The sequence below is a fragment of the Homo sapiens genome, chromosome 5, assembly GCF_000001405.40.
Source record: "Homo sapiens chromosome 5, GRCh38.p14 Primary Assembly".
In the NCBI taxonomy this organism is placed as follows: domain Eukaryota; kingdom Metazoa; phylum Chordata; class Mammalia; order Primates; family Hominidae; genus Homo; species Homo sapiens.
This window is the reverse complement of record NC_000005.10, coordinates 115575157-115636661: the sequence shown is the minus strand read 5'-3', so window position 1 is coordinate 115636661 and position 61505 is coordinate 115575157. Positions and strand designations below refer to the sequence as shown.

At 38.0% G+C, this 61505-nt stretch overlaps 3 protein-coding genes and 1 long non-coding RNA gene across 6 annotated transcripts, besides 9 other annotated features; 3 read left to right on the top strand and 1 right to left on the bottom strand.

Annotated features, from left to right (window-relative positions):
- Positions 10561 to 10730: an enhancer, noted in NCBI's record as "active region_22936". NCBI's record gives its function as "activates an Ori minimal core promoter by ATAC-STARR-seq in GM12878 lymphoblastoid cells {active_cell/tissue: GM12878}" and the evidence as "EXISTENCE:reporter gene assay evidence [ECO:0000049][PMID:35858748]".
- TMED7 (transmembrane p24 trafficking protein 7) lies at positions 10626 to 23452 on the top strand. Its single transcript, NM_181836.6, has 3 exons — positions 10626 to 11061; positions 15982 to 16227; positions 20217 to 23452. The coding sequence occupies exons 1-3, from the start codon at positions 10870 to 10872 to the stop codon at positions 20451 to 20453; spliced, it is 675 nt and encodes a 224-aa protein (NP_861974.1). The 5' UTR covers positions 10626 to 10869; the 3' UTR covers positions 20454 to 23452.
- On the top strand, positions 10626 to 58166 carry TMED7-TICAM2 (TMED7-TICAM2 readthrough). Of its 2 annotated transcripts, none has more exons than NM_001164468.4 (4): positions 10626 to 11061; positions 15982 to 16227; positions 20217 to 20344; positions 55465 to 58166. In NM_001164468.4, the coding sequence occupies exons 1-4, from the start codon at positions 10870 to 10872 to the stop codon at positions 56111 to 56113; spliced, it is 1215 nt and encodes a 404-aa protein (NP_001157940.1). In that variant the 5' UTR covers positions 10626 to 10869; the 3' UTR covers positions 56114 to 58166. The 2 variants fall into 2 exon arrangements, with proteins under 2 accessions (NP_001157940.1, NP_001157941.1); NM_001164469.4 differs by having other exon boundaries at positions 55347 to 58166.
- Positions 10901 to 10970: a silencer, noted in NCBI's record as "silent region_16254". NCBI's record gives its function as "represses an Ori minimal core promoter by ATAC-STARR-seq in GM12878 lymphoblastoid cells {active_cell/tissue: GM12878}" and the evidence as "EXISTENCE:reporter gene assay evidence [ECO:0000049][PMID:35858748]".
- On the bottom strand, positions 16243 to 34507 carry TICAM2-AS1 (TICAM2 antisense RNA 1). Of its 2 annotated transcripts, NR_109874.1 has the most exons (4): positions 34202 to 34507; positions 33506 to 33616; positions 17463 to 17523; positions 16243 to 16594 (listed from the first exon to the last, which is right to left on the bottom strand). It is a non-coding gene; the product is annotated as a TICAM2 antisense RNA 1 (long non-coding RNA). The 2 variants fall into 2 exon arrangements; NR_109875.1 differs by lacking the exon at positions 17463 to 17523.
- On the top strand, positions 34183 to 58166 carry TICAM2 (TIR domain containing adaptor molecule 2). The gene is made up of 2 exons (NM_021649.7): positions 34183 to 34565; positions 55347 to 58166. Exon 2 carries the CDS (start codon positions 55406 to 55408, stop codon positions 56111 to 56113), a length of 708 nt encoding a protein of 235 aa, NP_067681.1. The 5' UTR covers positions 34183 to 34565; positions 55347 to 55405; the 3' UTR covers positions 56114 to 58166.
- Positions 34192 to 34691: a silencer, noted in NCBI's record as "silent region_16253". NCBI's record gives its function as "represses an Ori minimal core promoter by ATAC-STARR-seq in GM12878 lymphoblastoid cells {active_cell/tissue: GM12878}" and the evidence as "EXISTENCE:reporter gene assay evidence [ECO:0000049][PMID:35858748]".
- Positions 34192 to 34861: a biological region, named in NCBI's record as "H3K27ac-H3K4me1 hESC enhancer GRCh37_chr5:114937526-114938048".
- Positions 34311 to 34833: an enhancer, noted in NCBI's record as "H3K27ac-H3K4me1 hESC enhancer chr5:114937526-114938048 (GRCh37/hg19 assembly coordinates)". NCBI's record gives its function as "activates a minimal SCP1, AML or CMV promoter by ChIP-STARR-seq in naive H9 embryonic stem cells {active_cell/tissue: H9 hESC(naive)}" and the evidence as "EXISTENCE:reporter gene assay evidence [ECO:0000049][PMID:30033119]".
- Positions 34782 to 34861: an enhancer, noted in NCBI's record as "active region_22935". NCBI's record gives its function as "activates an Ori minimal core promoter by ATAC-STARR-seq in GM12878 lymphoblastoid cells {active_cell/tissue: GM12878}" and the evidence as "EXISTENCE:reporter gene assay evidence [ECO:0000049][PMID:35858748]".
- Positions 47795 to 47874: a silencer, noted in NCBI's record as "silent region_16252". NCBI's record gives its function as "represses an Ori minimal core promoter by ATAC-STARR-seq in GM12878 lymphoblastoid cells {active_cell/tissue: GM12878}" and the evidence as "EXISTENCE:reporter gene assay evidence [ECO:0000049][PMID:35858748]".
- Positions 61207 to 61276: an enhancer, noted in NCBI's record as "active region_22934". NCBI's record gives its function as "activates an Ori minimal core promoter by ATAC-STARR-seq in GM12878 lymphoblastoid cells {active_cell/tissue: GM12878}" and the evidence as "EXISTENCE:reporter gene assay evidence [ECO:0000049][PMID:35858748]".
- Positions 61307 to 61356: an enhancer, noted in NCBI's record as "active region_22933". NCBI's record gives its function as "activates an Ori minimal core promoter by ATAC-STARR-seq in GM12878 lymphoblastoid cells {active_cell/tissue: GM12878}" and the evidence as "EXISTENCE:reporter gene assay evidence [ECO:0000049][PMID:35858748]".

Sequence of the window (61505 nt, the reverse complement as noted above, 5' to 3'; positions counted from 1 at the left end):
GCTATTTCCAAAGGCAGCAGAGTGGGTTTGTTAATTAGACCTAAAGAAAGGGGTAATATGCAGAGATTTCTGGTTGTGACTAATTTGTCGACTCTACAGGAATAAAACTGATAAGCAACTTACTAAAGTCCTTGATTTATACAATCACAGAACTCCAAGTAAGGTGAAGGCTAACAGAAATCTGCTCTCAACCTCCGCATTAGAAAATCCCAGTCTTCCATCCAGTTCCAGACCTGAGTCGGTTTCCACACCTAGAATGTTTTGAATAAAAAGATGTTGGATATTCTTGAGAAAGGCCCTTTCCATGATCATACTGCTAGCCTTCCCCCAAGGGATTTTTGACCCCTTTACCTCAGAAATCATGCACTGGAGAAATAACTTCAGTTTTCAAGATTATTATGTCCTGACTAACACTGATTCCTGGAACCCCAAATATCACTATGATTCATCAATCAGAGCACAGGTGCATAGTGGCTGTGGTGCCACAGAAAAATATTTGGTGTTTGTCCCTGGTTCCTGGCACAGAGTTCCTAAAACACTTGGAATTTCCTGAGTAATAAGGGAGATGGTGGTATCTTTTGTTCTAGTGAGGTAACTCTTGGTGGGCCCCTATATAGCTTTAAGATTGGCGATGGTAACCAGAAAGATTAAGTCTTAATTAGAAACCTGGAACTTTCAGCCCAACCCCCAAATCTCCTGGGAAGGCAGAGAGGCTAGAGTTTAAGTTAATCCCCAATGGCCAAAGATGTAAACAACCACTCATACCTACATAATGAAACTGCCAAATGACAAAGTTCACGGAGCTTTCATGTAGGTGAACATCTCGAGGTAACGGGACGGTGGTATGCTAGGAGGTTTATGTGCCTGGAGAGGGAATGACGGCTCTGCATCCCCTTCCCTTCTTTGCCCTATGCATCTCTTACATTTGGTTGTTCCTGAGTTTCATCCTTTATAATAAACTAGTAATGGTAAGTAAAGTGCCTTTCTGAGTAATGCGAGCTATTCTAGTGAACTGCCAAACCTGAGCAGCGAGTTGCGGGAATGTCCGATTTATAGATGGTCAGTCAGAAGTACAGGTCGCCCGGAACTTGTGTTGGTGTCTGACGTGGGGGTAGTCTTCTGGGACTAAGCTTTTTAACCTGTAGGAACTGACTATAACTCCAGGTAGATAGCATCAGAATTGAATAGAATTATTGGACACCCAGCTGATGTCAGAGAGTTGGAGAAGTAGTACACCTCCCTAATTTAGTCTTTATATGCCAGCCAGAATGCTCTTTTGATAATAGAAGTTAGGTTATTCCATGGTTCTGCACTGCCCTAGGAAAATGCCCAAATGTCCTACAACATGACCTTTCAGAAGTAGTTGTCAATGTAATTTTGTGATCCATTCACTAATAACTTTTCATTCTCATCTCTATTTTTTTTATCCTGGTGCTTTCAGCAAAATTTCGCTCAAATATTTCAAAAAAAAATTTTATTTTCAAAATATTTTATAAAATATTTTAAATATTATATATTTACAACATATTTATAAATATATCACTAAATATATTTATAAATATTTAGATAGTTATAAGTATATTAAATATATTTAATATATAAATAAATTAAAATATTTTATACAAATTATTTATAAAATATTTAAAATATTTTAAGTATTTTAAAAATATTTTATATTTTCACAAAATATAGTAGCTGTGCTACTATAAATCTCAGATGAAAAAGGAACAATCCATTATTGGTGCCTGGGCAGTAATATTAGAATGGGAGCAGCACCGCCTAGTGGCCAGCTTGGTGTTGGTGGGGTAGGAGGGAGAGTTGAAAGGGAGCCGATGAATATGAAAGCCACAGCGTGGTTTCCGGTTCACTGGTCATTTACAAGAGAAACTTCTTTCTCTGTTGCTCCCTACATTTTGGAGAATGCAAAACTGGTTTTCTTAAGGAAGGTGGTGTGTTTGTTACTGTCTTCAACTTCCATTTTAAATGAGGATTTAAAATATTGCCCCGTAATATTATGTTTATAATCTGAAATCTTTATAATGTTGAGGAATTTCTGCAGGAAGGTGAGCAACATGGTCCAACTACAGAGGTTTCTGAGGAGCTGACAATCTAGTAGCCTGGATTCCTGGTTTCCAGAGATTTCGCGTTTTCAGTTTCAGCTGAAACTGAAACTGGTAAGTGGTAAGTGGCTTTTGAGGACTAGTGGCTTCTGAATTTGTTCTTTTCTTGAGACACAAATATGATTTGCGTTACTGGCCAACATCAGGGTTTCCTTGTGGTTTTGCTTTCTATTCAATACACTATCAAGTTGGCAATCACTCTTAGTAAGGCTCTGAAAATTTCACATTAATTTTTAAACTTCAAATGCATTGCCTGCTGTAGAAAAATCATATGCTGCAGAAGTACTCATAGATTTGGGAATTCACAAAGGTCTGAAAATGTGTCCTTTGTGTATATTTTTGTGTCCATCTCTTCAAACAGATTAAGGAACTGTGAAATATAATGCATTGATGTGTCTATTTGGCTTTCTCTTAAATATCAGGGATAGGCTGGGCACAGTGGCTCATGCCTGTAATTCCCAAAATTGCTAACTTTGGGAGGCCGAGGTGGGCGGATCATGAGGTCAGGAGTTCAAGACCAGCCTGACCAACATGGTGAAACCCCATCTTTACTAAAAATACAAAAATTAGCCAGGTGTAGTGGCACATGCCTGTAATCCCAGCTACTCAGGAGACTGAGGCAGGAGAATAGCTTGAATCTGGGAGGCAGAGGTTGCAGTGAGCCGAGATCACACTACTGTACTCCAGCCTGGGCGACAGAGCAAGACTGCATCTCAAAAAAAGAAAGAAAAAAAAAGAAAAATCATATGCTGTAGAAGTACTCATAGATTTGGGAATTCACAAAGGTCTGAAAATGTGTCCTTTGTGTATATCTTTGTGTTCATCTCCTCAAACAGATTAAGGAACTGTGAAAAATAATGCATTGATGTGTCTATTTGGCTTTCTCTTAAATATCAGGGATATCAGGCAAGTCTTTACTATGGAGCAATCTGTGGAGCTGGGCAAAAATATAGGTATCTTTCACTTTCTGAATTCTCATCATCTAAAGATTGCAAACAATTTATCTGCAAATTCACTCTGAATCAAAGCCTGCTATAATGAATCTGCCATGCATCTGTCAGCCAAAGCATGTATATTATCTTTGATATCTAGAGGAGAGGATGCAGAGTACACTGCAGACCTAGTTCCAACCTTTTCCCAAGTGGGTGCTTTCATCATTTAAATGGGTTGCACATTATAGATCTCATCTTCTCCATATTATTAAATATCTTCTAGAAAATCGATTCTGCAATTAGTTGCTGACTAACAATGTTTTGGGGCAGTCATAATTTCAAAACAAAAAATCACAGAAGTTGCCAAGGTTTATAATGTGTGTGTGTGTGTGCGCGTGTGTCTATAGTTAAGGAATATGTTGAAATTTGTCCAACAATAATCACTGTTGGTCATCAGAAGAGGAAGAAAAAGAAGAGCAATCCTGAATACTCAGTGCCCAATGTTTAAAATATACTTTAGAGCATGCACAGGAAAGGACTGATATCATAAATGGCAGTGATTATGACATAAGCAGAAGTATCACACTCCAAAGTACATTTACAGGTACAATCCTATTATTAGGAACTTCATAGCTGCAAGCTAAGGGAATGCTATCCATCCTGAAGGATTGCCTATTCAACAAAAGGCAATTGGGGTTTGTCTTATTGCTGCAGGCCTTGCTTCTCAGTCACTGACTGACTGTTGAGAGCCAAGGTGAGAAGACTGTTCATCTGCTCCTCAAATTTAGACCTGGACAAACTTCTGGCATGTACTGCATGACTTAACTCCTTCATTTGCTCATTCTCCCTCAAACTTCACCCATCACCAAACTGCTACCAAGATCACAGCCCCCTTTCTCTCTTCCCACTACCAAATCTCACCTGGGCAATTAGAAAGTAACTCTTCTCTTTCTTTTATTTTTCCCCCCCCCTCCCCTTCCCTCCCCTCCCTTCCCTTCCCTCCCCTCCCTTCCCTTCCCTCCCCTCCCTTCCCTTCCCTCCCTTCCTTCCTTTCTTCCCTTCCCTTTCTTTCTTTCCTTCCCTTCCTTTCTTTCCTTTCCTTCCTTTTTCTTTTCTTTCTCCTTCCTTCCTTCCTTTCTTTTCTTTTCTTTCTCCTTCCTTCCTTTTTTTTTTTTTTTTTTTGAGACAGGGTCTCACTCTGTCACTCAGGCTCAAGTGCAGTGGTGCATTCTCGGCTCACTGCTGCAACCTCCACCTCCTAGGTTCAAGCGATTCTCCCACCTCAGCCTCCTGAGTAGCTGGGACCACAGGCACGTGCCACCACGCCTGGCTAATTTTTGTTTTTTTTTTTTTTTTTGTATAGAGGGGGTTTCACCATGTTGCCCAGGCTGGTCCCGAACAAGTATTTCTTAATTGCCTTGTTTTATCAAGTTATTTTGCTAAGTGTTATGATGTATCTTTAACATAGTGTGTCCTTGTTTATTTACATTACAGTGGATATCCTTTGCAGTGTAGAAGGAAAACATAATTTATATCTGATACTGTAGAGTATCCTTGAGTACTGCATATGAATATACCATTGATGAGCTCATTATGTGTTGAGGAAATTAGATAATTAGTGCTTTAAATGCTTATACTGTCATGCATTGTTTAATGACAGACACATTTTTAAAAATGTGTCCTTAGGTGATTTCATAGTTGTGTGAACATCATAGAGTATACTTACACAAACCCAGATGGTATAGCCTACTATGCACCTAGGCTGCATGGTGTAGACTATTGCTTCTAGGCTACCAACTTGCACAGCATGTGACTGCATTGAATACTGTAGGCAGCTGTAACACAATGGCAAATATTTGTGTATTTAAGCATAGAAAGGGTACAGTAAAAATATAGTATTATAATCTTAGAAAACTGCTTGTGATTGTGGGTGACTTTGTTCTTTGCTTCTCATGTTTTCAGTTTCCTATAATGCACACATTAACTTTTAAAAAATAATCTTAAGGAATCACTGTCATATATTCAGTCTGTTGTTGACTGAAGTATAGTTATGCAGCACATTACTATATTATGAAGATATACTTGAGTTGTTATATAAGTTAAAGAGTATTGTTGGTGATATTTAGGACAACTGGTTAGATATTTTGCATGAATATGGAATAGATTATTATTTTTCCTATTTAAAGAATAGGAAATAGAATATAGGCTAACTCTTCCCAAAATTGCTGTCCAAAATATTTTCAGGAATATCTCAGATTCAGATAATGATGAGTGTAGGCTCTAGGTGTAATAGTAAAGATGCTGACATTTCTAGTCTTCACTCCCTTATGTCAGGAGCTGCCTAAATAGGGCATCTCCATCTCTGGGTGGCAAATGCTTTATCTCAGAGTTTCCCTTATGTGCATCTGATGCTGACACCAAGGAGGTCATGGCTATGTTCCTTTCCTCCACCTAAACCTTGTCCTTTGAAACTTCTCTATCTTATATTTATGTTAGTTATAATATTATTTAACCTAATCTAATATTCTAACATACAGAAATAATAGGAAACCCCATATCTATAGGAATAAAATGATAGTTTTTGTTTCAATAATGGCCTTTTGTGGAATAATTAGAGTCCCTGTTGTATTTCAAGCACTGTGCTGTGTGCTGTACAGACATTTTCTCATTATCTCATTCAATCCTTTCAGCCACCTACAATTATCCTGTTCTATAGATTAAGAAACTGTATTAGAAAGGTTAGGTAATTTGCCCAACCCTATGTATTAGTAGGGGATATGAGACAATCTAGTCTCAAAGATTACGTTTGGGTCAAAATTCCCATCGCTGTGTTTTCACTGTAAACTGACAAAATTATGGGTTATTTTTTTCCTTGTAATACTTTGTAGTCCTTAGTAAAAGTGTGTACTTTACATAAAGATTATATTAATTTGTGTATTTTATAAAGCTTTCTCACATATATGTTCTTTCTGATCCTTATAATAATCCAGGGAAGTAAAGGAAAAAAAACAAAAAATCTGGAACAAAATTAAATTCATATTCTCCAGATTATGAATCCTCCAAGGGCAAGAATCTTGTTTAGTTCATTTTCTGTCTTTATCTGGCAGAGTGAATTGAGTGCAAAAATGAACAAAATTCTTCCCTGGCCCCATACCCACCTTTGCAAAGTGTCTGGTGGATTTGTATTATATTAAGTTAGCTAATTCGGAGCTACTGTTTCCTAGAATTCTATTCCTTGCATAGACAAAGGTCAGTGTATCTGAAGTAAGGAAGCAGCAGCGATATTCTTTTTTATGCCTGAAGTCTTCTGACTCCCAGGCCAGGTATATGTTTAGTTCCATGAAGAAGAAAGACAGCTTTTCCTGCAGTTCACCTATCACTGAAGGTTGGGGCTTGGAGGCAGTGAGGAATGGCTGTACTTGTGGCCCATTCTCACAGGCTCTAGTTTCTCTTTATTTTTCCACTTCACATCCGTCTTTCCTTCTTGACTATGGTCATTATCTTCAGACTTCAGGCTCTAGCACCAGACACAGAAGCAACAGCCTCCCACACACTGTTTAATCAGCTATATAATAGACATATATACAAAGATATCTATGTACTTGTTTATTTATTTATTTAGCCTTCCAGTGATTCTGCTTCTCTAGTGAAACCCTGACAGACATAACTCTTCCTTATCCCTGGAATCTGGACTGACCTTGTGACTTCTGTGACTTCTCATTAATAGAATGAGACAGAAGTGACAGGGCCTAGTACTGGGCCTAGCCCTCAAGGGGCCTTTCACATTCTCTCTCCTGAAATCCTGGGATCATCATATGACTAATCCCAGGCTAGCTCATTAGAGGATGAGAGACTCCTACATGGAGAAGAGTTCAGTTTTCCCAGCCAACACCATCCTAGACCAGCCTATAGCCAGTTGTCCTGCCAAAATATGAATGAAGCCAGCCAAGATCAGCAAAGCTGTCTGTCCAATCCCCAGTGGACCTCTGAGGATGAGTGAGCCCAGGTGAGACCAGACCCACTCAGCTGACCTGGGCTCTAATGTGCGGTAAACTATGAATGCAGATTGTTTTAAGCTACAAGTTTTGATGTGTTTTTCTCACAATAATGACTAACTACTGATGCATCCAGTATATTAAATTTTCCTTCTTTTGCTGTGAAATATACATGCAGAAAAGTACATAAACCATATAATAATAAGTAAATATAAAGTGACCATACATGTAACCACCACCTATGTCAAGAAAAAGAGCATCACCAGCACCAAGGAAGCCCCCCACTTTCCCCACCCTGTGTTGCCTCTCACTTATTACTCCATCCTTCCCTGCTCTCCTGACTATTGAGATAATCATTCTCTTGCTTTTTTGTATAGCTTTACCATGTATTAGGGAAAATGGGATTGTTCAGTTTTGCTTGTTGTCAGCCTTTATATGCTGATTTTTTTCTGTCACTTTCTTTTGCATCATGCTTGTAAGATTCTCCAATGTTGTGCTGTGTAGGTATAATAATGTTCACTCTCATTGTTATGTTATGTCCCATTTTTTTAATATACCTACATACACCTACATTTATAGATATCTGGGGTATTTCCAGTTGAGACTGTTACCAGGCTTTGGATTTTAGTAGTCTTGTATACATATTCTGGTATACCTGTGCATGAGCTTCTTGAAAGTAGTGATTCTCGTACTTTTTAGCCTCAGAGGTTTTTTTTGTTTTGTTTTGTTTTTTTAAAGACAGGATCTGGTTTTATCACTGAGGCTGAAGTGCAGTGGTATGATCATAGCTCACTACAGCCTCAAACTCCTAGGCTCAGGCAATCCTCCTGCCTTAGACTTCCAAGTAGCTGGGACTATAGGCATATGCCACCATGCCCAGCTAATTTTTAAAAACTTATTATATAGAGGAAGTATCACTATGTTTCCCGGGCTGGTCTTGAATGCCTGGGCTCAAGCAATCTTCCCACCTCAGCCTCCTAAAGTGCTAGGATTACAGGCGTGAGCCACCATGCTCAGCTGGGCCTCAGAATCGTAAAAATTAAAGATTAAATAAAAATTTTCAAATTAAAAAATGTCCAATAAAGGTTATTGAGATCTGAGATATTTAAAAATATTTGATAATTCATTTAAAATAAACAATAAACCCATTACATATTGCATTAGTTTCCTGAGGATCCCGTCACAAATTACTACAAATGTGATGGCTTGAAACAACAGAAATTTTTTCTCTCAGAGCTGGAGAGTCAAGAAGTCTGCAAGTAAGGTATTGCCAAGGTTGATACCTTCTGGAAGCTCTGAAGGAGAAGGTGTTCCAAGCCATTCTCCTAGTTTCCCATAGCGATGGGCAATCCTTGGTGTTCCTTGACTTGTGAACATATCATTCATTCCAATCTGTATCTTTGTCTTCAGTATGCCATTCCCCTCCCCCAACCCTGCCCCTGTATCTTTGTGTCTGTGCATCTCAAATCTTCCCTCCTCTTATAAGGTGTGTTAGTCCATGTTCATACTGCTATGAAGAAATACCCAAGACAGGGTAATTTACAAAGAATAAGTTAAATGAATTGATAGTTCCACATGGCTGGGGAGGCCTCACAATCATGGTGGAGGGTGAAGGCACAGCAAAAGCACGTCTTACATGGCAGCAGGCAAGAGAGCGTGTTCAGGGGAACTGCCCTTTATAAAACCATGAGATCTCATGTAGCTAACTACCTGTTATAAAACATGAACAATGTTTATAAACATGAATAATGCATTATACGTGCATTATATGTTTATAAACACAAATAATGCATTATAAACACAATACTGCTTTATGGGAAACATAAATGAATGGGAAGAACCCGCCCCCATGATTCAGTTACCTCCCACCAGGTCCCTCCCATGACACATGGGGATTATGGGAACTACAATAAAACCATCAGATCTCATGAGACTTATTCACTATCACCAGAACAGCATGGGAAAAATCTGCCTCCATGATTCAATTACCTCCCACCGGGTCCCTTCCGTGACATGTGGGGATTATGGGAACTACAATTCAAGATGATATTTGGGTGGAGACACAGCCAAACCATACCATAAGGATAACAGTCTTTAGATTTAGGGCCCACCCTAAGTCCCAGGATGACCTCATCTTGAGGGCCTTAACTTAATTACATCTGCAAAAGCCCTATTTCCAAATAAAATCATATTCACAGGGGTGGAGGGGTTGAAACTTGGACATGTATTTTTTAGGGGGACACAATTCAACTCACTGCACACATTTACATAAATAACACATCTTTTAATAAAAATATTTTCGAAATAAAAATTTAGCAAGAAGAGTGACCTTATTTTTGTAAATCTTTCATATCTAGATTTAAGGAAGAAGCTGGGTGCTCATTTCCTTTGATATTCAATCTGTTATGCTGTTTTGGTTGAAATATATAATGAAAATCCAGCTTCATACAGATCATTACATACCCTCTGAAAGGGTTTCAGGAGGCTTCTGGGGACTTCAGAGCAACACTTGAGAACCACTGCTCTAAAGCATATACTCCATAAATATATGTAAAATGGAATTTCCAGGCTGTGGCTACATATTCCAGGCTATATATATATATATATATATACATATATACACACACACACACACACACTGTATATAGGTGTGTGTGTTCTGTGTGTGTATACATATATTCTACTTTATTAGATAATGGCACATTGTTTTCCAACTTGATTAACCAATTTACTTTTTCACTAGCAGTGTATAAGAGGTTTTGTGGCTCTATAAGTCGACCAATATCTGTTATTGTTACACTTAAAATTTTTGCCTATCTTGTGGTATGTAATGTATTGATTGCACTGTGACGTTTAATTTAACAAAAGTTCATCTAGTGCTTGCTATGTACCAACCACTTCTAGGTACTTTTTCCAAATATTGGTACTTTGTAATAATTCTCTATGGTAGGTGCTATTATCTCCATTCTACAGATACACACTGAGGCAGAGAATTTAAGCAAGTGGCCGGACGTCACACAGCCAGTACGTGGCAAAGCAGGGATTAAGCACTCCTGCAGTCTGCTCTTAGAATTCGCGCTCCTTGCCCAGCTGCTTCCCCCAAATATTTATTATTACTTATGAGAAAACTCCGCAAATTGCAAAGCGCTCTACCACCAACGATTAGCACCCTAGGGCAAAATGAGCCCTTTACCACTCCCTAGATGCTCCCCAGCGCTAAGTTCCCAGCGGAGGTTGCAGTGAGCGCAGATCGCGCCACTGCACTCCAGCCTGGGTGACAGGGCGAGACTCTTGTCTCAAAAAAAAAAAAAAAAAAACAACAAAAAAAGCCAGTGATTGGAGCGTAATTACCCTCGCCAACCGCCTGTAACCACGGCGGCCGCCACGCCCCGTTTCCTGGTCTCGCCCCTCTCCGCCCACGACTCTGGCCCCGCCCCTCGTCCCAGGCTGCAACGGAGGCAGAGCCAACGCCTCGCGGGCTTCCACGTACGCACTCCAACGCGTGTTCCCGGAGAAGAACGCATCCGGGTCACGGGAGCCGGTGTCTCAGGCTCCGCCCCTTCACCCCCCGAAAGGCTAATCCCCACTTCCGACCCTCTCAGGCCTTTTCCGCTTCTCTTTTACCTCCCCAGGTCCGCCCGTCTGCGCCCCTCACAGGAAGCCGGAGGGTCGCTCTGATCCCGAATCTCCCACAGGCGTGAACCTGCTCTGCTGTGTATCTTTGCGGGGTGGCCTGCGCTGAGGCCTGCCGCGCGCGGTGAGTCCGCGCAGACCTGACCCTGCGTCTCGCAGCTCGGTTGAGGCCGCCGCCGCCTTCTCGGGATGCCGCGGCCGGGGTCCGCGCAGCGCTGGGCGGCCGTCGCGGGCCGTTGGGGGTGCAGGCTGCTCGCACTGCTGCTACTGGTGCCTGGACCCGGCGGCGCCTCTGAGATCACCTTCGAGCTTCCTGACAACGCCAAGCAGTGCTTCTACGAGGACATCGCTCAGGGCACCAAGTGCACCCTGGAGTTCCAGGTATCAGGGGCCTAGCAGTCCCTGGGCCCCAACTCGCGGCTCCAGGATTGGGGGTGTAACTTGAGGGATGGCACTTTCCTGTCCGTGTTTCCCCGTTCTTAGGCTAATTCAAAAATCGCTTCTAGGTAGCTGATGCCCAGCATTTGACTTTCCTCTAATAAACCTTGGGTGAGAGATGTTAAGACCGGGTGTTAAAATATATGAATTCCAGAAATGCTCCCTTTAGCATTTCTTTCCATCTCATTTTTAAGGCCTATTGAACTTTCTTCCTTAAAAGATTCCCTTAAAGAAAATCATTTATACTCTGTAGTACCCAGTGTCAACCCTCTACTCTCTAATCCACACCTCCAATTTAATTGGATTTGGAGTGCTGCCAATGTCTAACTTCATTGCTTTTCAGTTTTACCAATATTAGGACTGTTGGTTAATACGGTCCTTGTCATTGGAAGAGCTCCATTACAGGTTGAACGGCCATTTGCCAAGGGAGTTGTAGAAAGAATTGCTGTGATAAATGAGAGGCCCCTTCTGATATTTGGGATTATATAAAAAAGAAACTTTAACAGAATGTGGTTTATTCGGTTGGTTAGAACAGTCTTTACTGAGCTTCAATTTTGGTTGGTAGGCGCATTTAACATTTGAGTAGCTATTGAATACTAGGTGCCAGTGGTACAGAAGTGGTCGAAACAGATAGGGTCACTGCCATCATTCATGATTCCCCTCTCACCCTGCTTTTCTTAACTGGTATCTGCTCATTCATCAGAACTGTGCCTTAAGAGCAGTAAGTAGGATCCATGAAGGAAGACTTCCTTTGGAAAATTATTTTAAGCTGAACTTTAAAGGATGAGCTATAAACACCTTGGTAAGGGAGGAGGGGGAATAGCCTGTGGTAGTAGTGAACACTGAGAATTTCAGGGCCATAGAGAGAGGTCCAATATGGTTGGGAATAAGGAGCCAGAGCAAGGGGGTCAGCAGGGGCAGGCCAGATAGTGTCTTGCTGACCATGTTAAGGATTTGTTTTTCCTGAAAGTGTAGGAAGCCATCAGAGGGTTATAAGCAGTTCAGTGATATGACGAGAATATTCTTGGTAGCTGCATTAATAATAACTTGTGCAGGTAGAGAAGTGATGGTAAGATGTTGCAGAGCGGATGTGGAAGGCTGATTAGGAGGTTATTATGGTGGTCTAGACAAGAAATGATAGTGGCTTAGAGTAGAGTGATAGCAGTGGGGTAAATGAAAAGTGAAAGGATTGGAGAGAAGGTAGTAGGTAGAATCAACAGGACTTGGTAATGATTTGGCTATAGTGGGTCAGGGAGGGGAGGCCAAGGATGACCCTTAGGCTTACTTACCTTCATGGATTAGCACCAGGGGACAGAAAAGAAGATAGCAGGAATTGTGATAAAAAGTATAAGCCGACATTTTCTTTGTTTGAATTTAATAAACATTTCCTGGATTTTTGTGTATGCAGACTCAGTGATTAGTGCTAAGGATACTACTACAATGGCTAACAAATTAGCATCTGTTATGTGTAGACAGTATGTTAAGCATTTCAGGTATGTTCTCAGGAAAGCCCGATATGAAATTGTTATAGCTCTTACTCCTTTTTTACTGATGAAACTGAGGTTTAGATAGGCTAAGAACCAAGGGCATAAAACGTAGAAGTAGCTAAATCAGTAACGCAGTCCCAAGTTAAATTCTTAACCACTTTATTATACTACCTCCCAGAGACTGACTTTGATCTCAGAGAGCTTACACAGACATATATAGTCATAAAATGTTAAATGTGACAATAAAGGTACACACTAGGTATAGTGCTGGCAGGAGACAGAAGGATCATCAGGGGACATTTAGCTGAGGAGCTGATGTTAGAGGTGAGTCTGCAAGATAAGTAGCCGTTGCTCTACAAGGCGGCAGAGGAGAGAAGAAGGGGCCCCAGGCAGATATGTTCATGACAGTTCCAGCAGGCCTGAAATTAGCCTGAGCTATATTGCTAACATTTGTGCATGGCATTGAAAATACACTGAATAATAATAGTTTTGTGACTATAGTTATATTTATTAATAGTCACAAAACTATTATTATTAGCTTTAATATGAAGCTATTATAATAGCTTTGTGACTGTGAGTCCAAGGGCTTTGGGGGCAGTTTGTACCAGTTTGTCAACATTATTTATTGGTAACAATGAGATTGATGATTTGCTCCTGGTCTTCATGAGACCACACCCCCAACCCAGAGCTCTGTTGTTGAGACTAGCTGCGTAGCAGGAATATGCCTATGTGACCAGCAAAATATTTAAAAATGCAATCAGGACTCTATTTTGGGTTGCTTGGTTCCAGGGTGTTTTCTTTGCACACTTGGGTGGTTCCAGATCTGAGAGAGTATATGTCTGGCCACACACCTAACAAAGGGAAGCCGAAGGAGCCCACACCTGACCTTTTCAGATCTCTTGCTGTGAGGCAGCCTTTGGCTGTAATGTTTTATATTCTTTTCCTTTTGGGGCTCTTTTCAGTCCCAAGTTAAATTCTTAGCCACTTTATTATACTACCTCCCAGAGACTGACTCTGACCTCAGAGAGCTTACATAGACATATATAGTCGTATAATGTTATAAACTGTAGATTTATAACATAACCTACAGTAATAAACTGTAGATTTGCAAACACTGTCATTTTGATCCGTGTGATTCTTTAGCAAACCCTGTTGAACTGCACTGTCAGTGCAGATGTAAAGCAAAGACTTGTTCAGAGAATTTCTGGTAGTCTGGTATTTTAGGAACATAGAACGAGTAAGGGTGTGAATAAAAGAGGTTCTGAAGCTACCTGGGAGGAAGAACATGTGAATAGTATACCATTGTTAAGAGGTTTAGATTTGTCTGCAGGCCACAGGTAATTATCAAAAAGTTTTTAAGTGATTGCTCAATGGGGAATGAGGAAAGATGGGGAGATGGGCACCCCTTCTTCCCAGGAGACATTCGGCATCATTTTAGGAGAAGGGCAGCTACCTGCATCTAGTAGTTAGAGACCAGGTATGCTGTTTAACGTGTCACAGTGCACAGGACCATACAGCCTCCTACAACACAGAATTATTCAGTTCAAAATGGGAATAATGCGAGGTTGAGAAACCCTGAGTTCGAGGGAGAAGATATTGGGTAGTGGGAAGACCTTTTAGGAAGTTGTGGCAATAGTCCTGTCTGGATTGTGGTTTCGGAATGCGATGAATTTGAGAGGGGCAAAAAGATTGAGAGATTTGTGTGATCATATGGATAGATAGGGACAGTTAGTTTGGGATGATCCTCAGTTTCAATAGTAGGTGATTGGACAGGTTTAAAGGGATACTGTTAAGTGAGATTACTTGTTTTAAGTTTGATGGAAGAGAAGTGGGGTGATGATAAGTTCTGGTGCTATTCGGTTTGTATGTATGTGTTTGATTATTCAGAATACAATGGTCAAATACGTATAATTCAGTATAGCAAAATGAAGTTATTTTCACCTGGAGAAAAAGTTACTGACTTTTTGGTGAGGATGGGGATTGGTAAATCCCCAATTGATAAGACACTTTTATATCAAAACATTTTATCTGTATATTAACATTTACATATTTTTACAGTTTCATAAGTGCATAATTATTTTCATTAGATTATCAAAATGATATGTAACATAGTTCATTAGTCATCTTCTCTCAAGTGAGAAAAGGTCACACAGATCCTTCTTTTAAATCCAAAGTTTGACCTAGAATGTCAGGATGCTAACCAAGAGAGTTCAAGGTTGAAAATAACAATCTTGTGCTCCCCAATCACATGGTGGTTTGGGAACCCTTCATTCAACCCAATGTGTATACGTTCACTCTGTTCACCTCTCTGCACTCCCTCTTTCTTCCTACTCAGTTCTTTCTCATGTAAGGAAGCCTTTCTCTTTAATCCTTTCCCCCTTTTGTCTCTTACAATACTTATCCAGTTACCGCAGGAAAAATCTCTCCCTCCTCTGTACAACCCAAATGGCTGGAATTGTAACTGATTAAGCATAAGCCGTGGAAAGTAGTTCCACAGTTCTGTTCAGACTCATATCACCTACCTCCAGGCTTCCATTCAGTATGTTTGCCATTAAGTACTGGCTTTCTAGATAAACAGACTTGTTGTCCTTCATGTTATTTTGTTTTTGCTTTAATCACAAGAGTTTCAACAATATTTTATTTAATCAGTTACGTGTCTCTCCTCAAAACAAGGTTGTAAATGATTATATACTTTTAGAATAGCCCACTCCGTTACTCAACTTATAGTGTAGTTCAAAACAAAATGTATATCAAATTCCATATAACTGACTATAAAAGAACTTAATAAATGTAATCTATTTGTAATTTGGCAGTAAAATGAGCTTAAGTTCTATGATAGAAGTATGAATGGGGTGTAATCCTAAGGATTGGCCTACCTTGTTACTTCACTGTGTGTGTGCTTGGATGATGCTAATAGGAAAGTGGGTTAGAAAATTTTCAGAAGGAAAATATTGCAGGCAGTAAGCTTAGAGGTTAAGAATATGACTTTGGAGTTCAAGTTCTGCCTTTCCCACTTAATTTAGATGAACAGTCTTGAATAGTTCGCTTATTTAACATCAGTTTTTCAGTCTGTCAAATGGAAGGAAAAAAGTATATTGTAGGGTTGCTGGGAGAATTAAGTGATCTAATAGATCTCCATTAATTAGCACAGTTGTCTGGCTAGTTCAAAGTGAATAAAAGTTGGAGAATACTTGTTCAGTTTCTGTAAAGTTTAGTTGAAGTAAAATCTCCCAAGTTCCATCCACTGGTGAAAATTTAAAAAGATAGTAAAAGTCCTTTGCCCATCACCTTATTGCCATTTTAATAGGAAATCTGATTAAATCTGATTAATTTTTCACACTTTTCACAGTGATTTTTCTTTTTTAATCTCTTACAGGTGATTACTGGTGGTCACTATGATGTAGATTGTCGATTAGAAGATCCTGATGGTAAAGTGTTATACAAAGAGATGAAGAAACAGTATGATAGTTTTACCTTCACAGCCTCCAAAAATGGGACATACAAATTTTGCTTCAGCAATGAATTTTCTACTTTCACACATAAAACTGTATATTTTGATTTTCAAGTTGGAGAAGACCCACCTTTGTTTCCTAGTGAGAACCGAGTCAGTGCTCTTACCCAGGTAAATAAAAAAATCAGCAATATAATGTTGGTATATTTAAAAGGAGGAAAAAAGCATAATTTAATATCATGCACTAACTGATGAGCATGGAATTTTGAGACTGACAGTCTTTAAAATCTATCTTAATTCTTACATGTAGGCATTTCACAGAGAACTTCAGACTTTTGTAGTGAAAAATAATGTTGAAAGATTTTATGAACTTTTAATTGTAAAGAGAAAGAAGCATTAAAATAAGGAGGAAGATCACTAAGGTAGAAACATCAGTGGTAAAAGAAGGTTGGGAAGGCTGAGCAGTGTTCCAATCTTCTGAAGCATTTTCTTTAATCCCTGAAGGAATGTTGCTGTCATACTCAGGAGGCTGGTGTAACTGGAAGCAAAATGATGCCTAAATTAGTAGATAAATAATACCATATCATAGCCTTTATACCATTACTTAGTGTTACTCAAGCTGCTGTAACAGTAACTTGTGCTGTAACTTTAGGTGAAATATTGAAGATTAATGGTAAGTCATCTCACAAAAATAGTTACAAAAGCTAAATTCAGATTTATTTTGGAGACATAGAGAAAGCGTAAAAAATTTAAACCCAGTGAACAACTATTGCTTAGGTGATGAGGACTGTTTTATTTCTAGTTCAAATACAGCAAAATCCAAAATGCTTCAAAATCCAAAACTTTTTTTTAGCTCCAACCTGATGACACAAGTGGAAGATTGTTACATCTGATCTCATGACACATCATTGAAAATATCATATACAGTTGCCTTAAGGCTGCATGTATAAGGCATATATGAAACATAAATGAATTTCATGTCTAGACCTGGGTTCCATCACAAAGATATCTCATTATGTATATGTAGACATTCCAAAATCAGAAAAAATCTGAAATTCAAAGCACTTCTGGTCCCAAACATTTTGGATAAGGGATACTCAACCTGTATGGGCTTAGATCGTATCTAAAAGTTACTCAATTAGGCATGAAAAAGAATTATTTACCACTTATTCGTTAACATCTTAAACTGGTATTTTAGTGTTCCCAGGTTCTATTTAGTCTCTTGGCCAAAGTCATGGTGAAAGAAACAGCTTTAAGAATGTGTAAAAGCCTTAATTCATAAACCTGTTGTTAGAATTAGCAAGATATATTCAAATACTCTTAATTTTAGAAATGTTCTCTTTATTTTAAGGTCTTGTGTGAAGGACACCTTGCTTTGTAAAATGATATTTCTTTGGGGCCATTACCTTAACCTGTATCCATTCCTTCATGAATTTTAACTTGTATAAGGTGGCTTGTTCTAAAAACCTAAGTGGGTAAATATAAGAAATGAATGGTAATAAAGCAGTTAGTATCATACCCGTCTTTATCCATGCTACATTTTTTATTTTTCTCAGTCTTATTTTTCTACTTTCAAAAAGATAATGTATCATATAATAGGGATCATTATAAAGCAACTTTTCATACTTTAAAATTGAAAATTACCAGCTAGTAAGTTCAGAACAAAATTACCAGCTAGTAAGTTCAGAACAAAATTACCAGCTAGTAATGCAGAATAAATGATAAAAGTTTTACTCTCACCATTTTTTACCTGTTGATAAAATGATGGATTTAGAGTAGGCAATGATCAGCAGTCACTACTAAAACCATTAAGTAAAAGGCTGATGGGGAACTTTATACTGAGTGGATCAGACTGAATGATCATTCACAAATGGAGAGATAACTAGACATTATGTGCCTTATCATAATATGCAGTAAGAAGTACACAACATTGACTACTAGACGTTCCCACCCAGAACATTGCACCTGAATTCCATCAAGTCTCTAGCTCCAAATGCCAGTTTACAAGAAATACAGAGGATAAAGGAATAACATGGGAATGCAATCAACAAAATCCAGGACGTGGGAAATGCCACAGGATAGGGGTTGATGGCAAGGAAAAAAGGAAAAACAAGGAAGAAAGCCTAAAGATTAATGAACACTTACATCAGCCAAATGATTGTGTTAACCTTACTTGGATTCTTACTTGAAAACCAACTTTGAAACAATAGGGGAAATTTGAACACTATTTCCTGACTTTAAGGAACTGTTTTAGATTATTTCATGTGTTATAATACTATTGGGGTTATGTTTTTAAAAAGTGTTATCTTTTAGAAATAAAGTATAAAAGTATTTGTAGCTGAAGTGATAAAATATCTGAGATTTGCTTTAAAAATAATCGGGGAATGTAGATGAAGCAAGATTAGCCATGTGTTAATCTTTGTTGACATGGTGGGGGTTCATTGTACTTTTCTCAATACTTTTGAATATATATGGAAGTTTTCACTGTAAAAGTTTTTTAAAAATCACATCTCAGGCCAGGCGTGGTGGCTTACGCCTGTAATCCCAGCACTTTGGGAGGCCGAGGCGGGCGGATCATGAGGTCAGTAGTTAGAGACCAGCCTGACCAACATGGTAAAACCCTGTTTCTACTAAAAATACAAAAATTAGCTGGATGTGGTGGAGTGCACCTGTAATCCCAGCTACTCAGGAGGCTGAGGCAGGAGAATCACTTGAACCTAGGAGGTGGAAGTTGCAGTGAGCCAAGATTGCGCCATTGCACTCCAGCCTGGGTGACAGAGCGAGACTCCATCTCAAAAAAAGTCACATCTCAAAAGTTGTAGAATGCATGTAATTTAATTTCTGTGATTTTCTCTAATCCAGTAGTTCTTAACCCATACCCCATGGACAGGCTTGAAGGAGTTCCTAAATATTCTGCATTTGGGTCAACTCCTTGCCTTTATGTGTACTTTCCAGGTGAAGAATCCTTGGGCAATATGCCATTTTGAGAATATAGAGAAAGCAAATCCTAGAAGCACATCTCTCTCTAGCTCCTCATCACAAATTAGGAATCATTTTAGCACAGTTTTGCAAATTTTTCATTCCTAGGGGCCTGAACAAAGCAAGGACAACAAAAATATTTGACTCTTCTAATAGGTTAATGCAGTTTGTTGGCCTCATAATTTCTTACATTTTTTAAAAGCACTTTTAATAGAATATTTTAATAATTATTCCTTTCATACTTACTTTGGCAGAACTTCATTAAACATTATTTTCTAATTTCTATATTCCTTAACTAAAATTAAAACAAACTTAGATTTGTTTTTAAAACTCTTAATACAGGCTTGTTGCATAAAATAATAATAAAACATATATTTTACCACTAGGATTAAGTTTGCAGCAGTAGAAAAATATTAAACCATGGTATACAAAAAAACTAGTCATTTAACCTTTCTCAAAACAGATGGTATAATAAATGTATAAAAAGGCAAGCTGTTATCAGCTAAAGGCTCACAAATTGATTACACAGTGAAACTGAAACTTGCATCCTGTTGGGAACATACATATTGGTTTAGTTGACTGGCATGAGGGAAAAGGCTGATTTAACAAATAGATAAATGTAAAAAAACAAAGTCATTCCTATTCTGATAGATCCCTTTCAGATTTAAAAGTTACTAACGATTTTGATGTTGTGGCTGTTTTAAACATAGTTCAAAGAACTTTGACTAATTCAGCTTTTTTTTGTACTGTGCTTTGTTTATTTTTATAGATATTTGGGCTTTGACTTATATTCTCATTGGTGAGCTCACTGCCATTTTCTTCCTAATTCTTCTTTAAAGAACTTGGGCTGGAAATTCTGTAGTCACCAACCTTAGCTGATAAGTATTTCTGCTATTGTTAGCTTAGTGTTCCATCTGCCCCCTTACTGATGCCATGGCTGTGACATCTCAGTTGGGGAAAACAGCTGCTTCATGAGATCTCTAGCCTTAACAGTTGTCCCAGTGAAAATGAGCAGGGGGGTTTCATTGCAAAGACAACTGGCATAAATGTATGAATGAATGCCAGATTAGTAGCATGTTAGTCAAAAGAGGAATTGAGATCAAATTGAAAGAAAAGCTGAATATGATAGATGAAGTCTACAGAAAGTATCACACATACTGACTGAAAATATTTCTCTGCAGATGGAATCTGCCTGTGTTTCAATTCACGAAGCTCTGAAGTCTGTCATCGATTATCAGACTCATTTCCGTTTAAGAGAAGCTCAAGGCCGAAGCCGAGCAGAGGATCTAAATACAAGAGTGGCCTATTGGTCAGTAGGAGAAGCCCTCATTCTTCTGGTGGTTAGCATAGGGCAGGTATTTCTTTTGAAAAGCTTTTTCTCAGATAAAAGAACCACCACAACTCGTGTTGGATCATAACTACGTTTTGAGAATTGATGCACCATTGCCACTGTAATATTGCTGTCCTCTAATTAATTTTAGGTACTGAAGAACTTAATATTGGCAACATTTTTAAATCCTTACTCATACACTTGTTGGGAGGGATGTACAATGCATATTCCCAAACTGTGGAAAGGACACCTTTTTTTATTTGTAAAGGTGGAAAAACTTTGGAACTCATTTTGGGCTATTCATGTTAAATATTCAACACCAATGATCTACTCTGTTCGCAGTTGTTTATATCTACTCTTCGCACACTAAACTTTGGTATTTTGATTCCTTTTAACCATTTAAGACTACTTTTCTTATAGGTAGTTGATATTTTAAAAACTTTAGATTTAATGTCTACATGTGTTAGGGAGGAAGAAAATTGCCTTTTAATTGTTAATAAGAAAACCAAATGTGATGAACTGTAGCCCAAGCCCTATTCTGCACTGTTCAGTTTTATGGAGGAAAAATAAATCTACCATAGGAATGTTAGTTAATATTGATATATCATGGTAAAATTGATTTCTCACTAGCTTAGAAAATGTCAGACTTTTGTTTTTGGGGTTTATAATTTAAACCAGCTATGCTATTTTTTCATAAAGGCATTTGTAGTACACAGAAAACAGTAGTTTCAGTAGTGTAAAAGAGTTTATACAGGCCTTAAATATCAGACTTTGTAACAGGTAGAAATATTACAGAATAATTTAAGACACTACAATGGGGGCAAATGAAATAGGAAAATTTTTAGTGAGTTACACGTACTCATTACATTTTCAGTGCTTTTACAAGGAAAAAAGGTGATATGTTTAATTTTAAAATTTTAATTGGCTAGCTCTTGCCCTTATATGACTTTAATGTCTGTGAGTCATTCCCAGCTTAAATTAACAATTGTTAGTATTAGTCTCACACATAAGTGCCATACATTTTATCCTCATGGATGTGATGCACTGAAAAGTTAGTTGCTCTCCTTTTTTCTTTTTTTTGTCGTGCATATTTTATTTCTGTAGTTTCTGGTTAGCTACCCTAAAGTGATTTAAAAATTTAGAATGCTTTGTGTTTCCTATTTGGTAATCTTCATTGACTTTTCTTTAGTTAATGAGTATTAAATAGTGCATATTCTGTAGACTATAGGGTTTACATTGTGTTGCATCTTATAACTTGTATAGATTGAGCTGATTGAAATAAGATTTTGTTCCAAGTATTATCTGATAGAATACAAGATGATTCAAAATTATATAGATATTTAAAGCTTTTCTGCTGTTTTTTTTTTTTTTAATTGCAACTGCTTTTCTGCCGTGCCTCTCTTCCCTACCCAAAAGTGATGAGTTCTGAACAAGACAAGACTGTCATATTGTAGAGACTTTGGTATGTGATACCATAGAATACTGATTGGATAGCCATCCTAGTCACTTACCAATACTGACTAGAAGTTAACTCTTAATTCTAAGCTATCTTAAAATGCATATATATACTTCTTGCATGGAAGAGCAAAACAAATTCAAGTTGTCATGCCTGATAATTTCAGATGCCACCGTATAGCAAAGGGTGAACATGTTTTCAACCCTTTAACTTTTTACGGTGTTTGAAGACCAGCTACTCCTTAATATTTATCAATGGATTAAGAAGTTTAAGATTTTGCAGATTTATCAATTTGGGTTTTTGTACTGAAGTTGTCTTGCGGCTTTGCAAGTGTCCCTTTATATTTAAATTTGAAAGTTGTAAGCACTGATGTTAATGTGATTGATCAGCATGGGCATATGTAAAATGTCCTTTTCTGGTTGCCTCTCTATGCTATTGTGTTCAGATACTTACACCATAATTAAACAGTAAGTTATAGACTTGCTGAGTTTGGCATAGATAGTGCACTCATTTAATCTGTGCCTCTCAAAACTTCAGAATATTAGCATATTACCACAAATAATTTTTGGTGAAACTATTGAGATATTAAAATTTTTGAAATCACTACTGTTACCTGTTATAGAAAATAGTGTTGGCTTAGTCTAGTCTCTGTGTAACTGGTTACATTTTGATGGTTGTCTATACTCAACTGGATATGTGTATGTAAATTAGAAAATACATACCTATCCAGACATAAATGCTAAGTAACATTTTTTTCTTCCTCCAACTACATAATTTGTAGCTCATCATTTTTCCTTAATCCTTTCCTAACTTGTTGCAGCAGTTTGAATTTCCCAGATATTTATGTTTGAACATAATGGCTCAGAATACATATTTGAACATCATAGTTGTATATATTTTTAAAGTAGAATAAATAATGGAAAGCAACTTGATATACAAGTTTATACTAAAATTTCAACTGTGTGAAGATACATTTTAAGGCATTACTTTGCTAATAATCTACACATTCTTTTTTCTATTAAATAAACAAATGGTTTGTGGTTCACAGCTTTCATCCAAGCTTGGTGATAATCAATTTTGAAAATACAGTGGACTGAAAAGCAAATTTATTCTTTCGAAGATTTCATTTAAATCTCTGTACTATGCATTTTTGTTTCAGTTTGTAAATGTGTAACATTTATAGTTAAATAGGACAAAGCAGGCCCTATGACTATTGTTTTCAAAAAATTAATATATAAATAATTCAGAGGGGTTTTTCATTTACTTTTGAAAAGAAATTTCTTTAACAGGATTGCACCTATCAATTTCTTGTAGAATAAAAAAAAATCTTTCAACAAACTGACTTTACTTGTTTCTGTCAGGATTTAAATCTTTCTAAAGCTCCTTATAAACTTAAAGCCTAGAGTACAGTTCTGTAATGAGAGTGATTATTTATTTGGTATTTTATTAAAATATCTGAGGGACTGTCCAAGAAAGAAGGTGAAAGAGAAATACCACGTCTGTACTGCCTAATTTGTAACCTTCTCTTTGCATTCCTTACTGAAAGTTTGTGTAGGTGAAAAGCAGTTAAATCATCAGTTGCTCTAAAGAGGTCTTAATTTTTAAGTAAATTACCTTTAGTTTGTATATTACCCAGTTGTATCAGTGTTTTTCTTAATAATGTAGTCAGAGGGGACAGTCTGGTTCCTGGGCATAATTCTCCAAAAACAACAGGGAAATAACTATAAATATAGGTTAACATTTATTGAATGCCTACCTTGTGCTAGGTGCTGTGCTGAGTATTTGTATTGACACATTTAATCTTTGCAATGATTCTATGAAATAAAGGTATTATTTCCATTTTACAGATGAGGAAACTGAGGAATAGAGGGGTTAAGAAATCTCATATCACACAGTATATTAGCAGAGTTTGAATATGAACCATAGCAGTCTGGCTCCAGAGCCCTCTTTCTCAAGCACTATGCAATATTGCCTTACAAAAAACCAATTAAGGATAGATCTCTGAAGGCTTAGCTATCTTGATTTCACTACAGCTCAGTAGCAGTTCAGTGCTTTGGCTTTGGAGTCACAGCCAAGTTCAAGTCATGGTTGTGTGACTTTGGATTTTATTAACTATATATTTCTGTTTTCCATCTGCTGCTAAGGTGATGCCATCTGGTATAATGAGAATGAAATGAGATGTTTATTAAACACTGAGGATCAGTGCCTAGCATATACAAGCACTTAGTAATTATATTTTTATCATTAGTCTAATTCTGGTCTCTTGATCTTTCTTTAGTTCCTAAAGTCCTTACTATGGTTTCTATTCATGTGGCTCTTACATGAACAATACATGACACAAATATGATAGTGTTTGAATGTCTGTCATGCACATAATAGTCTGCTAGAAATTTCGAAAATGAATAAGACTGGCTGGGCACGGTGGCTCATGCCTGTAATCCCAGCACTGTTAGAGGTCAAGGCGGGCAGATCACCTGAGGTCCGGCATTCAAGACCAGCCTGGCCAACATGGTGAAACCCTGTCTCTACTAAAAATACAAAAAATAGTGGGGCATGGTGGCGCATTCCTGTAATCTCAGCTACTCGGGAGGCTGAGACAGGAGAATCACTTGAACCCGGGAGGCAGAGGTTGCAGTGAGCCGAGACTGCACCACTGCAGTCCAGCCTGGGCAACAGAGCGGGACTCGGTCTCAAAAAAAAAAAAAAATGAATAAGACAGTAGTCTCACCTCCAGGAACATAACCTAGATGGTGTAGATAGGATAGCTGTATGAGCAACTAATGTTACACAGGTAATGAAGCAGAGTGGACTCTAAGGGTCTAAGATATTTACAGGGTGCTAGAGGAAGAAGAGAATATATAGGTCCAAAGACTTATTTCTTAGGGAGTTTTACATCATCTCCCCACAGCAGAAGCCCTGGTTATGTGACTATGCCAGTAATTGAGTGGTTTAATCTCCAGTTTAGGGATATGGGTATTAACCAGTCCCTGTTGCTACAGATTGAAAGACATATTCTTTAATTTTGCTAACAATAAAGGTGATGTTTGATCTCCTGAGTAACTTCTCCATCTCAGGAGTTTCCAAATTCTGGAGGAAAATACAAGGATGTTATCCTATTTTTATCATTAGGAATCAGCTTCCTTGCTGAAATTTAGATACAAAAGTGACACTGGTCTGGCATACTCTGTTTTTAGTGCTGGATGATTCCTAATGATCACTACTATTTTGAAAAGGCAACAGCATAAGAATTTGATTAATAATGAATGGTTCAAAGAACAAAGTCTACCCAGAATTTCATCATTCGTTTTGGTGTATTTCAGTTATTTTTATAGATATTTGTGTATTGTTTAAAGAAATTGGTATTGTACTGTCTATAACAAATTTTTACACTTTTACATTTGTGAAATCTATCATATAGAAGAGAGCATTCAGCATGTACAATTTAATGAGAAATAAAGTTATAAAACAGATACTCATATACCCAATGCTCAGGTTAAGAAATGTACATTGCCAATACCTTAGTAAGCTCCTATGTATCCTTTCCTGGTCAGTTTCCTGAATCACCCCAAGAGAGAGAACCAATATTCTGCTTGTAATGCAAATAATCTTTTCTTTGTATTTTTACCAATTAAGTATACTGGTTGTCACACTTTTTAAAACATAATTTCTAAACCATCATAAAATGATACTTTTGTAAATACAAAATCATGTACTTGAATGCATTGGCACTGTCAGTTTACTATCAGCATTTCTAAATGTTTATGCATGTTTGCTCACTTTATGTGCTTATCTCTCCATCAGCCAATGACAGTTGATCAATATGGGATCAATATGGGACCACACTTCGAGTAGTACTGATGTCTACATTCCTTAAAAATAGTCTAAACAGGTAGAAGTAAACATTAATAAAATTTAATAAAGTATTAAATTCTATTTAATAAATAGAAATGTCACTTTTTTTGTGACTTGCTGAACATTTAGTGCCATCCCTGATGATGCATATGGCTATAGTTTTTGTTACTGTGTTTATTATTAACATACCACCACTATGTATTTCTTCCATGAAGGCATTTGGATCATTCTACCTTTTTTGCTATTTTGAACAAAGCCATTATGAACATTCTTGTGTATATATGTCAGGTTGTACATGTGTATGATCTCTTGAGAATACATCCAGCAATGGAATTGGTGGGTCATAGGATATGTATATCTTCAAATTAACTAGGTAATACCTAACTTTTCCAAAGTAATTAGTGCTTTCACCAGCAGCATTAAAAGGTTCCACATTTGGTATTGTTAGACTAAAACTTTGGAAAATCTAGGCTTGTAATGGTACCTCGTTGCTTAATTTGCATTTCCATGAGGTTAATTATTTTTTCTACAAATTTATTTACCATTTGGATTTCCCCTTTTTGCAAAGTTGCTGTTTAAATCATTTGCCCATTTTTAAAAATTTTATTGACTTTTTGGTTAATAAAATTCCTTCATATACTGAGACTACTTAATCATTTGGTAATAACTATTTCAAATATCTTCTCACAGTTATTTATCGTTCTGCTCCTAGTGAAATGTATCCATCTTTTTCTCTATTTTTTGGTGTTTTTGTGTCTTATTTAAAAAATACTTCCCTCTCCTTAGGTCATGAATATCTTCTGTACTGTGTTCTAAAATATGTGTAGTTTTGTCTTCCACTCAAATTGAATTTTGTTTTGTGGGTGAGGTAGGTATCCAGGTTCTTTTTTTTTCCCTTGTTTCTTGAAAAGTCATCTTTCTCATTTGGTTGAACATGCCATTTCTGTCATCTGTGAAATGCTCATATTTACATGAGTCTATTTCTGGGCTCTCTTTTATTCCATTGATCAATTTGCCCATATATCAGTAACACACTGTCTTAACTACTAAAGCTTTTAAAAGTCTTGATATTTGGTAAAATAAGTCTTTTTATACCTTGTTCTTCAAGATTTTGGCTGTGATCAGTTCTTTGCACTTTTATACAAATTTTAGAATTTCAACAAAACAAAATTGTTAGGATTTTGATTGGGATTGTATTGTATCTGTGAACAAATTCTTTATAGTAGTGCATTTTTTGGTGAGTTAATGTTGTCTTTCCATTGTATCTTTGAATAAAGTCTTAAAATTTTCTTCATAGAAATACTGCATACATATATTTTGTTAATCTTATATCTTTTTGTTTTTGATGCTATCATAAATGATATCTTTTAAGTTTTTAATTTTTTGTTCGTATGTGGGGATACTTTTTAAATTGATTTTTCTATTCAACCTTGCAAAAATCTTTTTTAAAGTTTAGTAATTTATCTGTAGATTCTTTTGGACTTTCTATAAGTAATGACAAATTTGTCTTTCTATTGTCCTTTTCTTTTTCTTGCCTAATTAAATTTGCAGGGACCTCCAGTATAATGTTGAATAGGTCATGTGTAGGCATTCTTGTTTTGTTCCTGTTCTCTGGGAATGCTTTCAAAGTATTCTCTAAGCATTTTATGATACTTTTATTAAATTTAGAAATTTCCCACCTATTCTTATTTGCTAAGAGTTTTTTATAATCATAAATGATATAAAATTTTGAATTTTCAAAAAGCTCTATTGAGAAAAATCATGATTTTTCTGCCTTTATTCTCTGAATGTAGTCAGTTACATGAACTGGATTCCTATTATTAAGCCAACCTTCTCTTCCTAGGGTAAAAAAAACCTGGCCACGATGTGGTTTGACTGCTTTTAATAGCTGGATTTGTTTTAAGATTTTTGCTTAATATCAAGGCTGTTTTAGCCTTATAAAGTGATTTGGAAACTGGCTTTCTTTTCTTGTTTTCTGGGAGAGCTTGTATATAACATTTACATTACTTCTTCCTTGAATGTTTATTAGAAATCATAGGTGAAGTGTGTTTGGGGCCTGGTGTCTTCTTTATGGGATGCTGATTCAATTTCTTTTTATTAATAAGGTTCAGCTTTTCTGTTGTGTAATATTGGTAGATTGCATATTCCTATGTATCTTTCCATTACGTCTACACTTTCAAATTTGTTAGCACTGTGTTTTTCCTGTACACTTAACATGTGCCAGATCTGTAAGGATGGTACCCTTTGTATTGCTTATATTGCATCTGAGATTGTTTGTATCTTTTTTCCTTGACTAGTCTTGCTAGAGGTTTATCATATTTATTGTTTTTGCTTTACAAAGAAGCCAATATTTTTGTTTTTCTTCTTTGTTATATTTTCTCTATTTTGTTGATTTCAGCTTTTTCTTTTCTATGTTAATATGTCATATTATTGTAGTGGATGGTTAGCTCTTCAAATTTTCAACTTTCTATTCTGATTTACATATTTAAAGCTATAGATTTCCATGATAATGCTACTTTATCTCTTGCGTTAGTTTTCTATGCTGGGTAACAAATTACCACAGGTTTACTGGTTTATAACAGCATAATTTTATTATCTCACAATTTCTTGGGGTTAAGAGTTTCAGCATGGCTTAACTGGGTCCTCTGTTTAGGGTCTCACAAGGCTGCAGTGAAGTCAGCTGAACTGCATTGTCATCTGGAGCTCACAGTTCTCTTCTAAATTAATCAGATTGTTGATAAAACTTAGTTCCTTGAAGCTGTAGAACTGAGGTCCTCAGCTACTTAGGGCTGCTCTTTTATATAAGCAGTGTAACGTGACATGCCTTTTTAAGGTCAGCAGAACTTCTGACTAGAATCTGTTTCAGAGAAGGCCAGAAAGAGTTCACTTGGTTAGGTCAGAGTCACCTGGGATAGTCTCCCTTTTGATTAAGTCAGAGTCAACTAAATAGGCACCTTAATTGCATCTGCAAAATCCTTTCACTTTTGCCATATTCTCTTACTAAATGTAACAGGCGTTGTCCACACAAAGGTATGGATATGGGGCTTGGAAAGGATTTCAGGAACCATCTTAGAATTCTGCCTACTACTAACTCCATTCTACAAGTCTCAATATCTAGCATTTTAGTTATTCACTAACTGCAAAGTTTTTTATTTCATTATCATTACTACTTTGATCCATAGATACTATTTGGAACTATAATTTCCAAACATGAATATTTAAGTTTTCCTTTATTGTTGATTTTTAACATAATTGAATTGTGATCAGATGATATATTCTCTATATGATTTAAATTCTTTGAAATGTGTTAACAGTTGCTTTATGACATAATAAGTGGCTGGTTTTTATAAATTTTAGGATGCTTGAAAAGAGTTCTACAGTTATTTATGTTCATTAATCATTTTAGTCATGTTCATTAATTTTCAAGTCTTCAGTATCCTTAGTGATGATTTTTTTGTTTTTGGTATATATCTCTTGATTACTAAGAGAATTGTGTTAAAATGTAGCTAGCATGATTTTAGATGTGTTTGTGTGATTCTTTCAATTTCTCTCTTTTTCTATTTTGTATTGGGATACAAATGTATAATTGTTATATTTTCCAGGTTAATTGAAAGAAGCTTTATCATTACAAAATTATCTTTATTTCCACTAATAAATTTTGCCTTAAAATTAATTTTATTTGATATTAATGTAGCTATACCAGCTTTCGTTTGGCTAGCACTTGTGTCGTATATCATTTTCCACAGTTTTACTTTCAGTCTTTGTGTATATTTAGTTTTTAGAGGTGTCTCGTTTATATCATATTGTTGTTACTATTAGTATGTGTCCTATCTGTTCTATGTTCCTTTTTTTCTACTTTTTTTTTGATAGTTTTGTTTTTGTTACTCCTTTTTTTCTTCTACCTATCAGATGGGATGTTGTATATATTTCTGTTCATGGTTGTTCTAGAAATTTCATTATGCATCTCTGACTTATCAACGCCTAAACTCGCCCAGACTTCTGCGCAGTGCAGTAGCCTTAGAACACTTTAATCCCATTTACTTTCCTCCCAGCTTATATATGTGGTTGTCACATATGTTGTATCTCTTTAAATGTAAGTTATTACTGTTGTTTTATATAGTTAATATTGACTTAGATTTACCCACAAATTTGCCACCTTTCTTACTCTCCATTCCTTGCTGTGTCTTTGAGCTTCCATCTGGAGTAATTTTTCTTTTGCCTGAGTATATGTTTAGAATTTACTTTAGTGCAGGTCACCTGGTGGCACATTTACTTTGCTCTTGTTTTTTGAAATGTCGTTATTTTGCCTTCTTTTTGAAGGACTTTTTTTTTCTCCCTTGAAATGGATGGTTATCTGGAAAGGTAAAGATAACTTTCCCTTGTATTCTGACTTCCACTGTTACTGGGAAGAAGTCACCTGTCAGTCTTTTGCTCCATTTAGACTAATCCATTTTTTTTTCCTCTGGCTGCTTTCACGATTTTCTCTTTGTAATTATAATTTTTTTTTTTTGAGTTTCATTGTGTTGTATATACGTGAGGATTTTATTGTATTTTCCCACTTAGGCTTTGTTTGGCATCTTAGATCTGTGGGTTGATACATCAGTTCTGGAAAATTCTCAACCATCATTGATTTGTTCAAATTTTGTTTAGAATCTTACATCTATATCCATGAGCGATGTTGGTCTTTAGTTTTCTGTTTTTGTAATGTCTTTTGTCTGATTAGTATGATACTAATGCTGGCTTAATAGAATGATTTCAGAAGTATTCCCTCCTTTTGAATTTTTTTGAAGAGTATGTGTAGGATTGGTATCATTTCTTCCTTAAATGTTTTGGTAGAGTTCACCATTGAAGTCACCTGGACATGAAGTTTTCTTTTTCGGAACATTTTTCACTACACCTTAATTTCTTTGATAGATTTAGGGCTTTTAAAATAATCTGTTTCATCTTGACTGTTTGGCTTTTAAGGATTTTTTCCATTTCATATAAATTGTTGAATTTGCTGGCATAAAGTTGTTCATAATCTTTCCTTAGTAACCTTTTAATAACTGGAATGTCATGTCCCTCTCTCATTTCTAATATTGGTAATTTGCATCTGCTCTCTTTTTTCTTGACTTATCTGGCTAGAAGTTTATTGATTTTGAACGTCCTAGTAAACCATCTTTTGGTTTTATTTCTGGGGGAATAAAGTACCATAATCAAGCTTAGTAATCCTTCTTCTTACCTTCCTCCAGGATTTTGACTAGATGGGATTCTTTGTCTAATGAAGTGACCTAAACCTTCATTTCTACAGAATTGAGCCGTTGATAGGCCTGTCTTTACTGGGTTGCTGCAGTTTTCCACTGACTAGGACTGTTAGCACTAAGAGGCATTCCAGTGAATTTCCTCGTTTCCATATATAGCCTATATAGCCTTCTTGTTTCCATTGTAAAACAGAAACACAGTTTTCCTCTGATAACTGGAATTAGCTACCCTGGCCAGTCCATTGAGCTGCTTTTCTGTTACTTTAATGGCATGAGGAACCTCAAAAGGCCAGGGCCAGTCTCGGCTCCTAAATCATCAAAACATGATTATTTTTCCTGAAGGAAGTGTTCTACTCTTGGACTCTAGAATTTCTAAACCCACCAAGCCCAACATTTTGGGAATGGGAAGCAAAAATTATTCACGTAGATTCTTAGGTATACTATTGAACAGAAACACTCCTTCTACCCTTTGGCTCTGAGACCTGTGCATCCTGATAGTGGGGAGACAGCTCCATATATTGACTGCTTATTAAATTAATGTACCACATTCTATAGGACACCACCCTACCTTTTCATGATGTTGCCTCCCAGATATCTCTGTAACCGAGCTCTCATTTTGCCACTCAGCTGTTCTATCAAGCTAGTTACTTTAGGAGATAAGCATGTGTTAAAACCATTGAATTCACTTCCATTGCCATAAACTGTGTACCTGGTTGGAAGAAATGTTTTTGGGATTCCTATGCAATGGATAAAACCTTCAGAAATGTCAAGAATATTAGTGCCAGTGGAAACACTGCAGGCAGAGAATGCAGATTTATACCTTGAATGTGAATTATCTTTGTGAAGACAAAGTGCTACCTATTTCTTATGGAAATTGCCCAATGTAACCATCATGTTACCGGGTTGCCAGCAAGTCTCATTGACAGTAATGCCATATTAGGAACCCAGCCTTGGAAATGTAGTCACACTCCACGTTGTTGCCAGGTTGGGCATTCGGCAATGATAGTAGCCAAATAATGTAGGTAAGGAGAAGACCATACTATTGAACCTCTGTCACTGCTTTGATAGCCACTTGGTACATGGGCCCATTAACCAAGCCCTGGGTTGGCTGGAGAAAAAGACTGACATCTACCAGACAATTCATCTTGTTCCGCTTATTATTGAAAATCTTCTCCACCTGATGCATCCTGTTAGGCACTTATGGGGGATATGAATATCTTCACATGCCCTCACCACTCCAAGAGGGTTATCTGTAAGTCTCACGGACAGATCTTTTACAAATTTTCCATTTTGTTCTTTCCAAGAACCTAAAAGCTGGACAATCCATTAGACACTGCCTGTAAGTCAGTATATTTATCAGTTTGTCATGTCGTCCCCTCCTTTCTTGAATGTGAATAACCAGGTATGTAGCTAGAAATTGCCCACTAGGAAGATTCGCTGTCCCCATTAGCAATGCACGGATCTGAAATTGTCTCACTTCTTTACATATCTGTCTGTCTCCCAGATTAGACTATAAAATCTCCATGAGAACTAGGACTGTGTCTCCTGTTCGCACAATATCCCTAATGTCTAGCACATAGAATATATTCTAAACATATGTGGCGTAAGTGATTGATGCATTTTCTTGAACATTTGGAGAGAAAATGTTAAGCAATTAAACTTGTAACCAATTTAAGATTTTTTTTAGTACATGTGACTGTATTATGAAGAACAATGCAAAATTTGGAGCAATTTACAAGAAGATGGAACAGTTCAAGTAAATTTGCCCATGACACTAGTGACTTCAGGCTCTTTTATGTATGCAACCTAAGTGATGAATAGGGAAGTACGTGTTTATGGAATCTGTCATTGGTGGTATTTCAGTGGGAAAATGTGAAAAGCTCTGATTTTGAAGGGTTGCCAGAGAAAGAGGAACAGGCAGAGGAAACTGAAAGAAGAATTTTTTTTTTTTTTTTTTTTTTTTGAGACGGAGTCTCACTCTGTGGCCCAGGCTGGAGTGCAGTGGCGCGATCTCGGCTCACTGCAAGCTCCGCCTCCCGGGTTCAAGCCATTCTCCTGCCTCACCCTCCCAAGTAGCTGGGACTACAGGCAGCTGCCACCACTCCCGGCTAATTTTTTGTATTTTTTAGTAGAGACGGGGTTTCACCGTGTTAGCCAGGATGGTCTCGATCTCCTGACCTCGTGATTCACCCGCCTCGGCCTCCCAACAGGCCTGAAAGAATTTTAACAAGCAGGATGAGCATAAAGGCAAAGTGGGGTTGTCAACATCAAGGAAACAGAGTGTTGGGAAACAATGGTCGACTTTGTCAATCGCCAAAGAGACTCCCAGGAAAAATGAGGGCAACAAAAGTATCAGTTGGATTTAGGAGGCCACTGCTTACCCAAAGAGTTCAGGTAGAATTGTTGGGAGGTGCAGTGGTTGGAGAATCAACTCCGTGAATAATGAATTGTGTTGACACGGTACATAATACGGTATTTCTGACTACATTGGCGGCATTTCACTAAGTAATTACTACCTGAAGTGCCTACCTTCAGTAAGGCATCCTGTTGTTGGATGGGGAAAGAGAAGGAGGAAATAACTCTTAGCTTTACCTGTACTGTGCTTCTGAGACCCAGGTATGGACCTTCACTCCCAATTTACTATCCATGGTCTCATCCGATGTTCAGTAACTGGGTTCTCCTTTGGCAGGGAGTAGGGATTGCCTGAGAATTAAAAGGGGAGGGGAGATTTCTGAACTGGACCTCTTAGGTTATGACTAGATTGGGTGCCTGAGGCAGCAATGGGGCTTTATAAGGCTTCTTTACGCTTCATTTAACTAATTGCTTTTTTGTTCTCTCTTATTCAGTGGAGTTCCAATCTGTTCGGTTGTGGAGAACGAACCTGAGAAAAAGGATCTTTCGCAGGGTAGTTTTTGGGGGCAGAGGCTGATGTGCTGCACCCCCTAATCAGGGGTATGGTTGGCTGCAGTAGTCAAGTGAGAGGGCCGCAAAGGGAAAGGAAAAGTCGAGACTATCTTAGGGAACCAGGAGAGTCGCTGTACCTCTGAAAGATCTACGGTTTGTCTGGTCTGTAAGGAGCAAACACGGTGGAATTCCTTTCCAGATTTTTCTGGGCCTCGACCTCTGGCTTTTGGGGTACATGCCAAAAAAAAAAAAAAAAAAAAAAGCGCAGGGAGAGTCCACTAGCCTCGGTGACAGTTCCCCATTGCGGTTTCCCCTCCTCCACCCTTCTTTGCGAGCTCCTTCCCTCTGCAGAGAGTTATCCCGCCACATTAACCCCTGACTCACAGCTGGACCGCCCCGGCCCGCAGCGCCACGTCCCGGGTGGGGCCTGCCACGGCAAAGCAGCAGTCCGGCCTCGAGCGGCCCCTCGGGGGCGGCGGGGTGGGCGCCAACAGCAGTCAGGCCTGACAAGCGGCGACCTCCAAGGGTGAGGCCTCTGCGGGCCCCCGACTCACGCGCGTCCGGGCTCTGCAAGCGCGGTGGGGAGCAGGCTGCTGTGGTCGCGGGGACTGGGTTGCGGCGCGCCGCGTACGGGACGGCCCCAAACTCTCGACGCCCGGGGCAAGACGCCCACCCCCTGGGCGCTCTCGCTGGGCCAGAAAGGAAGACAGAAAAGCCGCGGGCTGACTGTGGTGGCGCTCGCCTGCAGGCAAGTACCGGGCGCTAGGGCGGGGGCCGCCGCCGGGGGCGCGGGGTGGGCTGGGGCCAGGCCGCCAGGGGCGCGGGGTGGTCTGGGGGCCAGGCCGCCTGCGCTACCTCCCCAGCCTACCCGACCCGACGGCGCGGGTGCTGGCGCTGTTGTCCCCAGCGGGGCGGGCAGGCCTTTCCGTCACTTGGCTTACTCTGAAGGGAAAATCCACACAGCTGTCTGCCTTTTTGTTTCATTTTGACTAGAAAACCCATTTTCGAAAAGACACCTCAGAACCATAAGCAAATAGCCCAGAGTCTTAAATGCTCTAAAGGCTCTGCATGAGCCCCTGCCAGGCACACAGAGCCAGTGCTGGAGGTTTTGGCATGGGTTTTCCTACTTGGCTTTTTGTGCAAAGCTAATTTGGATAAAAATAATTTGACTGGCAGCTGTGAGCTAGTTTTCAGTGTATTAGGACCTCTCCAGCTTTCCACGGTAGTAAACTTCTTAAAGAAAGTATTTTAAAATATTCTCATATTTATTATTATTTTTTAATTTATCCTTTTAATTTTGAAAAGCAAGGGTGGGAAAGGCTATATGATCTGGAGGTAAAAATACACCATTATATAGAGTTGAAGTGTCATCCCCTGAACCCACATTGCACGTCTACACAGGAGAAGAACTTGTCCTTCTCCAAGTGTTTAGTATTCCTTAGATTAGTGTTTTTCAAACAAGCCTGATGGTAAGACGCATTTGGGACTTTTGTTTAAAATGCATCCCCCCACCTCTGAAGGTTTAATTTGGTAAGCTTGATTTCCAGAATCTGTATTTCTATTTTTTTATTGTTTAATTTAATTTTATGTTCTGGGATACATGTGCAGGACTTGCAGGTTTGTTACATAGATAAACGTGTGCCATGGTGGTTTGCTGCACCTATCAGCCCATCAATCCTTACATTTTAATATTTTGAAGTAGTAGGATGGTTATAAATGGAGTTAAGCAACTCCACTTTATATCTCATTCAAATCAGAAAATAGATAAGCAGGTATAGAATATTGACACCTACATTTGAAGCAAAGTAAATGTGACATGTACGCCTTACCGTATGGAACTTGAAGTATAAACCATGTTTACACTGTTGAATCATGGGCATCTGTGTTGAGTCATTTGTTCCTTATGCTATTCTTAAAATGTATTCATTTAACAAATATCTGCTGTTAAATCTTCTGTCTTTAATCCCCCCTAGACCACACATCCCATTCTAGGTCCCGCTCCCCTACTTTGCTTCTTTTTATAACAAACAAAAATCCTCTTTGAAAGATTTAATCTAAGTCTCCATTTTCATTTTCCCTGTTTCTTCCTACCCCCTCTCATCTGAGGCTTTTTGTCCCCATTACCCCCTGCATGGTCCTGATGTTGCCAATGACTGTCTTGTGAAATCCAGTGTCTGTGCACAGTTCTCATCTTTCCTGACCCCTCAGTAACATTTGATCACTCCCTCCTCAATATTCTTTTTTCTTCACTAATGTTCTTCACTAATATTCTTTCTTCTTCACTTGGCTTCCAGGTCACCATATTCTGCATTTCATTCTGCTTCATTGTGTCTCCAGGCTTCCCCACCACTAAATCTTAGTATGCCACAGAGTTCATTTCTTGGCCATATTTTTCTAGCCATACTTTCCCCCAGGACAATTTGTATCCCAAGCCATATTCCTTGGCTATAAATAATATCTATCAGCTGATGACTTCCAAAATTTTATTCCTAGCTTTAGTTCGCTTCTGAGCTCCAGATGTATGTGTATGTCCAGCTGTTTACTCAGCATCTCCACTTGGAAGTCTGATAGGCATTTAAATTTAGTATGGACAGATAGAACTACTGATGCCAGATTCACCAAGTTCTCCCTCTGTTTCCCCTCAGCTCCCTCCCTTATCTCAATAAACAGCCTCAGTTACTGCCATTCAAGTAGGCCGGAATTCTAGGAATTTACTCTTGACTTCTCTTTTTAGGTCAGACTCCGCATCCAAGCATCCAACAAAATCTGTTGACTCTACCCAGATCTGCCCACCTCTCTCTCCCTCTCTAAGCTAAGCCACAGTCCTCTCCTACCTACATGATTGAGAAGTCTCTGCCTCTGCCCTTGCTCCTCTACAGTCTTTTCCAAATAGCAGTGATTTTTGTCATACATACTCAGAACTTTCATTTCCCTTCAAAACCTTCTGGTGGCTTCTTATCAGAATCACAAAAAAAAAGAAAGAAAAAAAAAAGAAAAGAAAAACAGGCTTACAATGGCTTTAAAGCCCTGTGTGATCTAGTCCCTGACTAGTTCTCTGAACTCATCTCCTGACTTCCCTCTCATCCACTCCACTGTAGTAACACTGATTGTGCTGCTGTTGCCTTTGCCTGCAGCTGGTGTCTGCTAGACCATTGCACACTGTACTCCCTCACTTCTCTGTTAGCATGCTGCCTCAGGGGTTACTGTGCTATTGCAGCAAGATCTCTTTTGCTGCTGGGCCTGTGCGGTAGGTTGCTATTAAATACTGAATGCTACTCTCTAGTATTCCATGAAGCTTATGGAACCTTTAAAACATTGTTGGTTGCTTGAGTTCCCTAATATTAAAAATGCACAACCATTTTTCTTTTGAGCCTAATTTTGATAAGATGGACAGTTTGCCTTTAAGTTCTATGTTTTTATAAAATCTCTTCCTGATTTGGAGATTTGCCCTTTACCATCAGTTTTCATTTTTAGATACAGAAAATGGAAGAAAAATATCCAGTTCACTAAAAAGAATATGTAATAATATTTGGTGGGGGGCAGTTACTTTGCCCCCCTCCCCCCACCAATAGGGGCAATAGGAAATAGGAAGCAATAATCTAACATTTGGAGACTCTTTGAATGGTACCAGCAGCAGGTAGTTTATGGGAAGAAGAAAAATAAAGACACTTGTTCAGAGAATAATATACAAGTTTCTAAGTTCTGCAGTGACTAAGCCAATGTCAGAGTTGTGAAGATTTTATAAGATATTATATAAATTGAACTTTTTTTTTTTTTTTTTTGAGACAAGGTCTTGCTATGTTGCCCAGGCTGGTCTTAAACTCACAGGCTCAAGCAATTTTCCCACCTCAACCTCCCAAATAGCTGGGCCTAGAGGCACATACCACTGCATCTGGCTCCAGTTCTCTTTTGAGGACTATGTAGAAATGAAAAACAATATTTTCATCTTTATGAAGAGGTGTAGCAACTAAAAGATTGTTTAATTTATAATCCTTATTTCTCATTTTAATCTCAAGGAACTGGTTCTGTTATCAGTAGCGTATGTACTATCACCCCTTCTTGTAAAAGAAAAGAAGAAAATTCCTTCTTATTTCAGAATTAGGATTTAAGATACTTTAATAAATATTTCCAATATAAGATTAAATTAAATTAAATAATAAGTAGATTTGGAATATCGAACAGAGAGAAGAGTAGGGGGGTTAAGCAGAAACTAGGAGTGAAGTTATTAATAGTATCAAAACACTTGCCATAAGCTTCTGTCTGTTGGCCAGAGCACTCATTAACGTGGAGCTTCCTAGCAACTGAGTGAAGAGATAGGGTCCACAAGATGAAAAAGCAGTGCCCAGGTGAAGATCGGATAGAAGCATTTTTTTAAACATTTACTTGCTCAAGGACCTGTTTTAGGTACGATGAAGATGAATGTTCTGTCCTTTGGTACTTAAGAAGAGTGTTGGAGAAGCCCTGTTTGGTTTAGAGTTAGCAAACCCATGCTCTTGGAATATTTGCATATAAATAAAAAACAGATGAAATAGAGCTAAACCTGGAGATAGGCTAAACTCATTTGGAACGTAGAGATAGAGCATGTAAGGAAGACACTTACCAAAGGTGTTGGAAAAGATATATATAAGGAAGATACTATTTAGATGGAAATCAAATCAACATAATTGACATAATTGTTGACAATTATTGACCTAATTGATATTTATAAAAATATAAAGCCTAGAAAATGAATTTTTATTTACTAAAAAACTATTTTTTCAGACTGTGTGATCATTGTTCAAAAGGTGAACATGTATGTGTATATATGTGTACATGTGAAGAACACGTGAGTTCTTCACATATATATGAAGGAATACATATATATACACATTTATATATTCTTATGCATATACCATTCACAGAGGATCAATGTTACCTTTTTGGTATTCACTTGGCCCATGAACAACATGGGTTTGTATTATGTGGGTCCCCTCATATGTGGATTTTCTCCAACAAAACATGGATCAAAAATGCGGTATTCCAGGATGCAAAACCCACACATACGGAGGGCTGACTTTTTGTATACGCAGGCTCTGCAGGCTGACTGTGGGACTTGAGTATTCTTGGATTTTGGTATATGCAGGGGTCCTGGAACCCCTGGAATCAGTCTTCCCTACCCTTAAGTATACCAAGAGACGACAGTACTTCTTTCTAATCTATTTTCTCTGCATTTTGTTTAACAAAGCTGAGATCATATTCTGTATACTATTTTACAGTCAGTTCCTTTTCTTTAATTACATTTCATTTTCGTGTCATGAGAAGCGTTTTTCTCATGTCATTAAAATTGTTCATAACATTCATAAACATTTTTAATGGTTTAATAGGATTCGATCATATGAATAATGTGACATAGTTAATATTATCATTCCCCAGTTTTTGGATATTTTTATTTTTACCTCCAATGGAATTTTGACTAGCTTATGATTGTACAAGATCTCTTATGATAATAAAATATAGTCATATAACTCATACTTCAAATATGCCAGAAAATATCTCCATAGATTGCATGACAAGAGAAAGCTAAGCCAGTTTGAGAAACTGACAAAAAGGTCTGTCAACCTAAATAACAGAGGGAGATAGAGGCTCTCTAAAAGAAAGTAATATTTATTCAGAAATGGGCGTTGCAGTGGGAATATGTGTGCCATAGTAAATTGTGTGTACTCAGGGAAGTAAAGGCAGACAAAGATTTTCAAAGTAAAAATGAGGAGGTTTACATAATTGTTTTGAGATAATTATTTTTGGCTTGTGGGTAAATAACAAGGGTGGCACCAGTCTGAAATTGGACAGGAAGTTGCTGGGCAGTTGTTCTTGCAGAAGTACTTTTTATATAGGACTGTGATGGCATTTGTGCAAGGTTCTGTTTTTGTTTGTTTGTTTGTTTGTTTTTGAGACGGAGTCTCACTGTCTCCCAGGCTGGAGTGTGCAGTGGCGTGATCTCGGCTCACTGCAAGCTCCACCTCCTAGGTTCACGCCATTCTCCTGCCTCAGCCTCCCGAGTAGCTGGGACTACAGGCACCCGCCACCACGCCAGGCTAATTTTTTGCATTTTTAGTAGAGACGGGGTTTCACCATGTTAGTCAGGATGGTCTTGATCTCCTGACCTCATGATCCACCCACCTTGGCCTCCCAAAGTGCTGGGATTACAGGCGTGAGCCACCGCGCCCAGCCAAGGTTCTGGTTTTTGGGGAGACTTTTATGATAGTTCTGGTTACTAGGCATTTATATTTAAGAACCTTTCCTTCATGGCCTTTCCTGGCTCTGATTGTCCGGTTTTTTAACACTAGTAACTCCACTTTGATTCTGACAACTCTTACAGACCCATAAAGACCCATGTGCAGGGAGCTGGAGGAACAAAGTGGAGAAAAGCATGAGATGAGGTTGAAGCTGAAGGAGCCAGGCTATGCAGGGTATTATTTGTCATATCAAGAAATTTTTATATCAAGCACAGTAGGAAGCCAATGCAGGGTTATAAATGGGAGTAACTCAAATCAGATGTTTTGAAAGATCATCCTGGCTGTTGAGTGGAGAATGGATTAGACTGATTGAGAGTAGGGGACCAATTAGGAGGCAGTGCAGAAGACCAGGATAGAGACATTGATCTAGAATGAAAATGTGGTAGAGAGGAAACTTGAAACAATTTGAGATTATCTGTTAGAGTTAGATACACAGGACTTGGTGATCACTTGGAAGTGCAGGAATAGGAGAGTAAGAGGAAGGTATCAAGGATACCCCAGGTTTTGGGTAATAACAGGACAAATGATAATGCCTTTTACCATGATGGAGAAGTCTGGGAAAATGAGGTGCAAGCTACCTTCCAGGTCAGCAAGTAAGACAAATTAAGAGTGCTGGGCAATACATATTATAAGAGATGTGAACCAGATATTATGGATATACAGAGGATGAGTACTTAATTCAACTTGGAGATAAAAGGAAATGCAATCCTTGAGTAGTGTCTTGAATCATAAAGAGGAGCTATTCATGTAGATGGTTGGGCAAGGGTACATTCTAAGATGGAGCATGGAGGCAACAACATGACATTTGGGAAAACCGTAAATAGGTGGATATTAGAACTCTCAAGAGTAACATGGTAGGAGCAAATTTTATGGATAAAAGGAGAGATTGGATCATAAAGGGCCTAGAATGTTATTCTAATAAGATAGAGTTTTTCTTGAAGGCATTAGGGTATTATCAAAGGGATCTTTAAGCAAGAGAAAAACAGGATCAGTTTTCCATTGCAGAAAGATCTATCTAGAAATGATGTAAAGGGAAAGAGACTGGAGGCAATGAAACTAGTTGGATATTATGGGAATTTGTAATCCTCTAAGGAGGAATAATATAGGTCTTGAACTAAAGCATAGGCAGGGAATGGAGAGAATGGGAAAAGAGACAGATATGTTTAGGAGGCAGACTAAACATATCTATTAGCAGGACTTAAAGTTTAGTGGGTGGAGTTGTGGGGAGGGTTTGTTTGAATGGGTGAAAGAATATGAGAATAATTTGTAGGTTTCCGTCGTAATCGGTAGAGAGGATATTAGTATCATTGACCAAGGCAGAGAAGATTGAGGAGGAAAGATTGATTGACTGATTGATTGATTGATTGATCCATCTGTCTGTCCATCTGTCCATTTACCCTGTGCTTATTGAGTACCTATTATGGCCCAGGTACTATTCGCTTGACCCAGTAAGCAAACTTTGGTCAACAGAGGGAATGACTGTACCAAGCCCAGTTTGATATCTATCACTCATATTAGTTCTTGTGGCCCAGCCTCTATTGGAATCATGTCAGAATAGTGTGCAGAGTCAGGGGTGCTACAAACCTAGAGAAGGGAGTGCTGTTTGGAAACAACTCACAGACTGAATTGAGTCTGTATCCATCATCTCAGATGGGGATGAGCTTGTCTCCTAAAAAAAAATCTCCTAAAGTCATGATACGCCTTTAGCCAGCATTTATTTCAGTTCATCCAATTGTAAGTCAGTCCTCCTCCCAGGCTGCAAGGGTATTTATGGTGCCTTCTTAATGCCAAAGGATTTTCACCAATTCCTAATTGCCTGCTATTTGTATCCTCTTTTTCTGTGGTCATTTCTTGAAAGTACTTTTAGCCAAAACATCTATCATATATTTTTTTTCTAACAGGTCTAGCCACTGTCACTTTTATGTCTTTGTTATGCATGAAAACTGTTTGCTAGAAAACAACATTTTGGCAAACAGTATAAACACCTTGTCAAGCTGCCATTCAGACTGAGGAAAACTTAGTAAGTTGAATAATTTTGTATTTCTTGGCTGAGAGCCAATGACAGAACTTAGTCTCCTAAGCTGACTGATCTACTAGCAAAAAATGTATAACTCTGCTATTTGGCGTTTAAACACACATACTTACATACATTTATTTATTTAAAAGTATAAAAAGACATCTAAGACAAACAGTGCTCTCATGAATTGTATTGCATAGGAAAGCACACAACCATATGTGTGTTTGGGTGTATGTGAATATGTATGTATACATACACACAGTTTAAAGCAAGCATATGCAAAGATGCACAGATTCAGTATAATTTGAACACAGAATTGGGATCATACTGTAAGTATTGTAATATATTTTAATTTGATCATTTTTAAAAATTAAGTAAGTAGATAATGTTACAAAGGTCATTTTAGTCAGAGGAATCACATTTCAGGCATGGATGAAGTTACAGAGCTGGAAAGGCTGGACATCCTGGCAGAAGAGAAAAGGACCAAGCATGATACTCATATTTTTGAAAATTGTTTTTATATAGTAATAACATAGAACACAAAAGCGCATAGAGCAAAGTATATAGTTGAATAAATAAAAAAACAATCAACCATGTAATCATTTTCTGGTCTACAATCATTTTTCCTAAAGATTTTCTTTTCCTCACTACTCTGCAGTACCTCTTTTGTTGTACATCGTGTCCATATATGTTTGGATCTGTTTCAGAGCTCCTTATCCCATCCCTTTAGCAATTTGTCTAACATTTTGCTGTATTACCTTGTCTTCACTGTTGTAACTTTATAGTAAGTGTTGATGCCCAATAGAACAAGTCCTCCCATCTTATTCTTCCAAGTGTATTGACTATTCTTACTCTTTATATTTCCATAGAAATTCTGGAATTGAACCGGTAAAACCCAACCAAAAAAAGTCTTGTTGAGATTTTGATTGTTATTGCATTGAATCTATATATCAATTTAGAGAGAATTGACATCTTTACTATATTGAATATTTCAAGTAATAAACATGATATATATGTGCATTTATTTAGTACTTTCCTTTTATATTTTATCTCACTAATATTTCTGTGTGGAAATCTTGCCCCTTTTTTGGTTAGATATATGCCCAACTATTTGATATTTTTTGATCTATTGGAAAATGACATTTTTTTTGTAATTTTATCTTTTATCTTTGTTATTGGTATTCAAAAATACAGTTGAATTGTTTATGTTGATCTTATTATATCCATTTTCTTGCTAAACTTGCTTATCTTTTAGTAGTTTTGGTAATTTTTAAAATTTTTGGATGATAGAAGACTCTTTTATTTCCAGTTTGCTAAGAGTTTTTATAATGAATGGATGTTGAATTTTATCAAAATATTTTTATTTTTAATTGTCAATGTGATTACTTACATTGATTTTTGTTTTAAATTTTTGAGATAGAATCTCATTCTCTCGCCCAGGCTAGAGTGCAGTGACAGGATCTCGGCTCACTGCAACCTCCGCCTCCTGGGTTCAAGCAATTCTCTTGCCTCACCCACCTGAGTAGCTGGGATTACAGGCATGCGGCACCACACCTAGCTAATTTTTGTATTTTAGTAGAGGTGGGGTTTTGCCATGTTGGCCAGGCTGGTCGTGAACTCCTGGCCTCAAAATGAGCCACCCACCTTGGCCTCCCAAAGTGTTGGGATTACAGGCGTGAGCCACCACACCCAGCCACATCAATCAATTTTTACTTGTCAGATCAACCTTGCATTCCTAAAATAAACCCAACTTGGTTGTGATGGATTATCCTTTTTTTAAAAAGGATCCATTTTTCTAACATTTTGTTTGTGATTTTTGAAGTAATAATCATGAGTTAGACTGATCTATAATTTTCCTTTTTGTAATATTCGCATCAGTTCTTGGTGTCATGGTTATGCTGGCCTCATAAACATGAGTTGGGGAATGTTTCCTCTTTTTTAATCTTCTAGTTTTATTATTTTTTTCTTTACATATTTGGCTACTATTTGAACCTGGATTTTTCTTTTTGGGGAGATTTCCAATTATGAATTTATATCTTTAATAATAATTGAGAGAGAGGGTTAGGAAGAATAGCTAGTGGGTGCTGGCCTTAATACCTAGGTGATGGGATGATCTGTGCAGCAAACCATCATGGCACACATTTACCTATGTAGTAATCCTGCACATCCTGTAAATGTACCTCTGAAGTTAAAAGTTGAAGAAAAAAATAATTGAATTCAGGTTATTTCTTCTGTGTCTGTTTTGAGAAATTGTCTATTTCTTGGAATGTGTTTATTTCGTCTCAGCTTTCACTTGCGTTTATATATGATTGGTCATAATCTTTTTATTACATTTTACGGTCTGCAAGATCATCACTGAGATCCCATTTTCATTTCTGACATTGGTTATTTGTGCTTTCTTTTACTTTGTATATGACTCTAGATTAGCAGCTATTTTCTTTCATCACGTTAAAGCTATCATTATTTCTCTTGAGAAACATTCTTATTGTTGCATCTTTTAAGGTAATCTATTTTCTCTTGCTGTTTTTAAGACTTTTTTCTTTGCTATTGGCTCTTAGCAGTTTTACTGTGTTGAAGCTAGATGTGGTTTTCTTTTTATTTATTTTCCTTGAAGTTCATAGGACTTTTAAAAATGTGTGATCTGATGTTTTTCTTCAATATTGCAAAGTCTTTACATTATCTCTTAAATTACTGCTTTGCTTTAATTCTCTCTCTTTTCATTTGGGACTCCAATTTACACATTTGTTACACCTTCTAATTGTATAGTTGTTCTGTGTAGCTTTTACCTGCTTTCTTGTATTTTACTTTCTTTTTTTGTTTCTCTCCCTTATTCTGAAGGGTTTTTTTTCTAGCTTGTTTTCTAGTTCATGAGTTCCTTCTGCTGCTGATCTAATCTAATGATAAATCCATCCATTCAATTCTTAATTTCAACTATTATATTTTTCAATTTTAGATTTTTTTCTTACCTGCCATGCCTTTTTTTAAAGTTTGCAGTTATCTGACAAAATTCTCAATCTTTCCTCCTCTTGTGCAATCACAGTTATTAATAAAAGTTTGAAATCCACATAGATTTATTTCTATTGTCAGCTGCGTTTGCTGGCTTTCTTGTCTTCTTCCAGAGAGGATTTAATTTTTGCTTGTGCCGGGTTCCTGGCAGCACTAACAATCTGTGATCACTTTAATCTGATTTCAGAGATGGCAGTTATTAAAAAGAATGCTTCCATTCCTGGGAGGATCAGTCTGTTTTTAGATCACTCGTACACCTAGGTGTAGCCTTCAGGGTCCCAACCCAAAGCACACAACTGGAGTCACACTTTTGTCTCATTAACCATGAGGGGCAAAAAGCACAGCACTAGCTTTCCTCTTCTGAAATTGAAAAATACTCTAGGGGGAGAGTCGTCTCTGGGTTTCTGTCTTCTGGATTTGGGTTCTATAATTCTTCACTATGTCATTAGTTCTCTGATGCTTCAAGCCTATTTTTTTTTTCTATTTTGTCTAGCTTTTCTAGTTATCCTCAGCAGTAGCATTGATCCAAATTACCTAGTCCACCAGTACTAGAAGTGGAAGCTGCAAATAGCCCCATTTTGATATTTGAGAAACAGGCCAAGAAAGAGCATTTAGTAAAGGAGACTGAGAAGGAGGAGATGAGAGAGAGAGACTGACACATGATGGTATAGTTAAATGGATCTTGGGAAATGCCTTTAGTGACTTTAAAGCCATAATAGAGAGTTAAATAACTTTTCATAGGAGTTATTTCCTCTTTCCTTTGTAGCCTATATCTTTGGAATAGAAAGAAAGGTAAGATGATAGTTCTAAAGGGAAAGATATTAAATAAGTACGACATGCAAGTAAAAGCAGGAGAGCAAAAGTACAAACAGAAGAACCTGAAAAATCTTAAAGAAAATTGATTGTCAGCAGCTCAGACATCTGTATACATCTGTAGCTAATAGATAGGATATGGATGGGTAATAAAGAAAGTGAACTTGAGTTTTTAATACAATGTATCCCCTGAAAGGATTTCCCTTCAATTTAGAAAATGTACATTAATATTGCTTTCTATCAATAAGACAACCAACTTGTACAGAAATTTCTGAATCCAGGTATGGGAAGCACTGTGGAAAGGTTTCATATTTCATTTCTTCATAGTTAGATAATGGTCCTTTTGTCTACTTTGTAATCTTTTCTGTTTTCCATATTATGTATAATGCATATGTCATATTTATATTCACGTAACTTTTTCTTTTTTGAGACAGTGCCTTGCTCTGTTGCCTAAACTAGAGTGCAGTGGTGCAATCATGGCTCACTGAAGCCCCAAACTCCTGCGCTCAAGTGATCCTCATTCTTTTTAAATTTATTTATTAAATGTTTTTTGTAGTCATGGGGTCTTGCTTTGTTGCCCAGGCTGGTCTCAAACTCCTGGCCATAAGTGATCCTCCCACCTCGGCTTCTCAAAGTATTGGGATTACAGACATGGACAACTGCACCAGACCCTATATTCACATAATTATTTAAAAAATGTAGTATAAGTGATCATTTTTAAAATCTAACAAAATATATTTGGATTGGTTACTCTCTATTCTGGTTGAGTCAATGATTTATATAATAGGGATGATCAAAAGCTATCTGTTTGGCTTTCTCTCTAAAGCTACAGAATTCTGTCATATCTTTGGAGCTAATTAATTTATTCATTCACAAAGCATTTCTTGAATGCTAACTATATGCTAGGCTCTGGGGATATAGTGATGAATAAGACAAGTTGATCGTTGTTCTGATCGAGTTTGCAGTCTAGCGAGAATGATGAGAAACTAAGCAGATAACCATTCACATAAATAATTAATTGTGATTAGTGCCATGAAGGAAAGATACAGAGTGCTAGGCTTTGATAGATCCCATAACTCTAACCTTTCTAATGCAAGCTCTAATAGCTAAGAATGAAAAGTATAGGTACTGGCTTACTCTAACTGTAAATAAATGCCAATAGGTAATATTTGATATTTGATAATCCTTTTATTTAGGCTGGGCCTTTGCCATCCTTATTGATTCTCTGCAATCCCCCAAAGAAAGAAAACAAATGACAGCCAATTCTCAAGAATGTTATTTCAATCTAAGATGAAGATGGATTCAAATTCAACTCATTCTGTTCCTGAAAATACTTATTACCCTAGTTGGGATTTTTTAATATTTCCAGTGTCTAAGAAGTCTAAGAATAGTCTATGTGTTTCTTATCTGGCTGGCGTGGATCTGTTCTACTGTGTCCTGACAGCTCGGCAGAGCTTGGCACACTCCCGTGCTGTAGTTGAGGGATCAGCACACTTTTTCTGTGAAGGGCCAAGGAGTAAATATTGTAGGCTTTATGGGCCATATGGTTTCTGTTGCAATACTCAACTCTGCCTTTGTAGTATGAAATAAGCCACAGACAAATACATCAATGAAGGGACATGTCTGCCTTCCAATAAAAATGTATTTACAGAAGCAGGTGGTAGAGTTTGTTTTGGATGTTGTATCAATCACAGTTTAGTTGTGGACAACAGAATCTACTCTAGTTAGTTTAAGTAGAAAGGTGTGTCTTATGAGATATTACAAGATGTACAGTATCGTTGGGAAAGTTGAAGAACTGCACTCTAGGTTGGGTTTCTAGAAACACCTCTCAAAGCCATATAACAGACTTGTCTACTGGCCTGGGGCTTTTGGCATACTCAGAAGCCTCCTGCCAAATCAGGAAGCAGCCAGCTCCTTAATTATGCCCACTCTACCAGAATCTTAGCCAGCAAAACAGGTGCTTCATGTTCTGCCTCGTTGCATATTTAACTCAGACGTGTAAGTACATCTGATGCTGAACTTAAATTACGTTTAGGAAACCTAGCATTGAGGGAGTCTGGGAGATGAAAGTTTTTAGTACTTGTGGTACAGAAAGTACAGGAAGATACAGTAAAAAGAGACAGGAATAAGTTTTCGATGAACAATTCTTTAGCAGATACTGCAGCAGATCTACAGAACACCACTTTGGCTAATTAACATCATGGACACTCTTCTTTTCAAACCTAAACTTCTAGATAACAGCAATAGCTGTAATGGCATGCTATCTCCCAATATAATGCAGCTCTCCTTCATATAAACAAAAGTGGACTCACCTTCTCTCTAAAAGGTACAACGTGAAGTCCCATAGGTCACTTTATCATCTGTAATATTCATCACAGACATTATCCTGTGACCCAGCACACTCAAGAGTTAAGTGGCCTATTCCTCTTCAGAAAAGGAGTGGTGGTGGAGAGACAGAGCTTACCCAGTGCCCAAGAGGATAAGACCTTAATTCTAAGACGCTTCCACACGTATATTTCACCCTCTTTACTAGCAAATTCCCTTCAGTTCGTAAGCATTCCAAGTATCTTCTCTTAATGAAAGCCTCTCCTGACCCTGCATTTAGTTATGAGTATTGGCCTCTCCTTTCCCTCTCAGCCAACCTTTTCCTCTGAATGTCAAGGTGCTAAATGCAGTGGATGCTGATTTCTTGGCAGCCGTGGGTGCTGACCACTGCTGAAGCCCTCTCCTCCCTTGGCTTTCAGATGCCATTCTGTGTCTGATTTTCATGCTGTTCCTGGGCCACTCCTGTTCCGTTATGGGCCCCTCACCCTGCATATGCTCTTCAGTCATTGGTTCTGTCTTTAGCTCTCTCTCTCCTCTCTTTTCAATACCTATTCTCAGTTACTCACATGATTTAAGCAAGCAACTAACTTGTATCCCCAATCTAAGATGCTCTTTTATGCCCCAGACCTACATGTGCAAGTGCCTACTGGATCACTCTTGGAAGCCATGGGCACCCAAGCTCCATAGGTCCCAGACTGGATTTCTTGGTCACCCCCAACCCACTCCATCCTGATTATATTGCTTTTCTCAGTGAATGACACCACCACCCACCAAGTTACAAAAAGCATAAGCTTGGGAGGCATCCCTGACTCTTCCCTCTATGCCATCCCCATTACCTCCACTATCACTTCATCTGTTTGGGGCTCTGCTTTCTCACCGACACTATTGTAGCAGCCTCTTAACTAATTGTTCTCCCAGTCTAGCATCTTCCAGTCCTGTAGCCTAGTTTCTTTACAAACCTAAACTTCCAGACAACAGTAATAGTTATAATGGTATGCCATCTTCCAATAGAATACAACTCTCCTTCATATAAACAAAAGTGCACTCACCTTCTCTCTAAAAGGTACAACTCAAAGTCCCATAGGTCACCATATCATCTGTAATATTCATCATCAACAATTTTAGGACTATTTTAACCTGTGTCAAGTCAGATCAGATCACTCGCATTTAACACCTACCAGGGGCTATCTGTCTGCCAGCATGATGAAAGCCAAAGTCCTGAGCAAAATACCTTAGGTTCCTTATAAGGAACCTCTTTTAATCTACTTTACCTTTCCCCTGCTCTTACTTCTTTCCCTTCCTCTTCTGCCTCCTCCTTCATGGACTTGAGCCATAAATGTCCGGTGCAAAATGATTCTAACATACAGTCTTTGCCCTCTGGTACCTCAGTGTTTTTTCAAGTGCTGCTTCCACTGCCTAGAAAATGTCCACCTGTCTTTGTCTTGCAAGGGTGAAGCGTCCCGTGCTGCAGATGGCCCTCCTGAGTGCTTTCATGGCACCTGATATTCTGAATAAAGCACCTGTGCAGTGAGTCCTAATTGTCTTGTTTAATTATCCTGGCTTCACATCTCTAAAACCTAGCATGTTTTGCTGCAGAATGAGTTTCCACCAAAATATTTATTAATAACAAACATTTATTAACAACAAAACTTATTGAACACAGGAATCTTGATTTTACATATATTTGCCACAAGATGGTGCTGTTCAGATATGAACGAAAAAGGCTCTCCAAGGCTGAAGGATTCAGTACTAGGTGAAATTTCTTTAAATATGTTAAAATTTTAATATTGCTACATTCATCGGTCACCCTACTTGACCAGTCATATAAGCATTTGAAGTCGGTTAAGCACTGTCTTTCTCTTGAACTGTTTTCTTTCCTTAGCAGCTGGGGTACCACTCTCTTCTGGTTTTCCATCAACCCATCAACCTTACTGACTAGTCCTTTTCTGCCTCCTTTGCTAGTTCTTTCTGTTCTGTTTTTTTTTTTTTTTTTCCAACACTCTACCTTAATTAATGGTTTCATTAATGATTTATGAATTGCATGTTGTCATAGCAGTAATGGGTAGAAGTGACTAACAAATTGCCATAAATCTAGCCTAAAGACAGATCATCAACTATCCAAAAATCATTTGTAACACAACACAAATAAAAAATCACTGTAGGAATAGTTAATCTTAATAATAATGACAACAATAACTCCACCTTCATAATGTTGGAGTGCCATAGGGCTCAGCCTTTCTTTTTCTATCTATACTCACCTCCTTAAAATCCTGTATAGTCTTTAATGATCTCATATTGTCTTTCTCAAATACAATCTATACAAAGATAAAGGCCAAATATGCATCTCCCTGCTGGAACCTTTCTCCTACACTCCAGACTCTATATTCAATGCCTAGTCAACATCATCAGCAAATCTTCTCAGTTCTACTTTCAAAATATGCCCCAAATTTAGCCACTTCTCACCACTTTTACTACTACCATCCTGGTTCAAGCCATCATCATTTTACTATTGGGTTTCTGCAACAGACTCCTAACTAGTGTTCCTGCTTCCACCCTTCCCTTCCTGCCTTCTATTCCTGCCTTCTATTCTCAGTGCAGCAACCAAAGTGATCCTGTGAAAACTAGTCAGATCATGTCACTCCTCTGCTCAAAATCCTCCCCTGGCTTCTGCTCTCGCTTATCTCCTTCTAGGCTACCCTTGGCTCCCTCCAGCCCCACGGCACTCCTTTGCGGTTTCTATATTTTCCTTATAGTGTTTGGATCCTTGATTTGTCTATAGCCTCCCTTTTTATCTAATTCTGTTAATTTATCTCATCTTTGCTATTTTTGTTTCATTGATTGCATATTCTTTTTAGTACCTCCTAGAGCAAGGTTATTCAAACTGCTTGTCCATGATAATCTAAGAAGCATGCACCAGAATGTAAACCATGCTGCTTCCTGCTTTGAGAGTGTCTTGCTAGGAAAAAAATGTCAGCTGGCTAAACAGCATACCTACTGATGTAGTTGATTTACATCCTGGCACAATCTGCTTATCTCCTCATTGACTGGTAAGAAACAGTTCAGAGACTGGCATCTTGTTCATGGACTACGCTTTGACTAGCACCACCCTAAAATATAAACATTTGTTGTATAAATGTTTTAGCTTCTTTGTTATGTATTTAATAGCAATAATAGCTGCTAATGTTTATTGAGTACTTACTATGTGCCCAGCACCATCCTAAGCCATTTTGATCTTCATAAAACCCCTAAGGATAGGGACTATAATTATTTTACAGATAATGAAATAAAAGCACAAATATATTGATTAAGTTGTACAAAATCACAGTTATTTTATAGCAGGAAGGAGATTTACACTCAGGCAGTCTGATTCCAGAGTGCATAGTCTTCATGAAATGGAATTTTAAATCTGTTTTTGTACGCTATGATTCTCCTTTATATTCTTTTATATTTCCTGTAATATTTTACATATTCACCATAGCATATTTGCCATGTTGTTTTTTTCATTCCTCTTCTGTTTAATATAGAGAATTCTACTGGGGTCCTCTTTTGCATAGATATGAAGTGGATAAATTCTGGACTCTCCTTCCTTCTTATCTCAGGCCTATTGATCTTCCCTTCAGAACTTTAGTTTAAGGGTACCATTTGGATTGATTATGTTTCTTCACATTTCTGTTGCCTGAGGGGATGGATATGATTCACTCTGTTGGGCTTTGGTCAACAGTAATTGGTAGTTTTTCTCTTATGTCTTTTCTGGGGCAAGGGATAGAGTTGGGGTGTCATTCTATCAAGTTATAAGTTTTTTTAAAAAAGGCTCAGCCCTACGGAGAGCAATTTGACCAAATGAATCACTGTTACAAATGGAAATCCCATTGGGGGAATTGTTCTATAGATAAACTTGCACACATATGAAATGCTTTTTGTACAGAATTATCCATTGCAGCATAGTTTGTCCTAGTAGTAGACTGGAAACAACTCACATATCCAAGAACAGGGAATGATTATGGGATAGCCACATGCTGCATGATTATGTAGTTGTAAATAAGAAGAAGTTCTCTATGCGCTGTTACGGAAAGCTCTGAAGATATAAAGGGAAAAAGCAATGTATACTAATGTTTATCCACTGCTGTTTGGGATTTATATGTCATGTATACATATGAATAATGATACTTTTTTTGAAAAGGAAAGAATAACAAGAATATTCTTTCAAAATATCCTTGTTTGAATTTTGGGACATTTTTGAAAAAAGGAAAGAAAAATAAGAATATATATTCATAGAGAAACAGTGGAAAGATGCAGGAGAAACTGATAAAAGTGGTCACCAGCAGGAGACCATGGGAATAAGTAACAGGATGGATGGAGACACACCACCACCTTTTTTTAAAAAAAGTAAATGAAAATGTATATACATACACATTTTAATTTTTATGAACAGTGGTCTCACATGCGTCTCCCAAGTGGCACCCTCACTCTCCTTCCATTTAGCTGAAGCAAGGAGGTGAAACCTAAATTTTTTAAGCCTGGTGTTCATTGTTCTGATGGAGGAGGAGAACTTTAAAGGAGGCTTTCCAGGATTCCTTTGGCCAACCTTCCCCAGATTTCCTTCACCACGCCATGCCTTTCCTTTGTTCCAGTAGAGCCCTTTTTACTGATGGAGTTAACTGGCCAACAGTGAAGCACAGTCGTGTCCTCTCACTTCCTCCCAGCCCTGGGAACCACAGTGCACTAAGGAATCCTGACCATCTCTCCATGTCTGAGTCACAGTGGTGGTGGGAACAGCACAACTTTCCACAGCTTGTTCCCTTGGCAGTCTCCTTACTCCCTCCCTCCAGATTAGAAGATGATGGTAAAGTTTTATAGACATTGCCACTAGTTTTTTTCTCTCGGTCTGATTAGGTGGGTGACACTGCTTGGAAGTTGGAACACATCATAGATTTCTGAAGTCTTTTGCTCTTTTTTGCTAACTGGTATTTAAGAAAAATAAGTCGAAGTTGTAATTCTTTGTTTTTATTTTAAAAGATTTTGTGATCTGCCTTGACACACTATCTTACCCTAGAAGTTTTTCATATTCTTTATAAATAGCTGTTATATTCCTTCAAAGCACTTGTCTTACCGGCTAGTGACTAAGATAATGGTGTTGAATTCAGTGATAAGTGTAGATCATTTTAATTGACAGTAAATAGATGCCTCTGGATGGTTTAACTATTGTTTTCTCATTCAGGGGAAACTTCTTTCTGCAACTTTGCATAGCAAAACCCTTTTTTTTTACGATGCAGTAACAAAAGTCAGCAGTGAATCCTAATCAATGAAGAGAGTCCAAATTAATTTGGTTTTATTATTTTGGATGGATATATGTCACATTTTAGAGTTATTATGCCTTAGAATACCTCTTGGTAACTAGCACAATATACCGTGGAGCGAGAACCTAAAGTACAGACAGAGTGAATGACGGAGTGGTCAGCAGTTTCCTCACTAGTCAGAGGCAGCTGCAAACATTTTTACTCACATACATTGAATGAAATTCTCTGTTTTTTTCCTTGGTTTTTGTTCCCATGACAGTTTTCACCACTTTTGTTGAACAGTTTCTTCTAAACCTGAATTATGTAGGCATATGTAGCCATGTTACTTATGTTGTTATGAATGTTATAATTTCTTCTTGAGGTATGGCCTTTGCCCATAAAGAACAAGTAGAAATGCTCTGGAATATAGTCTGTGGCTCACATTTGAAAGTATGAAACCTGTATTTATATATTCTAAATGTTCTGTCTTTTAATAAAAGAATTCCCCTTGAAACTGCCTGTCTGGGGGATTTTATTAGGAATATTGCCAATGTTTTCTGAAGACTTATTTAAATTAGATTCACATGGTATACTTTTCTTTCACAGTTGATCTAGTTCTTCCACTCTGAATTTAGAATTTTTTTAAATAAAAGAATGAGTCTAGGCCAGACGTGGTAGCTCATACCTGTAATCCCAGAGCTTTGAGAGGCTGAGGCGGGAGGATTGCTTGAGCCCAGGAGTTCGAGACCAGCCTGGGCAACATATGAAACCCCATCTCTACCAAAAAAAAAAAAAAACCAAAAAAAAAAAAAATTAGCCAGGTGTGTGGCATGTACCTGTAGTCCCAGCTACTCCAGAAGCTGAGGTGGGAGTATGGCTTGAGCCTGAGAGGCAGAGATTGCAGTGAGTTGAGATCACACCACTGCACTCCATCCTGGGCAACAGAGCCAGACCTTGTCTCAAAAAATAAATAAATAAATAAATGAATAAATAAATAACAACAAAAACAAGAATGAATCTAGACTATAATCATTCTTTGTTGATTTCACTGGAGAAAGTCTCAAGTCTTTGTTTCTAGAGTTCATTTCCAAACTGAGATGTTAATTTTTCCTTAGGTGAATAAATATATTTTCTTCAGTAGTTACAGGATTCGTTGGAAAAAGATATTTCTTACTTTTCACACACTCTTATTATAATTTATTCTCCATTAGATTCACCATCACCACAATGCCTGACTCCAGACAAACAAAAAAAAGCTCCGAACCAGTAAATCCTGGACATCATTTCACTTGACATTTCAGATCTTCTGTTTATGCTGTCAGTAGAGATGCTGCCAGTCATTGTTAGGATATTTGTGTTCTATTTTGTTTGTGCTTGATACAGAAATATATTTATGCTTAATTGAATATTCAGTTTCTTTATATTTTCCTGTTTCTAGTCTACATGGTAATTTGATAATGGAGAAATTAGATTTAAACTGCATGAAAAGATAAAGCGGTATGGTACCTATCACAAAAATACCAACGTAATTTATTTCAATCTGGAGGTTTGTAGTGCTAATATAACACCATTTACATTTTCCGAATGTCTCCTATTATATTAAACTGGACCCTTTATTTAATGTTCCCTTCGCTGCCTGTGATAGCCCTTGTAAAGCTCACAAAAGATTAGTAGTTTAGCTTCCCAATTATCTGTTTGTCGTTTATGTATTTGGATCTGTCTATTATAATCTTTTTGAGCTTTTCAGTTTGAATGAAAGTTTCCATTTTTAATGTTTTGATTAAATTTATAATATTCTTCTGTTTTGTTACTTCTTTTAGATTGAAAAGAAATGCTGAGAAATACATAAAGTTTTCCTCTTCTGCCTTGGATATTTATAATGGGTATCGGGAAGTCTAAAATAAATTCCTGCCCTCTTTCTCTCTCTTGGGGTAAAAGGCACAGTGTGGATACAAGTCCAGGATATCATGAGTCAGATTCCAAGAAGTCTGAAGATCTATCCTTGTGTAATGTTGCTGAGCACAGCAATACAACAGAGGGGCCAACAGGAAAGCAGGAGGGAGCTCAGAGCGTGGAAGAGATGTTTGAAGAAGAAGCTGAAGAAGAGGTGTTCCTCAAATTTGTGATATTGCATGCAGAAGATGACACAGATGAAGCCCTCAGAGTCCAGAATCTGCTACAAGATGACTTTGGTATCAAACCCGGAATAATCTTTGCTGAGATGCCATGTGGCAGACAGCATTTACAGAATTTAGATGATGCTGTAAATGGGTCTGCATGGACAATCTTATTACTGACTGAAAACTTTTTAAGAGATACTTGGTGTAATTTCCAGTTCTATACGTCCCTAATGAACTCCGTTAACAGGCAGCATAAATACAACTCTGTTATACCCATGCGGCCCCTGAACAATCCCCTTCCCCGAGAAAGGACTCCCTTTGCCCTCCAAACCATCAATGCCTTAGAGGAAGAAAGTCGTGGATTTCCTACACAAGTAGAAAGAATTTTTCAGGAGTCTGTGTATAAGACACAACAAACTATATGGAAAGAGACAAGAAATATGGTACAAAGACAATTTATTGCCTGAGATGAAACATATAACATGTGGCTGGCTCTTGTTTTGTAAACCAAATGATTAATCTTCACTTGAGAAAGCAGTTTCTAGGAAATGTTTAAATAAAAGAGAGTCTTCACCTTAAAGAAACCTATGGAGCACAAGAAAGATAAATTTCTGCAGGACAGCCTATAAAATTGTGGTACTTTTTGATGTTTCAGTAAACTTGACATTGTCAGAGTTTCAAGGACTTTTCTTTCACAATTTTCCTAGTTCATGGATATGAAAAAGGAATTCTCAATCCATATTCCTTGTATTGAACCTTGAACAAAAACTTGTATGACAGACATTTTTAAAAATGTGACAACACTTTTATTCTCTGAATTTTGATCTCAAAGGACACAGAAAAAAAATGGCCCCAGGAGATCTGATCACACTTCCTCCTGAGGCACCTCTCATGGATGTTGCAATAAGCATTCGGGTACTATCACCCAGAAATATGAATTGCCAGAATAGAACATTTAGCATGTTAAGCGTTGATGCATATAAAATCAGAAATAGATGTGAGAATGGTGGAACTTTTTAAAAGAACCCAGTCAAATGTATTTTCTGCTGAAATCTGCATATTTGGAGGCATTTCCCACCACCGATTCACAGCCCATTTGATAGTGTGGTAGTTAGGGACTTCGTGGAGTGGTGTTCAGACGTCCCCTGGGGCTTAAATCTCTTCATATTAGTCATCATTTGTAACTATGGCTTTATTTGCAGAGCTTCTAAAAGGCGTATAACTGTGTGAGTGGCCAGATATTCACTTTTTAAATCAAAAACCTCTCTTATGGAAGCTTTAAAAGTTTCCGTCACACACAATTCTCTTCTCAGGAAGTATTTCTCATTTAGGTCTTCAAAGTAGCCTGACTGTGTGCATGTGTGTGTGTGATAGGTTATTTATAAAGACTTTGGATAGAAGGAGATGTATTTTATTACCTCCTATTCTAGAGCCCCATGCTCCTAACAAGCCAGAGAGGCCCCAAACAGGATTGTTTCTTTCCTCCACAGCCCTTCTGCCCATCTGAGATTGAGGGAGCATCGTCCACTTGAGATCAGGGATGGGGTGGAGAATGGGTCATGTCATGTAATGAGAAAAGCCCTCTTCGGGATCATGAGACTTGGTTCTAGTCCAATTTCTGCCACTGAGGATGAATGTAACTGTGGGCAAACTATTTACCCTCCTTTATCTGTGAAATGAAAGGGTTGAATTGATGGATCTCTAAAGGCTTTTGTCCTCTATGAGGATGTGAAAAACTAGGGACCACAAAAGGGAACAAGCAAAAAAGTTTGGATTCGATAAAGTGATATGTAATAGTTGCAGAAGGCTTTATATATGCTTATAATGAAAAGATATTTTTTGTATATTGACAGCATAATTTATTTTTAATGCTGTCATTACACTTAAAGTCACAGGAAAAAAATATACATGCTTACTCAGGCTTTCTTAAAAATAAATTTTTATAGAGATCCTTGAGTAAAGACATTTTGCTTAATTTCTTTTTTCTTATTCCCCACTTGTATATCCCCTACCAGTACCGGGATCTGCACACATCTTTTTGCAGTTACCTCTTCATAGCCATGAACCAAAACGTTCTATGAGGAGCATGCAAGTAAGTCAAGCCTCCTATTCTGTTAGTACTTATTAGAGGAGGAGATGGTTTTCATTGCATAGTGACATTTTCTTAGCCTTAACGTTCTGATAGTAGCTTACTACTCACTTCTCTTTTTCAGTTTTCATAATAAGTATTCATTTTTTTGCCATAATGCTTCCTGTAAAGCCAATTTTATATACTAATAAAACATGAACTGCCCACTCTTCATGCCTGCCAAACTTGGGGCAATTGATGCTAAATGGTATTTTTAAAATAAATGTTTTTATTCTTTACTCTTGACTAAACTTGTTTATTTTCAACTCCAATGAAGATTGTGGAAGAGTGTTTTGAAATGAAGCATCGATTTGTACTTCATAGAGCACCAGACACAATGTCTCACCCAATTTGGAGTTCCATATTTTTTTTATGATAAAGAAAAATGTTGGCCGGGCGCGGTGGCTCACGCCTGTAATCCCAGCACTTTGGGAGGCCGAGGCGGGCGGATCACGAGGTCAGGAGATCGAGACCATCCCGGCTAAAAACGGTGAAACCCCGTCTCTACTAAAAATACAAAAATTAGCCGGGCGTAGTGGCGGGCGCCTGTAGTCCCAGCTACTTGGGAGGCTGAGGCAGGAGAATGGCGTGAACCCGGGAGGCGGAGCTTGCAGTGAGCCGAGATCCCGCCACTGCACTCCAGCCTGGGCGACAGAGCGAGACTCCGTCTCAAAAAAAAAAAAAAAAAAAAATGTTAAGTGCTGAATTATTATATATGTTGAAATTATCAATTGTAACAAAATAGCTAAACTGAGGATGAAAACAGGTAAAGGTGTGGGCTTTGTCATGTTTGTTGTGTACATATGTGCGTGTGCACACACCCATACACACATGTACATATCTAGGTACATACACATATCAGGAAATATGGGAAATTTTGCACTATGCTGGGGAGCTTTCATTTTGAGTACTCTGTGGGCCTTATTGCCCACCCTGGAGCTTTACAGGGGAGAACCCGAGTTGAGCCTCATGTATCAGTTAGGAAAACCCCACGCCACGTGGCCTAAACCATAAGAAAAAAATATTATCCGACTTAACAAGAGGTCCGCCAAGGTACAGGGGCTCAAATGTGTCATTAAAATCCCAGTCATATACTGAAATATTATTCAGTTCTAAAAAGGAATGAAATTCTGATACATACCATAACATGGGTGAACCTTGAAAACATTATGCTAAGTAAAATAAGCCAGATACAAAAGGACAAATATTATAGGATTCCACTTATATAAGGTAAATTCACAGAGACAGAAAGAATAGAGGTTACCAGGGGCTGAGGGCAGGGAGGAATATGGAGCTATTGTTTAATGGGTACAGAGTTTCTGTTTGGGGTTGTTGAAAACGTTCTGGAAATGGGTAATGGTGATGACACACAACATTGCGAAATGTACTTAATACCACTGAATTGTACACTTAAATATGGCTAAAATGATAGATTTTATGTTATATATATTTTACCACAATACAAGTTGAATATCCCTTATCCAAAATGCTTGGGACCAGAAGTGTTTTGGATTTTGGATTTTCATATTAGAGATGCTCAACTTGTAATTAAAAAAAAAAAGAAAAGGTAAAAAAACAAACCCAGGTTCTTTCCATCTTTTTGCTCTTCCATTCTCAGTGTTTCGGTTGAGCTCCCTTCCAAGGTGTAGCCTGGCTGCTCCAGTGTCCGACACTGTATACAGACATGACAGTGTCCAGCCTAATAAGATGATAGGAGTGGTCCACCCATATGGAAAAAATAATTCATCACTGCATTATTGAAAATTGTTGATACCCAGTAATGATAAAGAGCCATCTGACTCCCAGCTGGTTCCATTATTTCAAAATTCTCCCTACCCCTACCCTGAGTGGACACCTCCTAGCCTCCCTGCATCCAAACATCTTCCAACACCGTTTCTGAGTCAGACTACCTGGATTTGAATTCCACCTCTGTCCTCTGTAAGTGATGTTCTTAAAAAGACACTTAATTTTTTTGAGTTTTAATGTCCTCATCTAAAAATAAAGATCATAAATACCTCCCTGAAAGGTCATTTTGAGGATTTAATGAGCTAGTGCCTCACATATAGCTACCATATCTATGCTACTAGAACTATTTTTTGTTGCCTACACACATTCAATATGCAGCATGGGTTGGCGGGCAGGACACATATGCATTTTTACATACCCACAATCCTATCCTTGGAAACCTCGCAACTTGTAGGGAATAGATTTTAAACAAAGACAAAGGAAGATGCCAGGCCTTGTTCCCATGTGCAGTACAGCCCCCAGTCAGGCACTGAAAAGCAGAGGAGCCCCCTTGATCAGCAAGAGATGTGTGAGCTGTTAATGATGAGTATGAGTGCGGAGGAAGCTGGTGGCATGAAGGATGCAAGAGCATGGTGCCATGATTCTAACAAGTAGAAAGTTGAGCCATAAACTAGAAAAGCAGGAAAATGGAGTCTAGGAGTGCCAGCTTTGAAGTCAGTTAGGAGGAAGAATGGCTCAGACCTGGATGCCTTCAGTGGAGTTTTGTTGCTCCTTACACTTAAAAATGGTGGATCAACTTTGTGTTCATTTGATTATGGAGGGCAGAGGGTGTAATCCGTTTAATTTAGCTCTTTTCTGGGGCTTAGCAACTCCCAGATAATTTTGCCTCATTTGGGAATAGGCTGTATGAGTTTAGTTATACTATTCCCCTTGGGTTGGGTGGAGAAGGGAGTAAGAGTATCACTAGTCTACTCTGCTCCTTTCTTTCCTGACTAACTTAAGTTCTGCCTTGAATTCAACAAGCTGTTTGCTGGGGTTAACGCTTTCCAGCACAAGTCAGGGATGTTTTCCGCTTCAGTCCCTCATCCTTCAATTTTGCAGATCCTAATGCATTGGTTGTCAAAACCACTTCACTGCATAGAAGGTAACACCACTAGTAACAGAAATAACTTCCCTTGGCCCTCTCATTTGCAACAGCTCATTCCTAAGGCCCAATCCCAGTTCCTGATGGTGGATGTTGTTCCAGCCTGGAAAGCTTAATCACTTCCTCTCCAGTAACGAATAAATAGACTAGATTTCACTGAGTCATCTGTCTGCCCAGCAAAGGACCCTGCAAAAAAGAGATCAAAGTGGTTTTCACAGTCTTGTTGCAAAGGAAATCTGAGTTGGGGCCCAAGTATTCAAAGGGTGTAGAGTGGCTCAATATTAGTATCTAATTCAGGAGAATCATTTCAGTGCAGGCAAAGGATTTCAGGTCCTTTATCTGTACATTTTGCAGGTAAAAAACCTCAGTGCAGGTAAAGAAACCACATGCCATGCTGTGGAGTCAGGCTATTCCCAACTGTAGAGAAAGTCCATTGATCCATGAGTGTGGTGGGGCTGGCCCCAGGGCTAGTGAGAAGCTGTTGCCATGGCTGCATTGCTGGTAAGGTGGGATTCCGTGTGTTTGCCCTGAGCAATCTGCGCTGCCTCTGTGACTTTCCTCCTCTTCTCAGTCTTACACCGCCTGGTCTTAGGTCATCTGCTAAGCTGTCACAGAAAGTGACGTACCCTCCACACCTGTGGATGGTCTGAAGGGCAAGGAGGAAATTTCAGAAAGCTGTCAGGCACTTGATGAAATGAAACCACAGCATCTGGAAGTTGATGTCCTTAAGCCAATGACCAGAAGGAATGAACCAGAGAACTGATGTTGTTGTCCATGGACCTGATGTTTCTTATGAGATTCCAAGTAGAAAAATTTATTAGATTTTGAACACTTAACGGCT

Excerpts from the sequence above, each read along its gene's own strand:
- TICAM2 (NM_021649.7), top strand. The coding sequence starts at position 55,406 with ATGGGTATCGGGAAGTCTAAAATAAATTCCTGCCCTCTTTCTCTCTCT.
- TMED7-TICAM2 (NM_001164468.4), top strand. The coding sequence starts at position 10,870 with ATGCCGCGGCCGGGGTCCGCGCAGCGCTGGGCGGCCGTCGCGGGCCGT. Across the intron at positions 16,228-20,216 it reads GAGTCAGTGCTCTTACCCAG|ATGGAATCTGCCTGTGTTTC; the intron begins GTAAATAAAAAA and ends ATTTCTCTGCAG. Across the intron at positions 20,345-55,464 it reads AATACAAGAGTGGCCTATTG|GCACAGTGTGGATACAAGTC; the intron begins GTCAGTAGGAGA and ends TTGGGGTAAAAG.
- TMED7 (NM_181836.6), top strand. The coding sequence starts at position 10,870 with ATGCCGCGGCCGGGGTCCGCGCAGCGCTGGGCGGCCGTCGCGGGCCGT. Across the intron at positions 11,062-15,981 it reads AGTGCACCCTGGAGTTCCAG|GTGATTACTGGTGGTCACTA; the intron begins GTATCAGGGGCC and ends AATCTCTTACAG. Across the intron at positions 16,228-20,216 it reads GAGTCAGTGCTCTTACCCAG|ATGGAATCTGCCTGTGTTTC; the intron begins GTAAATAAAAAA and ends ATTTCTCTGCAG.